The sequence below is a fragment of the Jaculus jaculus genome, chromosome 7 (genome assembly GCF_020740685.1).
Source record: "Jaculus jaculus isolate mJacJac1 chromosome 7, mJacJac1.mat.Y.cur, whole genome shotgun sequence".
Lineage (NCBI taxonomy): Eukaryota > Metazoa > Chordata > Mammalia > Rodentia > Dipodidae > Jaculus > Jaculus jaculus.
In genome coordinates, this window is record NC_059108.1 from 133,122,784 (window position 1) to 133,194,872 (window position 72,089).

A 72,089-nucleotide genomic window follows, 5' to 3' on the forward strand; every position below is an offset into this window, starting at 1 on the left:
CACTTGGGAAAAGAGTCAGGACAATCAACATATACTTGAAGATATGGTTTTTCAAACTAGCTTCCTCTCCCTCCAATTCAAGATACTAAAAAGTGAGCTATCAAATGGAAACAAAATTCTATTTTAGGGTTGGAGAGATGCCTTAAGTGGTTAAGGTGCTTGCCAGCAATGCCAAAGGATACAGGTTCAATTCCCCAGTAACCATGTAAAGCTAGATGCACAAGGTGTTTGTTTGCCATGGCTGAAGGCCCTGGCTCACCCATTCTATGTCTCTATCTCTCAAAGAAAGAAAGAAAGAAAGAAAGAGAGAGAGAGAGAGAGAGAGGGAGGGAGGAAGGGAGGGAGGGAGGGAGAGAGAGAGAGAGAGAGAGGAAAAGAAAGAAAGAAAGAAGTACTCATCTGTTCTATAACTCTATCTCTCAAATAAATAAATAATAAATATTATATTGAAAAAAGTATTTAAAATGTTATTGCACCACAAGACCCTGCATTTAAGACCCTACTTAAAGCAAAAATAAACACTTTGGAGTGAAGGCTGCCCACTAAAAATGCAGCAAGTCTGAGGAAAGTTCTTGATACTTTACCACTGTTTTGTATAATGAGATATTTTGGGAGGATGAAAATGGAAAACTGGCTGCCTAACATAGCATTCAATGTCACACATTTTTTACAGACCACAGGAGCATTCCTTTTTATTTTATAACTGGTGAAATAAAGAAAACTGAAGAACGCATGCACACACTAACAACACTAAACAAACATAAGCGTCTTCTGACTGTTTTTTGTGTGGAAGGAAGCCATACAATGGCTAAGGAGCCATTGGGCGAACTCGCAGGGTTTTCTAGCTAGACAAGGCCACAGAGATTCCTTGGAATCCTCTCAAATTGCAGATGAGGAAACAGGCTAAGTGAGTGTGCAACTTTCCCAAGGTCACAGTTAGTTAACTTGTCAGCAGGGACCAGCATTTAAATCTTCTAAATCCCAGCCCAAGTCCCCTAAATCATAAGGAAGGTGGGAAGCAAGGGCTACGTCCCAAGGACTCACTTATCTACCGTGTAAAAGGTTTTGCCTACCTGCGAGGGACATGGTGTGTGTCGCCATATGGTGTAAAATATGGAGCCCTTTCTCTAACACTTCTGGAACTTTCTTTCAGGGAAGTTCAACTTCTTCCTGCTGGGTTTTCTGGCTGCTCTGAGAAACTTATCCCAGTGCCTTTGGTTACTTCTACAGACTTTGCACACCCGGCTGAGCAGTGGCTTCTGAATTATGATCCCCGAGCTATTTGGGGTTTGGCGTGATTTGCAGTTTAGCAAAGAAGTAAATTTCAATTTCCAGTAGAGTGAACTCGGGAAGGGGGAGGAAAAGGACTGGTTTTCACTGAAAGGTGAAACACAAACTGTGGATTTTACCATGAAAGATAGACAGTAATTTCATTGTGTTTGAAATACATAAGGAAGGGAGAGAGTGCAAAAAAGGCCATAATAACAAAAACATAGCTCAGTGCTATGTGTTAGCTAGAAGACTTCCCTGCCCACTTGTTCAAACTTTCTGGACTCTGAAAGCAGGCCACTGGATAAAAGAAAATCCCATCTGTATGCAGCAAATGCAGTTTCATTTCTGATATGAAGAAATAATTACTCTCAAAAACCCTGTGGTCATTGCCTCCTCTCTGTGTAACAGAATGAGGAGTAATATAACAACATTCACTAGGGAAAAATTCTATATGGCCCTGGCAGTGTGTTGGAACATACCAAAGAAAATTAACAGCTTAAAAGCAGATAGGTTTCTGGTCTATAGGAACCTCCTATTGAACATTCATCATTCAGGCTAAGATTTATTGGCTGGCTATAGTTCTAATCGGATGAGCACTAAGGTTACCAACCATCTTGCATGTGTATGCCCATTCCCCGCCCTGCACACACACGATTATAAATTCAACACATGGCTACAATTTTCTTATTGCTCCAAATTGAATTTGAATACATGGTAAGCAGCTGCACCATGATCATTTTACAAGGTCTGGAGGTAATTTTATCAATTAAACTTCAAAGTTCTCTCAGCCTTTTCTGTATTGCTCATTATTCAGTTGGAAAATATGTAATCATTTTACAAGAAAAATATGAGATTTAAACTAAGGTCAACTAATCTTGCATCAGTGAAAGTTTCTAAGATATACTAACTCATGTACTTGTTTCTATCATTCTTCCACACATAGGCATCCCTTCCCTAAGGTCTTTAGATACAGGGAGAAAAGGCTAAGAAGAAAAAATAATAGGTAAGTTATTTTAGATAAAGCAATGCAATTTAATATTACCTTTCTGAGGCTTATGTGGTAGAGATGGGTTGATACTTTAAATGCTATAGCTCCTAAGATCTTTAGGCAAAATAAATAAATAAATAAATAAATAAATAAATAAATAAATAAATAAATCAATCATCTGAAAATTTGAAAGGATCAAAGCTGAAGTATATTGATAAGGCAGAGGAGTACTTGAACACATAGCTTTTTTAGGCTTAAAGGAAACAAACATTAATTCAGTGTGTATGGACAGTGTGCCAAGTTAACACTTCATTTTGAGAACAGCATCAAAAATATTCACTCTTCCAATTCTCCCTTAAGTTGAATTTTGTCATGTATTTTGTCCCAGAAATGGGGCCTTAATGGACACAACCTTGAAATAACAAGTTGTTCTCCATCTTAAAGGCAGCAGATTCTACAGGGAATCATTTTTGGTAACAAGATTGAATAAGAGCTACTCAATCATTCAGTTCTTATGGGCAAATAAAAAGTTCCAAGATAGTGTGGTATTATAGGAAATAAATGAATAAAGTAATTCCACACACAAGTATCTTATACCTGAAAATTAATTTCTGGCTCATGATAAGAACTGAACTATGATGCAAATGCATGATCTAAATCTCAGCCAGAGGCGTGATGTAGTGTATCAGTTACTGTCACGTTGCTTGGTCAAAATACCAGAGCAGAAGGTTAAGGAAGGAAAGACTTATTTTGGCAATCAAGTTTCATCATGGCAGGGAAAACATAGCAGGAGAAGGAAGGCTGTGTTACATTGTAGCACATCTGAATGGAAGGAGAGAGAAAATTCTCAATGTACAACTAGATAATTCTTTTAAATACAGTCCAAAACTCAGACAGCCCTCAGTTAGGTTGGTCTGTCCCAAGTCAACTAATCCACTGAAGAAAACCCCTCATAGATATGACAGGAGTTTTGCTCCCATGGCAGTTCTAAATCTTGTCAAATGGGCAGCCAGAGATTAACCATCACTTGCATCAATGGCTAAATCTTGATCAGTTCAGAGTTTCACACTAATGGGAACTCTTTTCTTTATTTTCTAAGTACAATTTTTCCTCAATTATTGCTAACACATTTATTTATATTAAGATATTTTATCTTTTAAATCATATACTTGAGTTTAGCATTCAACTCAATCAAAAATGGGATCTCTGTAGGAATTCCCATCATAACATTATTTTTTGTAAGGATAGGTATTGGTAAAAGTTAAACTTTTTGCAACTGAGAAGTCCAATTTAATGTTTAATTAGAGCTTGGTGATTGATCTAAATCTACAATAGTTCATACAATCACCACCTTTCTGATCTTTAAAATTATATCTTTATACTCTTTCTTTCTGATACATATTTTATATATTACTATGTTCATGATCTGAATATAGCTTTCATTGTCCAAAACCATTTGATTTTACTTACCATATCCAATATAATATCAAAATAATCTGGGTGACATTGAAGACCATTTTTCATGAACAGGTCAAGCTTTCTTCACTGAAAGGCTACAGTTACATTGTCTTTTCTTCATGTGGTATACATTCTTGACATCTGCATTCTCATGCCCATCACATCTCCAAGGTGAGTCCTATTTACTTTTTCCATGAAATCCCCACGTTGTGCTTCTTACCTTCTAATAATTAATCAGCATATCAAGGCCCACTTAAATTGCTATTCCAGTTTCACATAATGGGAGGAATGTAGTTTTGATGACCTTGTACTAAATTTTATAGACAGTATTATGAGTGTAGTGTAATTGAAGACATCGTGATGTAGGTTTTCCTTGTTTGTGAAAAGTTTTGCCTTAGTACTTTCATCACAGGAAGCCCTTTGTAGATACTAATTAGTTAGATGATTGATTTTTCTGATTAATACCCTTTGATAGCCTCTCTATAAAGAAGGAGTGCATTTTGAGAGCTCCTTATATATTTGACCATGAAATAACTGTAAATGAGTGACCTGACATTTGATTCCAGATGCTTCAAAGCTTTGATATAATAACTATCTTTGTACATCAAACCAGCTGTAGCTTCAGAGGAAAAGCAGCTTGCCACTGCAAAGAACATCATACTGTGGTGTCTTGGAAGCTACTGGGAGTGCAAACTTCATGATGCTCTAGTCCCCTGACACATACACCTCTCTGAAGCATCACTGGGGTGCTCTCATGGTGTTCTATTAGCTAGGAAACAAAAGGCAAGTATCTCACAGTTTACAATGGTGGCATTTTATTGAACCCATGGGCAAAACAATTATCTGTATTTTATTCTGGAACAAATACTTCAGAGACAATTTGTTTTTTTCCGTTTTGGTGATATATTTGGGCTTTGAGTGCATTTTAATGTTGTTTGGGGCCTGGAGATATGACTAAGTGGTTAAGGCACATGACTAAAAGCCTAAAGACCCACGTTTAATTCCCTAATACCATGTAAAGCCCAATATACAAGGTGGCTCATGTTTCTGGAGTTCATTTGCAAGTGGTTAGAGGCCCTGATGTGCCCCATTCTCTCTCTCTCTCTCTCTCTATCTCCCTCTTTCTCAATCATTCTTAAATAAGTAAATAAATACATGAATAAAATATAAGAAATGTTTGCAAAATTTTATATGAGGTAATTTCTACATAGACCCTCTTTTGGCTTGATCAAGGTTTATATTTTCACCTTTATATTACCTTTCCTAAAAAAAAAATTTCCTATAAAATTTTTCCTATAAAAATTCTTCTATTTCCAAGTCTTCATTATCAGCTCTGCTTCCAATCTGAAAGAAAAATTATAGATAGATGTAGATGTGGATGTATGAAGGCAAATAGATGATAGATAGATAAGAAATACATTGATATGATAGATAGGTGATGTGACTGATGATACATAATACATAGATGGATGAATGTATTGCAGTAGTACTGAAGTTAAGGCTTTACAGCAATGCAATTTAACAGTGGGGTATGTCTTCTGTCCTAATATCATCCCTTTAAAACAATCCATTAAATAGTGATAATGTGTTTCTTTATGATACTATATGCATGCACATCGAGGTACTTTGCTCATAACCTCCCCCAACACTTTCCATGTTAAAATTACGTATGCCCATTTTTTTTTCCTATTTGTCTCATGGCGTTTTTACTTGATTCCCTTTTTCTTTCCTGTTTTTTGCTCTCTGGCATACTTGCATGTATCATTTTCTCCTCTTTTCCTTTTTATCTTTCTTTACTTCTCTTTTCCGTTATTAAATTTTTTGAACAAATTCACATATTACAAGGAACAGTAAACTTGTGTAAATTCTACAATTTGTAAAGTGTAGAATCATTTTCTAAATTAGCTAGAAGGAAATACAGCTGTTTTGTCCCGTTCCCATGCTTTCTGTTTCAAAGGCTCATTAATTTTGAATGAATGGTATTATTTTAGTAGTAGGGCCATAGAGATTGTCACAAAAAGGGCATAACACGGCACTACATATGCAGTTCTCCAGAGAATACGTCTATCAGCAGTAACTTGCAAGATCAGGTGAAACTGATAAAATCACAGTTATCAGCATGTAGCTATTTGTATTGCTATGGTCTAAGTAACAACCTAAACACTGGACAAAAACCACTTTAAATAGTGTCATTTCAGCACATTTCTCAGAGCTTCAAATATACTAAGAGCTCTTTTCACCTACCCAGTGGAACCTCATGATCAGAAACAAAGGCGATGAGAACCGCTTTACAAAAGTAACCAGCATCAACAACAACAACAATTTAAAAAAAAAAATGGCATATAAGCTTTGGGTATTCATTTGAAAAAGACTGCTTTACTAATGGTGAAAATTACAATTTAACTTCATTGAATAACCAAAACCACAGTTCCTTCCACATGCTTTGCTGTGATTTTGTTCTAGTGTATTTCTTTACATTTATAAGAGTATTTAAATCCAAGTAGAGAAAAAAAGGCTAAATAATGTTTTATCTAAATAATTTTAAAATCTCCAATGTAACTCATTTATACCCAGCAGTAAATATTGATTTTACTATCAAGCATTAAATATCAAAATTTCATTTACAGACTTGCACACAAACATATACATGCATACACTCTGAAAATATGACAACACAAACCTCTGAATCCCTAAATAAATAACAAGGAATAAAAATTTACCAAGGAAATGGAAAAAGACCTCTAGTGGCTTAACCTGTTTTGAGAATATGCCTGTTAAATAAATTTTACATGTGACCTGAAGTGTGAGCCAAGCAAGTACATATGGTGAAACTTTAGCAAATGTTTAGGAGGGGAGTAACCCACAAAGGAATTAAAGATCCTAGCCACATATTTAATTTTTTTTCACCAAAACTGTTAAATGTTATGTCATTTTTCACTGGAGAGTGTGTGCTAGCTAATGGATTTAACACTACCATTTGGTCTAATTTCCTGATGTCTGCTCCAATCCTACTAGAAGCCACTTTACAGAGGCAGAAAAAAAAAAAAAAAAAAAATCTTAATTCTTCATCTTCTTCTTTGTGAGTTCTCATCAGACACTTTGTTATTTTTATTTTATTTATTTATTTATTTTTACTCATTGAAAGCTGATGTTGGTTGAAAATGAAAAACATTCAGAACAGAGATGAATTTTAAGGTGGCATGTCGAGTCCTGAAACTCAAGTGACTAAGATAAAATCATTTTCCAACACAAACATTTCCAAGTCAGGATAGAAAATCCAGAAGAAAGAAAATGACTTACTCTAGTAATGTGAAATGTAATTTCTATTGTTGATATCTTGTATGCTTTCCTTTCTGAAATGAGCTAACCGTCTTCATTGCTGTTGCTTCTTTCTAATAAAACCTCCATGTCAGCCGTAATTATCTGGTAATAATAATCATCTTATGGATGGTGTGAGTTGACAGTTTTGATCTTATTTTTGTTTTTCCCAAGTAGAAAACTGCAAACTTGAAGTACATGTATTTGTAAGGAAGCTCTTTTGTCGATCTGTGTGCGCCAGATCTGTTGCAGGCTACACCCAAACTGAGGGATTTGATTGATATGTGTCATACAATCCATCGCTAAGTATAATTGCTGGGGATGAGTGAAAGTTTACAATAAAATGTGAGTTCTAGTCACAACTTTATCAAGTATAAGTCCCGTGACCTTCAATTTCTTCCAAATTTGGTCAATTTATTCCATCCTTTAAAATACAGAGGGCTGGAGAGATGGCTTTCAGGTTCAGATGTTTGCCTGCAAAGCCAGAGGATCCTAGTTTGACTCTCCAGGACCCATGTAAGCCAGATGCACAAGGTGGTGCATGCATCTGGAGTTTCTTTGCAGATGATGGAGGCCCTGGCATGCCCATTCTTGTTCTCTCTCTGCTTCTTTCTCCCTCTCTAATAAATAAGTAAATAAATATATATTTAAAGTATAGAAAAAAATTACTCTCATTTTATGAAAAATAAGTAAAATGATACATAGATTCAGCAGAATATCACATAACCAAAGAGTATTAAATGAGCAGGGTGTGGTGGCACAAGCCTTTAATCCCAGCACTCAGGAGGCAGAGGTAGGAGGATTGCCTTGAGTTCAAGGCCACCCTGAGAGTACATAGTGAATTCCAGGTCAGCCTGGGCTAGAGTGAGACCCTACCTCAAAGGAAAAACCAAAACAAAACCTGAATACAAAGAGTCTTAACTGAACAATTTAATTCCTATTGTATTCTTAAAAGTATCCCTCAATGTTATTTCCTTTTATTATAAAGATCCCTGTTCAACATAAAGTTTGGAAACTTCTCCACATCTCATATTCATAAAAAGGAAGTGCATATTTGTTTTAGAATTCTGTTCCCCAATAGCTAACACCCTTGTAAATGCATAACTTCTACCATGACTCACTTTTGATTTGTGGCATACAAATTCTGTAAGAAAAATGCTGGACTTTATTCATCTTGAAAGGGAGTTTCAGCAAAGCCCGAAAAAGTAACTATAAAATAATCATTCTATTTGTTTTACTTTTAAAGTTATGACTTACTTGAATACTTTCAAAATAATTTATGACACATATAGAAACACTTGAAGTAAGCAGATAGTGGTATACATTAAGAGATGCAGGAAAAAAAATCACACATAAAATGAGATTATCATATAGCAGTGTTAGGATAGTGAGTACTGAAAAAGTACTATTTATTGTTTTATTTCACTCAGCTTCCTGGAAATTTAGGGAAAACGGGCCTAGAGGAACCAGGGAGCTACAAAACGGATGGGATTGACACTGGGCTTTCTTCTGTGCCTGGCAATGAAAAAAAAAAAATAGTTAACATACTTTCTAAAGCTTTGGCAAACCAGGAAAACTTACCTTCTTGGGTTGTCAACACAGTCAGTACATGCTAGAAGCATAAGTGATTACTTTTATTCATTGTTTTATAAGGTTCTGTAGTTGGGGACACACACATACACAATGCTTAAGAAGTGCAGCGTTTTCTAAAAATAGAGTGAAGTAACCAGAGAAAGTGAATTACCAAGTGCTTTACTGACTACAAGGAAAACAAATATGAAAGGTATACTTGGATGATCAGAAATTTCTTCAAGGTGAGAATATTCTTGGTTTTTTTTTGTTTTTTGTTTTTTTTTTGTTTTTTGTTTTGTTTTTTTTCAGAGTGGTAGGTCTGGAGAAGTTAGAAAAGAAATGTAAGGAGTTGCTATAAAGTGACTACAAAAAAATGAACAGAATGTGAGCCAACATCAACCTCCCTAATCAACTTGAATCTACCTTGGTAAGGTGAATAAACCAGCAAGAACTTTCAGTAGAATCTAGTCAACACCAATTCCTTTTGTCATAAAAACAATCACAACATTCATCTACATAATAATTAGAAGTAAAACCCCAGCATGCTTACCTATTCATAACTCTTTCTGAAGATTTTTTATAGCTTATTTCACTGTTAATTTGGAGCTCAGTTAGTGCACTAATCCAAACGGCAGGTGAGTGTGGTAGCCTGTCTGTAATCCATGCCCATGGAGGGTGGAGACAGGACCTCCAGGGTAAACCAACTAGACTTGCCCCCATTCAGCAAACCCTGAGTTCAAGTAAGAGACCATGCTTTATAAAGAAAATAAGGTGGAGAATAATCCAGCAATCACAAAGATAGCCAACATCAACCTCTGATCTTCAAAACCATGCACACACATGTACACACAACCCCAGACACAGACATATACCCACACCAATGAAAACACACACACACACACACACACACACACACACACACACACTTCTACACACACACTTACATACACCCACACATACTACTTAAAATATCAATGTAAATGCTTCAGACTGGGCTGGAGGGGATGGCTTAGCAGTTAAGGTGTTTCCCTGCAAAACCAAAGGACCCGCATTTGATTCCCCAGGACCCACATTCACCAGATGCACAAGGTAGCGCATGCTTCTGGAGTTTGTTTTTAGTGGCTGGAGGCCTTGGCATAACCATTTTTTTTCTTTTCTTGCTCTCTCTATCTCCCGTTCTCTCCCTCTTTCTCTCTGCCAAATAAATAAATAAATAAATTATATTTAAAAGTTTCAAACTGAGCCTGGTGTGGTGGGGCATGCCTTTATTCCCAGTACTCGGGAGGCAGAGGAGATCACCGTGAGTTCGAGGCCACCCTAAGACTTCATAGTTAATTCCAGGTCAACCTGGGCTGGACTGAGAACCTATCTTGAAACAAACAAACAAACAAACAAAAAGTTTCAAACTTATATTGGTAACTTGATTTTTACTCTTTCACTTATTGTTTGAACCACAATGAATAAAGAAAAAATCTGCATATCATATCCACTTAGAGAAGAAACCCATTAATACTCTGTGAACTGATCATGGGATTTATTAAAAATCTGAAATTATTTGGCCAAGTGTTGACAGTCTGAAATCTTGGATTTAAAATTACTTTAATAGTATTGCCAAAAGTGTTCTAGTCTTTAATTAATGTGAAATGCTAAAAAAAAAATGTTTTAAGGCAAAATATGTCTTAATTTCTCAGCCTTCATTAGTGTTTACAAAATCTAGAAATAGCACAGTTTTCTTGCTGTTATTTATTCCTAAGTAAATAATATGACAGATAAAATATTCCTAGAGGAGCAAGATTTAAAACCAGTTCCATATAAAAACTATGTGGGATGGGCAGCAGGTGTCAAATGAAAATTTCATCAGACAGTAGCATGACCTACACACTTTCCCTGATCGTCTCTACATCCACAAAATATATTGGAGAAATTAATCTTGTACAAGATTGCAGGACCCAGCAACGACCTTAGCTGAGTTTCATAACTTCTCGAAATACAATCTGTACTATCACCATGTAGAGAATGTGGTGGGTCAAAGTGACATTTCACATTTTAAATGACAGGAGAATTGCTGTTTTAATGTATTCCCTATATAAACACATCTTATGCTCAAGTATGCTTTATTTGATTATTTCCCTAAACAGTTGGATATTTCATTGTATTTAATCAGAATGATAATAGTCACCCTGGGACTTAGCTTGATAAAGTAATACAGGAATCTCTCCAATTAGCTCTTCTGAGGTTGAAAACAATTTTAATAGTGTTATCAAAATGAATCTGACATTAATTACTACTTTGCCAAGATGAGGTCAAAAGGTTCAGATTCTGTTACAAATTTATAAGGTAGTAGATAATAAAGCTGATCAAAAGGTTGCGTTATCAAAGTATAATCTTGGTAAGTGGAGTTTAGTGAAAACATGTGCAAACACCATTACACAATGTTGTGGATATTTTTAATCCAGGGTGAAGAGATACTGAAAAAGATTTGAATTAATTTGATTGCTAAAGCACTTCAGCATTGATATAAAGCTGACAATAATAGGTTATGGAAAATGAGTTTGAAGCCATTTATGATGCAAGGAATTACTGTCTGTTTTTTTTTTCCAATGTCGAATGTATCCAAATATACCAAATACCTTTATGTATAGTCCTCAGAAATTCATGTTAGTATTCAGTGTGAAGAATTCTTACAAAGGAGCCCCAGAAGCTCAGCAGCTGTGAAGGCCTTGACTTGACTGTATGGACATAAGACATGTGTTGATATTTCAGACCGTGTCACACTACAGACCTGATGTAGTTTCATAATAGAGGAATAACGTTCCCATTTCCCAGTTAGGCTTTAACAATTATGTCATAATGTCATAGTTCAACACACTATTTGTGTATTCATGGTGGTGCTGGTGTAAATATACCTACTGCCTACCAGTTATACAAAAGCATGGAACATACACTGTGACAAAGCAAATAGCACTTGAATTGACAACTGTTACTGGTTTATGAACTGATTAGGCTCCATTTGGTGTGTGTGTGTGTGTGTGTGCTGTGTGTGTGAGAGATGGGGGTGTGTGTGTAATGTGTGTGTGTAGTGTGTGTGCATGTGTACATGTGTATGTGTGTGTTTGTGGTGTGTGTGTGTGGTATGTGTATGTGTGTGTGCATGGTGTGTGTTGTGTGCGTTTGTGTGTGTGTGTTTGTGGTATGTGTTTGTGTGGTGTGTGTGTAGTGTATGTGTATGTGTGGTGTGTATATGTGTTGTGTGGTGTGTGTGTGTGTGTGTGTGTGTGTGTGTGTGTGTGTATCTGTGTGTGGCATTCATGTAAGCAGTTGAAGGCATGCATGCAACAGCACATATGTGGAAGACAATTGCAGTTATTCATCCTTCACCTTGTTTAAGGCAGGGTCTCTCACTGTTCACTGCTGTGTGGATAAACTAGCAAACTCATAAGCTTTTTGTAAAATCTCCTGTCTCTACATGCCTTTTTTACTATAGGTGCACTGAGATGACATGGACTCACACTTGAGCATCTGGTTTTATATGAGTTCCAGGGATCTGAACTCAGGTACCCATACCTATATTGCAAAAACTATCCATCAATCCATTTCCCTAGCCCATATTATATGTATTAATCAATATTTTGTAATGTATTTCTACACTATAAAGCAGTTAACTTTAAAATATCATGACACATTAAACCAACAGCAACCTCATTATCTCCCATATTTTATTAATTATTTGATTGTGTTAAAGCCATGCCAAGTGACCTCTTGGCTCATGCAACTCTACTAAGCAATGCCTACACAATGATATTGGCTAAAGACACATTTCTCAAGAAATGTCCTCTGTTTAATTGATACATAAATACAATTAGATTGGGCATAATGATATTTTTATATTGGATCAAATCTGATCTTGCCCTCCTACTCTTCCAATATATACAGCAGTGAGGAATTTAAAACTTTAATCTACCACTGATTTTATTGATGCCATGTGATCACATTAGATAGGAGAGGAAACTGGAGTGTTCAAGGGCAGGTTATTTTTCACTCCCTCAGATGTCTGGAAAGGAGAAAGAACACTGACTCAAGGAAGCATTCTTCATGGATCTGAAGTGAAACTTCTTATTAACCCCTACATTTCTGACTTGAAAGAAAAAAAAATAGGGTGATCTTACATTTAACCACCAATGCTGGAACCATGGAAAGTTCCATAGTGAAGGAAAACTGCCCTTCTTAAAAAGTAATTATTTTATTTTATTTTGTTAGGGCAAAATTTAGATTCGTCAGACTATATTTGGTGACAATTTGGTTCTTTTGTGTTATTCAAAATAGTTTTCTTCAACGATTAAGCATACTAGGGAAGATGTTCAATTACAGTTAAGGTTGGCAGAAAACATGAGATGCCGAGATAAAGATGAGTTTTAGATGCACAGCAAATAATGACCATGTATGCATTAGTACTTATAGTTACTAAACCTGCCTGCCTTAATTGTAATGATCTAAACTGTGGACAAAACATATAAGAACAATATTTTCGTGAGAATTCCTGCTATTCTCTGTAACTTGTTATTATCTAAACTGAGAATTGGGCCTATAATTGGGAGTGACAAGTGATTAGCTATGTAGTTCTTCTTTTGCTCAGTTTCCTTGAAGACTAAGATAAGGACACCAAGATGAGGTCACTCCCCTTTGTACAATGTCAAGAGTGACACAGGAGTGGGGACAAGTGACAAGAGATGGGCTTGTTAAACACCTGAAGGTCATTTAACGTGTCCTGAACATTCTTGAAGAGGAGAATCTGAGAAGATACTGAAAACCTTTGCTCAAGAAAAATGGAGTATAATCTATTATCTAAATGTTAATTTTAAATAGAATTTATGTACAGATTAATACCAGCATCTCAGAATTAGTACCACTGTAACAATAAATGATAAAAAAAAACACTGACTTCACCCGAGATGGAAACTTTTCAAGCTAAAATGATGCATATTAGTACTACTATCTGATCAGTGTTCTGATCTTGAACACTAAGTCTAATATAGTGACTGTTGAATGTGTCAACATAAACGGGGAGCTTTTTTCTAGAAATCCTCCATTTCATAGGCTCCAGAATTTAACCAACTTTTAGGAATACCAGTGGATGCTGTATTTGTAACACAGTGAAGGAAATGAAAATAAAGATGGATTATCTGACTCCATAAAAATTGTAATCTAGATAAAATAAGTGAATTATCAGCCCTTTTGAGAGTGTATGAAAATACTAATGCATAATATAAAAACGTGACACTATAAGCAACCTTTTAAAAGTCTTCAACTTCTTTTCGATAATTTACACTTGAAACATTTGTGTAGATCTGTTATGTCAATTTAAAAGTATAGGATAACTGCTTATATGATACACTGTTTCAAAAACATACAGGAGTCTCATCACTATTTCTTAATGTCTTTCAAGTTTTATTTCTTCTTTAGCTGTGTTCCAAATGAAAGATGTAAAATTGTAGATTATAAATAGAGGTTAATTAACTTTTAAAATGTAGCAAAAAAGTTATAGAGTATTCTGAGTAAGGAATAACTTCTCCAAAGAATTATTTTTTCAGATGGCAATAAATTTAGGAGAGAAATAAATTGGATTAGGATTGAATGTGTTACCATCACCCACTTGGTTAGTCTTTGTGAAAAAGACCTGAACTGCACATAAAAGCTGTTCTGTTCCCTTTACGTAAGCCCATGAGGAGTGACCTGTTTACTTTGATTAATTATTCCCATGTTTTCTATCGGGATGAGATGCCAGAGGTTGTGCTAAGTTCAGAGGACATGGTAGAAACTGATTCCTCCTTGTACCTGCTTGCAGAAGTTTGTGGAGTAAATCAAGAGTTGGAAAGAAGCATGAGACATTAATGAAAATGTTCCCAATACATGAAATTTCCATTCCAGATCAGATTACCTAATGTTGGGTTATCTTCATGCCTAAATTCTTGTGGTCCTCAGTTAATACAGCATTTTCCAGCTGGTATTTTTTAATTGGCAGCAAGAAACATAAATGCATATATGCTGCAACCACAGAGCATAAGGTGCTGTTGGTAAATCTGTTCCTGAGCACAGCGTTTCATAGTTCTATATGAGACCATTTGACCTCAACGTTGGCAAAATAATTCTACTGTGATAAACGTGTGAAAAGTGTTACTGCCGCGTTGTAGTTGCTCCTATCTGGGGCTACACCTTTGTCTTTTATTTTTTCTCAATTTTTATTAACATTTTCCATGATTATAAGGCCATAGATTGTACAGAGATGTTCCCACTAGTCTCTGGTTGAGAAGAATGGCTATTCCCATCAAAATATCTCTTAAATAACTGCTTGTCCCCTTTAATCAGGGTGGCTCTTACTCTTGGTTGTCTATTAATCAATGAAAAGCCAGCTGACTGCCTAGCACTGGACAAACCATCTCTATAGCATCTTCAAGATCTCAGGATACATTACAGAGGAAGTAGTGATTTAAATATGAATGCTGAGGGCTGAAGGGAGATGGGTTAGCTTAAAGTGCTTGCCTACAAAGCCAAAGGAACCAGGTTCGATTCCCCAGGAACCATATAAGCCAGATGCAAAATGCATATGTGTCTGTTTTGCAATGGCTAGAGGCTCGCGTGCTCTCTCTCTCCTTCTCTCCCTCTCTCTCTCTCTCTCTCTCTCTCTCTCTCTCTTGTGGATTGATTCAGGTATACCTCATAAACTTAGGTGTTCTGAATGCTAGGTACCCAGCTGATGGAGATTTGGGAATTAACACCTCCTGGAGGCAGTGTTACTGTTGGGGGCGGGCTTATGGGTATTATAGCCAGTTTTTCCTTACCACTTTTTGGCATACTCCCCTGCTGCTATTGTCCACCTTATATTGGCCAGGGGTTGATATCCACCCTCTGCTCATGCCATTGTTTTCCCATGCCATCATGGACCTTCCTCCTCGAGCCTGTAAGCCAAAATAAACCTCTATTTTTTTTTTTTTTTTCCCAGAAGCTGCTCTGAGATGGGTGATTTATACCAGCAATGCGAACCTGATTCTCCCTCTTTCTTCCTCTATAAAATAAAATAAAAAATAAGAAAACAATCAAACACAAATGCTGCTTTTTTACTGCTAGCCTGAAATCCGCTCTAAGGAGATAGCAATAAGCAATGAAAACTCTCCAAACACATCAAAGCAGAAATTCAAGGCTTGAAGAGAGCTTAACACTAAAGGAGACTTGTAACATGCCCACAAAGGTTCAAAGAACACTGAAGAACAGGGGTGGAAATAATGTAAGTCACAGAATGGGAGGAGTCCATGAAGGCATTGTCCTCACTCACCCATAAAAACTGACTGATGCATTCATAATCCCATGGGGAATACCAGTAACCACCTTGAGGAGGGCCCTGAGTGGAATAAGGGTTGGGGAGAGGGGATGTAAAAATATAAGTGAATAGGAATATGAACAGCATATTATTTGCTCATATAGTCAAGTTCATAATTAATAAAAAATAGTAAGTAAACAAATGAATGGTTATATGCACTATATTAAGAAGGAAATGTTAGGCCAGGCATGGGGGTACATGCCTGTAGTCCCAGCATTCAGGAGGCGGAGGTAGGAGGATTACCATGAATTCATAACCACCCTATGACTATATAGTGAATTCCAGGTCAGCCTGGGCTAGAGTGAGACCCTAGCTTGAAAAATCAATAATAATAATGATGATAATAATAATAAATTAAAACTAAAAGAAGAAAATGTTATAACTTTCAGAAATCATCTTTCTGTTCTCTTCTGTGTTGTATCCCTACCATTGTTGGAAAGATAATTAGGGTGAATAGAGGGATCAGTAGATTGGTGATAAACAGAACATATAAATTTCTCAATTAAATAGCTATTATAACATTTCTTTATTTTAAAGAACAAAAGTCCTCAGTAAGTTAATAACAAAGTAATATTGGATTCTGGATAGAATATGATTTGGGGCACCATACTAAGTTGGACCCAACTCTATTTTCTACCCATGTCTTTATGACCTGTTGAAAGGGATTTAACCTTTAAATGCATTAGTTAACCCATCTGTAAAAGGATAATAGTAGATTCAGCTTGCTAAGGTAATAAATAACACAATATTAAGTAAATGATTACTCTAACTCTTATATGTGAAGAGCAAAATTTTCTTTTTGTCTGGCATGATCAATTCAGAGTAGGAGATATTATTTATGTTTTCCAGTTTATCCTCAAATACAAAACCTTAAGTCCCAAGATCAAAATTTATGAATGATAAAAATGCATAACCAGAGTGGAGTGTGATATGATTTCTAGGATAAAGAATATTAAAGGAGGCTGGAGACATGGTTTTGTATTTTAGGCCCTTTCCTGTGAAGCCTAAGGACCCGTGTTCAACTGTCCAGATCCCACATAAGTCAGAAGCACACAAGGCTGAACATGAGCACAGTGTGGTGCATGCATCTGGAGTTCAATTACATTTCTGAAGGCCCTGGAATACCAATTATCCCTTCTCCCACCGTCTCTCTCTCTCTCTCTCTCTCTCTCTCTCACACACACATACACACACACACACACACACACACACACACACACACATAAACATGCACACATAAAAGGCCAGTCAGTTGTGCTTACCATGAAAAAGAAAAAAAAAAAAAGAGTTAAAATGACTGGAGAAATGCCCCAGACATTAAATCGTGCTTGTCTGCAAAGCCTGCTGGCCTGAGTTCAATTTCCCAGCCATCCATCCAAAGCCAGGCAGGTATTCATTTACAATGGCAAAAAAACCCTGCCATACCCAAATACAAGTACACACATACACACACACACACACACACACACACACACACACACAGACACACACGAATAAATAAGAATTTAAGCAAAAAGAATATTCACACATACTGAGATGTGATGTGATATGACATGTGATGTCACGTAATCTTTACCTTCATTGAATGTCCACAGGGCTGATTAAGGGGAATTCATTTCAGCCTCAAGGAAATGGTAGGACCTGAGGAATATCAATAAATAAGATCACAATTACCTTTAGGTGCCACACGCTCTAGACATTTAAGCCAGGCATAAGTAATTTAGAATCAGTCACTACTTGGACTGTAGGTGACAGACATGTGATTTCAAGTAGTTATCAAGGGCCCTTGTTCTTGGTTTGGTAGGACAAGATCCTTATGTGATAACCGAGAAAGTTAGGACCCTAGAAATGATTATTGCCACAATGCTACTTTCAATAAATAACTTGAGGATGAATTTGACAGGAAGAACAGAAACAAATTATAGAAATTCCATGAGAAATGGTGCTAATAATCATCTGCCTTCTCTCTAGATACCTACCCTCAAGTATGTGAATCCATCAATTATTTTTATCTTATTTTAAATGCTAAATATATCAGGGATATAAAAATTTAAATCTTGCAATTTGTGAGCAACATTGCTAAGAACTTCATTAAGTTTAGTTTAATTTAGTAGCAGTTCAGTGAGGTGAAAGCTGGAACTATTCTTAATTTCAAGGAAAGGTTTTCAGAGATCAATAAATTTGTATTTGTATCATGTAATTAGTAAATAATAAATGAAATTCAAATAAGACTTTACCTTTAAAAAGAAATCTCAACATTCCATTGTCTGTTTTTATGTATCAGGCACTTTTCTAGATGTACAAATACAGTCCAATTTTGAAAGTATATTCTGTGTTAGGTGAGATCAACAATTGGATAATTGATTTGGAAGAACACAAGGAAATGACTGAAAATGTGTTTTCCTCACTAGGGCCTTCAAGTACATTCAGAATTATTTCCTCTTCCCATAACTGGGTCAAAATGTGGGAAATTTCATCTCGCAGGACAGGCCAATTTTGAGTTATTAAATAGTGTAGAGCAGCCAGTTGTACTTGTGCATGCTGGTACAGCAAATTGCTAATGAGGGTGAGGCAGGATGGTCAGGAGTTTGAGGACAGCCTGGGCCAATAACTGAAAAAATAAAAGTGTTGTGCAAAGAGTTTTATTTTTTTATTTTTCAGACACATTAGAGCTATTATCCAGATAACAGAGAAAAGAAACAATTGTAACTGTGATTGTTTATATTGATTGTCCACTTACCAGACCTACAATCCCCTTTGAGAATTATGTACATTAGGTTACCTTCTGTCCATGTCTGTGAGGGATTATCTTGATTAGGTTAATTAAGGTAGGAAAGACCCACCTTTACTGGACAGCACCATTCCATGACCTGTGACCCTGGGAAATTTAAAAAGGAGCGAGCTGGCTGAGCATCAGCAGTCCTTGTTTTCTGCTTCCTCACTGTGGACTGAATGTAACCAGCTCCTCCAAGATTTTGCCACCATGCCTTCCTTACCAAGACAAACTATAATCTAGAGCTGTAATTTGAAATAAGCCCTTAATCCTTTTATTTTATTTATTTATTTATTTATTTATTTATTTATTTATTTATTTATTTATTTATTTTTATTTGAGTGTGACAGAGAAAGAGAGAAAGAGAATGGGCACACCAGGGCCTCCAGCCCCTGAAAACAAACTCCAGACGCATACACCCCCTTGTGTATCTGGCTAACATGGGTCCTGGGCAACTGAGCCTTGAACCAGGGTCCTTAGGCTTCACAGGCAAGCAAGCCATCTCTCCAGCCCCAGCCCAGACTATTTCTTTTTTTTTTTTCCATTTTTTTTTAATTAGTTTTCTATTCAGCAAATACAGGCAGTTTGGTACCATTATTAGGCTCATCTGTGACCTACCCCCTTTCCAATGGCCCCTCCTTGTTGATGTATATGATATGCAGAGACATTTATTGTACCAATAACTGTGGGCTAAACCCTTAATTCTTTTAAACTGATTCTTGTTAAATACTTTGTGCCAGCAAGAGAAAGTAGCTGATAAGTTTATTTTTTTAACTTTTCAGATATGTTGGAGCAATTATTCATACACTTCATAGAAGAGAAGCCAGGGGTAAATATTTCAATAATGCTGGCATTCATATTAACAGGAAGACAGGATCGAGGCAGAATTCTGCAGTCCTACCAAGTTTTGGAGACCAGTGTTAGGTATGGAGAAGGCTTATCTAGGTAGTTTGCTGTTGTGGATTATTTTTTTGTGGGGGGGGGGGTGTTGCAGTCCGGTTCACATTGCTGGTAGAAATCACCCAACCAAGAGCAGCTTCTGGGAAAAAGAGTTTTATTTTGGCTTACAGGCTTGAGGGGAAGCTCCACGATGGCAGGGGAAAACGATGGCATGAGCAGAGGGTGGACATCACCCCCTGGCCAACATAAGATGGACCACAGCAACAGGAGGGTGTGCCAAACACTGGCATGGGGAAACTGGCTATAAAGCCCATAAGCCCACCCCCAACAATACACTCCCTCCAGGAGGCATTAATTCCCAAATATCCATCAGCTGGGGAGCTAGCATTCAGAACACCTAAGTTTATGGGGGACACCTGAATCAAACCACCACAGGGGGCTAGCAGAGTTCCAAGATAAGACTGGAATGCAGTTTTAGTCATATATTTCAAATCACTGGACCAAGAGCAGGGTTTTTTTTTGGAGGGGGAAAAGTTTATTTTGGTTTGCAGACTTGAAGAGATGCTCCCCAATGGCAGGGAAAATGATGGCATGAGCAGAGGGTGGACATCACCCCCTGTCCGACATAAGGTGGACAATAGCAACAGAAGAATGTGCCAAACACTAGCAAGGTGGAGCTGGCTATAACACCCATAAGTTCGCCCCCAACAATACATTTCCTTGAGGAGGCATTAATTTCCAATGTCCATCAGCTATGAACCTAGCACTCAGAACACCTCAGTTTATGGGGGACACCTGAATCAAACCACAACAGATGTTATCACAGTGCTATAACTATTATATATTAAAGGAAATACATGAACACCATAAAGGTGTAAGTTAAAGGTATAAAATGAAGCATATAGAGTTTCCTAGATATGAAAAACAGAATACTGGAGTAACCATATGTTGCAGTCCGGTTCGCATTGCTGGTAGAAATCACCCAACCAAGAGTAGCTTCTGGGAAAAAGAGGTTTATTTTGGCTTGCAGGCTTGAGGGGAAGCTTCACGATGGCAGGGGAAAACGATGGCATGAGCAGAGGGTGGACATCACCCTCTGGCCAACATAAGATGGACCACAGCAATAGGAGGGTGTGCCAAACACTGGCAAGGGGAAACTGGCTATAAAGCCCATAAGCCCACCCCCAATGATACACTCCCTCCAGGAGGCATTAATTCCCAAATATCCATCAGCTGAGAACCTAGCATTCACAACACCTAAGTTTATGGGGGACACCTGAATCAAACCACCACACCATATCAACAAATGAGTTGCATGGTCAGCAATGGACAAATTCCATAGTATTAAGCATAAGGATATCTATATTTAATCCTTTGGGACCTCTCTATTTAGTTCCATAGCCCATTTTTTTGATTGGGTTGTCTGATTTCTTATCATTTAGTATGCCTCTTTGCTCTAGTCACAGTGTCCTTTGCTGTACAAAAGCTTTGTAATTTCATGAGGCTTCAGTGGTTAGTTAGTGGTTTTACTTCCTGAGGTACTGGAGTTATATTCCGAAAGTTGTTGCTTAGGCCAGTACGTTGAAATATTCCTCCTACTTTTTCCTCCAAAAATATAGATGGCCTATAAACATTAAAAAAAAAAAAAAAGTTCTACACCTTTGCCATCAGGGAAATGCAAATTAAAACTATTCTGAGATTCCATCGCATGTCTGTCAGAATGGCTATCATCAAGAAAACAAAGGATGGCAAGGATGTAGAAAAAGAACCATTTTATACTATTGGTTGGAATATAAGCTGGTACAACTATTTTGGTAATTGGTGGGGAGGTTCTTGAAATGGCTCAAAGTAGATTTAACACATGACCTGCTATACTCCTTCTGTCATATACACTAAGGATACTACTCACTTTCTTAAAGATATTGCTCAACCAACAATAGTTAGGAAATTGAACCGATCTACACGTCCCTTGACTGATGAATGGATAATGAAGATGTAGTGCATTTATACATTGGAGTTCTATTCACTAGTAAAGAAAAATGAAATTATGAAACTTGCAGGGAAATGGGTGGATCTGGAAAGGATTATATTAAATTGAGGTAACCCAGGCTCAGAAAGCCAAATGCTACATGTATTCTCTCATATGTGGATTCTAGCTACAAAGGTTTAGGTTTGTATTTGAGTTGAAGTAAAACGTGGTAGCAGAGGCCAGTAAGCTGTAAACAGGCTGTAATGGAGAGAAGAGAGGGGAGGAGTTAAGGGGAGGGTGTTGTGTATGTGTAAGTAGATTAACAGATTAATGCGGCTACAATGGCTGACTGAGGTCAGGGGAACTCATTGAATAAAGTGTGGGAGGAGGGCTCATCAAAATTTATTGTGACATGAATAAGCCATATCAAAACCTATTTCTTTGAATAATTGCACACCAATAAGCCACAGATTTCCATTAGAAATGTTTCCTTGGGAGAAATGAGATACCTTCCAAAGAGATGTTGGCCAGTGAGTTCCCTGATATCCCCAAAACATTACTGCATTGTAAACAGTCCTACCCTTTCGTTAGCTCTTAAATTCTTTCCACCACCTCTTCTTCAATGGACAATGAGCCTTTAAAGATGTGGTAGAGCCGGGCATGGTGGTGCACGCCTTTAATCCCAGCACTCAGGAGGCAGAGGTAGGAGGATCGCCATGAGTTCAAGGCCACCCTGAGACTGCAGAGTTAATTCCAGGTCAGCCTGGACCAGAGTGAGACCCTACATCAAAAAAACATAACAACAACAACAACAACAAAAAAGATGTAGTAGAGATGTCAGACCATTGCCAAGCCTCTTGGTTTCTCACCAGGACTAGATGATTGTGGAAGACTTCATATCTTGGGCTGCAAATCACTGAGAATTCAAACAGGAGCTGAGCTGAAAACATCTTCCTTTAGACCAGCTGACAGAAATCTGGATAAGGGCTGTAGGGATGGCTTAGCAGTTAAGGTGTTTGCCTGCAAAGCCAAAGGACCCAGGTTTGATACTCCAGGAACCATGTTAGCTAGATGCACAGGGTGGTGCATGCATTGACATTTCATTTGGAAGCCCTGGCACTCCCATTCCCCATTCTCTCTCTCTTGCTCTCTCTCTATCTCCCTACTTCCCTCCCTCCCATCCTCCCTCTTTCAAATAAATGCATGCTTCATACAGTCCTATGGAAGAGAGAAGCCCTCAATGGTGATAAAAAAGAGTGGTCGTTGTGAGCATTAAGATCAGACAGCCAGGCCAAATATGCCAACTGGCACAATAGCGGCGTATCTCTTATGGGGGAAACTAATGGCTCTCTAATTGGACTGGAGGCCTGCTCCATGGGAGGGAATACATGTCTGGTGCTGAAAGTTTAGTTAAAAGCCTATGGTGGGGGAGGTCATAAGCTCTAGGGAGTAATAACTGTTGTTGTCTGGCTAAATGTAAATACTATGCCCACCAAAATACTCTGTAAGAAATTTCTTAATGTTTATACCCATATATTAATGTAACTCTCACCTTTGGTTTCAGAATTTTCTCTTTTCAGATGGTGTTGACCATGGGGATGTATCAAATTCACCATAGTGCTGAGAAATAAGTGACAGAGTAGTATTCAGCCCTGAAATATCCCTATCATACCCTCCAAGGCTTAGGGTCCATTGGGGAAGAGGTTGTAGAAAGAATGTAAAAGTCAAAGGAAGATAGTACTGCTTACAATGCAATCTTCCAGACACAAAATGGTCACAGTATCCATGACCCAACAGTACCTGACACTTCATTCCCAATATCATTATAATAGAAGAAAAAGAGGATGACATAAAAATAAATAAACTAATTGGGAGGGGGTAGAGATATGATAGAGGGTGTATTTGTGAGGGGTACACTGGGGGTAGGGAAGATATTATTATTGTTTATTGTCTATAATTATATAAACTGTCAAAGAAACAAATAAAAAGGAATAATAGTAAAAAGTATTAATGATGAAATAAAATAAGACAAGAGCACTGAAATAAAAATAAAAATATTGCTTTAGTCCAGTAGAGCAAACTTCAAATATCCTAATATGCATGAATATGGAATTTGAAAAAAAAAGAGAGAGAGATGGGGAAAAACAATCACAAGTGCACTGATAAAATATGACAAAAACTTTTGGAGAAATAATTAACAAGTTCTAAATTTGACTTCAAAACTGCACATATAACAAACATAACAACCTAAAGCTGGTTAATTTTTGAGTCAAATAATTGCAATCTAAATCATACCAAAATAGAAATTTTGCAGATAGTTGAAGATACAATAATGTAGAGGATGATCTGATGGTATAGCTCAGTGTTAGTGCCTTTGCCTAGTAAGCTCCAGGCACTGGAATTAATTCTCATAAACACACACACACACACACACACACACACACACACACACCACATCCAATAAGGGAAATTAATAATAATAATAACCTAAAAGAGTTTAAAAATATAAGCTTCTTCATTTTTTTTTTTTTTTTTTTTTTACAAATAAAGCAACTTTCTTAATACACTGCAATGAGAGCAATGAGCTTGATGGCCCCAGAACACTCACCTGCCCCCTTATTCTTGAAGAATGAGAGTTCTGATATTAACATCTGACTAACGTTGACAAAAAGGTATATCATCAAAGATAAAGACATTTTATAACAATAGAAATTCCTAAAGGAAACATGGCAATGCTGGGTCCACTACTTCAAGATGGAATTTACAATTCATAAATTAGTGATTGAGGGACTAGAGAGATAGCTGGGTGGTTATGGCACTTGTCTGCAAAGACAAAGGACCTCAGTTAGGTTCCCCAGGACTCATATAAGCCAGATGCACAAGGTGTCACATGTGTCTGGAGTATGCAATGGCTGGAGGCTCTGGCATGCTGCACCATTCTCTTAAAAAAAAAAAAAAAAAAGATTGATTTCATTAAAAAGCCATAGAATCATTAAGAGTTAATGTTTTATAATTTAACACTTCTTTTTCAAACATAATTAAGTGAATAGAGATGTGAGGCCATGTGATTTAAAGTTATCAACCTGCATGTTCTAATAGTTACAGAATGCACTGCTTAGAGGTAAATATGAAACTAACAAGAGAAAATATACTTTGACCTATGAAACAAGCCTTAGTAAGTATGAAATCATTGGGATCTTTATGAATAGTTCAACACTATTTAAACCAGGAATCAGTCACAGAAAAGTACGTGAAAATATCGTCCAATATTTTAATCACTCATGCATACATTAAAAAACAACAAGCAGTATTATAAAACACTAAATAAATTAAAGTTTACCATCAATCACTAGTGGGAGATACAACTGAGGCAGAAAAGATGCTTAAAGATGATAGGAAATGAAAGCCAAAGTTACAGTGAAAATAGAATTGGGAAAAATATGTCAATGAAATAGAAAATCTAAAAATACAGAAAAGTAATGAAATAAAAATAAAGATAAAGATAAGGGCTGGAGAGATGGCTTAGCAGTTAAGCGCTTGCCTGTGAAGCCTAAGGACCCCGGTTCGAGGCTCAATTCCCCAGGACCCACATTAGCCAGATGCACAAGGGGGCGCAGGCGTCTGGAGTTCGTTTTCAGTGGCTGGAAGCCCTGGCACATCACCCCCCCCCTCCTCTCTCTCTCTCTCTTTCCCTCTCTGTCGCTCTCAAATAAATAAATTAAAAACCAAAATAAATTTAAAAAAATAAAGATAAAATGACTTTTCAGCCAGATAAATAACTTTCCAATATCCATAATGAAAGATAAAAGGATATGAAAATAAGTAATGTTGCTAGATGTGGTGAAGCCCAGCACTTGGGAGACAGAGGTAGGAGGATCAGCCAGAGTTCTAGGCCAACCTGTGACTACATAGTGAATTCCAGGTCAGCCTGGGCTACAGTGAGACCCTAACTTGAAAAGCCAAAGATACAAAGAAGCAAAAAGAAAAAAAGAAAAAAAAAAGATGAAGACATAAAGAAAATATAATTTTACAAGTAATGTTAATTTAACAAATTTAAAAAATTACAGTTTACATAGGCAATCCCTTGAAAGATAAAGTGGATTAAAATAGGTTAAAAAAATAAAATTAAATTAAAAAAAAAAACAAAAAAACTTTTCAGCTCTCAAGGAAATGGAGCTCATAGCCCAAACGAGTATATAGGTCTATAATCCTAACTACTTGGGAAGGTGAGATAAGAAAATGATAAATTGAAAGTTTGCCTAGAAAACTTAATGAGATCTTGACTCAACTTTATAAGTAAAAATAGCGTTGAACATATAGCTCAGTGGTGGACAGATTGGCCCTGGTTTCAATACCTAGCACCATCTAAAACAGAAAAGTAAATAAAATGCAAACCTTCTTACAGAGAAACTATGGACCTGAATACCCTACTTTATTTTTGGATATGTGGGTGTTTGTGTTTGTGTGTAGATGCGTGCATGCTCCGAGATGTAAATGCATAGGTGTGCAAGTGAATGCAGGTCCACAGGTGCCAAGATGCACATGGAGGCTAGAGAACAGCTCCAGGTATCTTTCTTCCTCTTCCACCTTGTTAGTGGCAGTGTCGCTTACTGCTGTGCTTGCCCAATTAGCTGGTCCACAAAACTCAGATGACTTTCCTATCTGCCTCCCCTTTTGCCCTAGGAATTACAGATTCTGGAATTACAGCAACTGTCTTTTATCTGGGACCTACAGATTATAATTCAAGTTCAAGTGTGTGTGATGAGCACTTTATTCACTGAACCACATCCCAGGCCCTTGAATAACTTTTATTGATTATCTCACATTCAAGGAAGCTAAAACTTATTCCGAAATTTTTCCTTGCATACAATAAAGACATGTTCCCTTCCCATCTCATTTTGTAGAACCACACTCATCCTACCATTGAGGTGAGAGGGAGTCAAGTAGCTTTGTTAGGCAGTTAAGGTAACTGGGCCCTTGAAAGTAAAATGCAAGAATGTCCTTGGGCCTTACCAGAACTCAGAGAGGAGGCTGGCTTCTCCTTATCTCTTGCCTGAAGAAGTTCCCTAGATCTAGCCAGGCGTGGTGGCGCATGTCTTTAATCCCAGCACTAGGGGAGGCAGAGACTACATAGTGAAATAGTGAATTCCAGGTTAGCCTGTACCAGAGACTTGTTGACTTTCTGGAAACGCCCCCACCCCACCCCCCCACACACACATAAAGGAAGGAATGTCTTGCTTTCTAATTAAAATAGCCTTGAAGAGTGGTTGTGTGACCCTTAAGTTTGTCTCCCAGACTTAACTTCCTGAGTTAGAGCCTCCTTCCTTTCTTTAGGAGAGAATGCTTCAATTTGGAGGAAACTTCTGAAGAATAACACATGTAGGAGAAGGTTGAATTGGAGAGCTAAGTGTAACATCTAAACTTACAGAACATTTGGAAAATTCCTAAGAGTGTGCTTTTACAATGCCATAGTTTGTTTTTTTTTTTTTTTTTTAAATGCAACTGCAACAATTTTGAAACATGAAATTAAAAGAGACAATTTACACTTAGTAAAAGAGAAATCTGTTTTTATGAGTTTCAGATAAAATGCTCAGAAAAATTGGATAAAAGAAGCCATATATTTAATGAAAATACTTACTTTGAATTGTTTTTCTCTCAAAGGATTTGTGTCCAATTCTGTATGCACAAATGGTATAAGTTAAACAATCATTGAAAAAGCTTGAATCACTTCTCAAAACAAAATGCTGACATCAATAAATGTTTAAAAATACTAAAAACCTGTAGTAAGTAGGGAAACACAGTTTCTACCAACAACGAGTTACCAGTACAGGACTCACACAGAGGACTATGTCACGCTTAATACATATATGATACCAAGCTGAGGGAATAGTAAGCCACGGACTCTTGTATATTTGTTGGTGGCATTGTGAAATAGTATGACTTGAAATATGTTTTGCTATCTCATAAAAGTAAACATGTGTATTCTGTATAAAATAAAAATTCCAGTTCTTGATATTTCAACTTCAATTGTAAATTGAACTGAAGTTTCAGGGGAGCTCTGCATGTGTCTCCAATAAGGGTTTGTGGACGGATAGATACCCTAGACAGCTGGAGTACAGCAGAATCAGAGCCAAATTACCATGAACCACTAAACCCCTTAGTAAACATTTATTGCCCACCTCTGTGTCTGACCTAACATTCTGATGACTATAGGTTGATTAGGTGTGATCTTTTTGGAATGTAAGAACTGAACCCCAGCATCCACCAACCCAAGGGCTAAGAACGTCAATAGGTAGCATTTGAAGCCTATGAAGATTTCTACAATGGGCTGAAACCCTTCTACCCATGCTTCAGTCAGTGTACTCGGAAAGCGTCTTAGTTTAGTCTATGACGCTCTTTTGTTTGTAACTATAAAAACTTAATGAAACTGTTAAAACAATAGAATGCAGAGTGTGGGGTTATGTAAATCTGTATTACCAGGCCATAGGCATTCTTATTTGGCTCCGTGAAGTGAGAGATATGTCTTTTGTACCAACAAAGGAAAAGGAAAAATTGTGTCTATGTAAAGATGTTGCTGTTTCCAAACAACCTAAACTAGAAACAGAAAATCAAGTTTACATCAATGATTTGGGTTTTATTCATCAAATAGAACACCATTCAGAATTTAGAAGGCATGAACTAGTTGTGTATGCAATAGCATGTATAAATCGAAACCACAGAAATTAAATACAAAGCACACAGTCACAATTCTTGAAATTCGTACTAAGGTGAATATATAATGACAAAAAAATTATTTATCTGCCCAATGCCAGAAGGAGAGAACAAAGTCCTGTAAAGCAGTATATGATAACTTCTTCCCAAGGTGCATATAATCTATATTTTATTTGGGTGGCAATTTTCATGGGTGTATATATACACTTGTCGAAGCTAGATACATTTTTTTAACATAATACTTAGCCTTTCTCTTTCTTATATTGGTCTTCACTACCGTTCTGCGACTGCATCTTCTACTTCCTGGGTCCTCTGGTGGTGCACACCTTTAATCCCGGCATTTAGGAAGATCATGGTGAGGTCGAGGCCACCCTGAGACTACACAGTGAATTCCAGGTCAGACTGAGTTGCAGTAAAACCCTACCTCAAAGAAACCCATAAATAAATATATAAATAAAATAACCAAATAAAAAAATGGGATTATAAGCAATTTAATACTGTCTTGAAGCCTCATGAAGTCTGTACCTTGTGTTGTGGCATCTAGGAAAATACTGACATTTGGTCACAAAGTTCTTATGGGAGGGTTTTTCCAGTGTACTTACTACTCCAGTCCTCTTCCAAATCCCAAGATGTACTATTCCCAAAAATAATGGCCCCTGATAGATAACATGGTAACATTCAGTTTCTTCTCCACACTGTTCACACACACCACCAAGACAGAAATGCTTCCTAGTCACTACTACTTAAAGCTTCTTCCCCTGACAAGTAAAAATAATCCTTGTCCCATGGCATATTTATCATCTTCTCCATCTGTGCCCAGTTCTATATGACAACCTCCTTTCTTTGATGTCTCCAGTAAAAAAATAAAAGTATGTTTTTTGTGGTTGCTTGAGTCACATGTCTCCCATGTGCTCATGTGTTTTCAATGTTTGGTCCCCATAGAGGCAGGCAATTTAGGAGGTGGAGCCTTGCTGGAGGATGTGGTTGCTGGTTGGCAGGTTTTGAGGTGTTATATCCCAGCTTCCTTCTTCACGGAACTCAACTCATTGTCTTTCTACTTTCTGAGGAGATTGAATAAAGGAAAGGTGGAGGGAGGGCTAATCAAAATCTAAAAGGATATAAGTAAGCCATATGGAAACCTACTGTTTTGGACAATGGAACACACAGGAGCCATATATTGTTATTAGAAAATTTTCAGTGCAATGACCATTACAGGTCATTGTCAAGGCCCTTGGTTTCCCACCCAGGAATAGATGGTAAGACCCTGTTGCTGAACAGTCCACATACTTGGGCTTCAAGGTCACTGAGAAATCCTGCTGATGCTGAGCTGGAAACCTCCTCCATGTAGACCAGCTGACAGAAAGCTGGAAAATGCCACACTGCATGCAGTTCAGTGGGAAGAGAGAAATCACCAGTGAAGATACCCAAAAGTGTACACTACAAGCCTTATATTTGGCCAGCCAGGCCAAATGACCCAACAGGTGCAATAATGGCACATCTGTTATGGGGGAAACCAATTACTCTCTAATTTGACTGGAGGCCCACTCTATGGGAGGGAACACATCCCTGATACTGAAAACCTACAACAGGAATAGTCATGAGCCCTAGGGATATAACATCTACTGCTGTCTGGAGAAATGTTTAGACTATGATCACCAAGCTACCCAGTAATCACTTCTCTTAATGTTCATACACATATATTAATGCTACTCTCACTTTTGGCTAGAGGACCTTCTCTTTTCAGATGGCAGTGACGTTGGGATGACTCAGAAGGAACCATGGTGCTGAGAAGTGACAGAAGAGTGCTCAGCACTAAAATATCTCAATCACACCTTCCATGGCTCAGGGTCTATAGTGGAAGAGGTGGCAGAAAGAATGTAAGAGCCAAAGGAAGGGAAGGACTCCTTACAATGTGTTACTCTAGACATAAAATGGCCTGGATATCCATGACCTCACCAGGCCTGACACTACCTACACAAGACCATCATAATAGGAAGAAAAGATCATGACATCAAAACAAAAGAGAGACTGATTGAGAGGTGGAGGGGATATGATGGAGAGTGGAGTTTCAAAGGGGAAAGTGGGGCAGGGGAGGGAAATACCATGGGCTATTGTGTATAATTATGGAAGTTGTCAATATAAAATAAATTAAATTAAAAAAAAAACACATAAAATTTTAAGTGTAATGAATGTATCTTCTACCAGTGCCTTTAATAGCAGAGGACCAGCCACAGCACAGCAAGAAACTGTATAGGAAGAAAGATGCCAAGTACAATTTTGAAAATGTTTTGTGTTTCTGGTAGTTTCTTCTCTCCAGTTCCATTTGGGAAGTGGAATGAACGGAAACAAGAGATCCATTTGTTTACCTTTGGGTGAGAAAAATAGGCAAGCATTTCGTTTGGGTAATGTTATTAAAGAACAACTTTCTAAGTGGCTAGCTTTCTCTCACACATAGATAAAAACATAGATATAGATTGAAGGAGGAGAAGCTTGCAATCTCTTATACATTATTGAGGGTTGGTAGCAGCCTTTACTATAGGATTTTGTCACCTAATCTGCTCATCATTGAGTTTTAGATAAATTGAGGTGTGAAGAAAATTTAATATGTGCTTCTTTGACATATGCCCAGTTACTGGAATAGCATGGCTAAATATGTATCCTCACTGCTCCCTTCTTCAGAAGACCATAAGCAAGTGGAAAATACAGAGCCATTAACCATATTTTCAGTATAATGCAGGCAAGGGCAGTGTGAGTTATATAGCAAGATTCATTTCAAACAAAATGGCCTGATCAGACAGTAAGCCAAGAGGATGAACATTTATAGTAGAGGGTGAGAGGAGTTCTAACAGAGAAAATGACAACATAGGATGAAAATGAAACATACAGCCATAGTGGGTCTATCTCTTACTTTTACATCATCAACCATGCGTATGGTTTTATATTTGTTTCATGTATCATTGACAAATATCTTCACTACAGACCATACCTTTGCAATATTTCAGACTGATGTCTATTATATTTAAGTTAATAACCATTATCTCACCAAAATTAAATATTCACATCATTTTATAGAAGAACTTTATTTTTCTATGCAACTTTGCAATTTATATGGGGAAAAGTTGGCTTAAATAAAACATTTAGTATCTTTGTTATATATGTTCTCATATACATATATATTTATATTTATATATCAATGTACAATGACTACATTTTTGCCGATGTAATTAACAGTTCTAATGACATCCAACTATCTTCAAGCAAATATAAACATTAGAAGACCCCACTTCTGTGTTTACCCAAGAAAAAGAATGTAAACAGGAAGTTGATTGTAATTAAAGGCCTGTGAATTCATTACTGAGATCTTTATAAAGCAGAAATGAGAAGAATACAGCATACTGAATTGCCAAGAAACAGTACATGTCTCTATGCTATGTTTCCATATCTTCCCCTTTCTTCCTTTTTTCCAGTGGTAATTAAAATATTAGTAATTAAAATTATTCCCAGGAAAAGCCTGGTGTTGTAGCACACACCTTTAATCCCAGCACTCGGGAGGTAGAGGTAGGAGGGGTGCCGTGAGTTCAAGGCCACCCTGAGACTCTGTAGTGAATTCCAGGCCAGCCTGGGCTAGAGTAAAACCCTACCTTGAAAAAAAAAAAAAATTACTCCCAGGAAAAAAGAGTATTCCTGGCTTATTAGATCATTTATAACTTCAGTGCCATTTAAAAGTATTAGCATTGTAAATCAATAATAGATGAAGCAATGTCCAAGAAGAAACAGTCAGAGAGTTAAAAAACATACAATCATCTGAGCTAATGTCCAGCTAAAATTCTGCTGTGATACAATTATTAGCAGGTGGGAGCTTCAACCCACAAAGTGTTTTTAAGACTCAAAAAGCCAAAATATGGCATGCATATATAAAATAGAAATATTTGTTACAATTCTCCTTGAAAACATATCTTTTCTGAACACTTCAATTTCAAAGAATGTTATAGAACAAATACTTCCATGGCACTTATATGCAAGGCTCCATTCTGAGCTACTTGGTACATATTAATCCATTTAGTTTTCATAACCATTCTTTTTGGTGTATATTACTAATTTTATTTATCCATGGGAAAACTGAGAAACTGGTAAGATGTGCTGCAGTTGGATTGGCTTCTAGGGAATTCCAGCTTTGGCCTCTTTCCTCCTTTCCTTTCCTTTCCTTTCCTTTCCTTTCCTTTCCTTTCCTTTCCTTTCCTTTCCTTTCCTTTCCTTTCCTTTCCTTTCCTTTCCTTTCCTTTCCTTTCCTTTCCTTTCCTTTCCTTTCCTTTCCTTTCCTTCTCCTTCCCCTCCCCCTTCCCCTTTCCTTCTCTCCCCCTTTCTTTCTTTCTTTCTTTCTTTCTTTCTTTCTTTCTTTCTTTCTTTCTTTCTTTCTTCCTTCTCTTTTTTTTTGTGGCAAGCCCAACAGACTGCTTTTGTTTCATGTGAGAGAGAGGAAGGAGAAAGAATTGTCATGCTGGAGCCTCCAGCTACTGCAATTGATATCCAGACATGTGTGCCCCTTGTGCACATGTGTGATCTTGTGTGCTCCTGTCACTGTGCATCTGGATTATGTGGGACCTGGAGAGTCAAATATGAATCATCAGGCTTTGCAGGCAAGCGCCTTAACCTCTAAATGACCTCTCCAGCCCTAGCCTGTGACTTTTATCTGGAAAAAAAATGCAACAGCAGCCACATGCTGATACTTAGCCTTCCTAGTATGGGATCCTTCTATTGACTGTTAATGTTCATTTCATCTCTACAGCATCAATGGAGATAACTCTCGCTAGGGGCAAACCAAGTGTCTCAAGAGAGTATCTACAATCTTGCCTATACCATGAATGAATCTCAGCTATATTTAAGATCCTGAGCGAGGAGAGAGAGAGATAGATAGATCGTGATTTTTACAGCAGCAAAATATATTTCGTACATTAATAAATAATTAAGTTGAAAAAGTACCTGAAAGACCTACTATAGGACAACTGAATTTGAGAGAGGAAGACTTAATAAAGGGATTAAGAATATAATTTGTCTTGGGCTAAGGAAAAGGATTTTCAGAGTTGCAATGTGCCTGAGATTTAAACTATGAAATAAAGAAAACCAAGAGACAAGAAACAGATGAGCATATGATATTCCTCCATATGAAGTGGTGTGTTTCATTATATCATACTTTCTTTGGTTATGTACCTCTGATTAACAAACACATGAAATAGCTATTACTTTCATTGTTTCTAGGGTTGGTAGATAAGCTTTTTTTTTTTTTTTTTTTTTTTCTCTCTCCAAATGTTGTCACCTTAATGGTATTCAACAGGTAATCACTCCAATGGTTGGACATAAATCATGTTGGACACCTTGGCTGTGATGACCTTCATATTGAAATTGGCTCAGCATACTTAATGTCCTTAGTTCAACTTTATGTGCTTTCAAACTTGCAACTCAGGCTTCCCACACCAAGCATTCCAAGAAGCCAGAGAGGAAACTCAGATTTCTTAGGACCCAAGTTTCGAAAATACAACCATCACATGCTGTATTATCCTGCAACAAGGCTCATGTGACAGTCCAAAGTGATTAGAATTAGAACTTAAAACTCTCTACAATAGACTTTATACTGTGATACTGACCAACAAGTTATAATAGGGGTGTACCCCATTGTGTGTTAATACAGTGATTCATCCTTACCAAGGCCCATTCAAACTATAGTCTAGTCTAAAACACAGACGAATCAGATCTTTTCATTCCCTTTTCATGGATCATGCATTTGTTACATATAATAATTGATACAACAGTGCAACAGTCAAAGTAGGTTTGAGGATATATCACAGAATTTGATTAGCATGTAAAAGTCCTTAGTTCAATCCAAAGCACATGCCCACCCCAGTAGTCAAAATGAAAAAGACAGATGATAGATGTTATTTCCAAGCCAACATAAGTATCCCTCTGCCACACCAACTCCAGTGGAGTCTGCCTGACTTGTTTGCCAGGCTGAGGTGAAAGCTTCAAGGAAGGAACCTGCTGGAAGGACGTGCGTTCTCCAGGCTTGTAGTGCCTTTTGCTCCTCTCTAATAGCTGTTTTCTTCTTTACTACTCTTCTGTTCCTGACACATGGCAGCAACATTATATTCTTTGACAATTGAGTAGAAATGAGATATGGAACAAGTTTCCATAAAATTGAGTCACCTGATGGTGTGATGCTTCCTCCAAGACCCCGCTGTTGTTTCAAGCCACAGTCAGAATTCTGAGGACCAGAACCAATCGATGAACCATTACCTTATACAGGAGTGTATAGGAATGGGGATATGCTAGCAAACAATGGTAGGAAGCATGTTTCTTGGTATTCTTTAACTTTTGTGGACAGACTTACTAGGTCAAAGCCACCTTGGTGCTTGCTTATGAAAGCACAGAGAGAAAACATTAGGAAACAACTGGGATCCAATTATGAGAAGGCAGGCTTTGATACACCTACATTTTTATGGCATGGTTCAAGGAAAAAAAATATACTAGAGTTATGAAGTCACCCTGTTAGAACTTTTGTTAAAAATACTTGATGCTTGAAGCAGGCTAAAAACCAAACATCATTTGTAACCACTGACTGTCTAACACTGATTTTGGTGAGACATTAACTATTAAATTTGTGATTGTAATCTTTACTCAATGTATTTGTGCCTCTCCTGGAACAGGCTATTCATAAAAATTGTACCACTTAAATAAAGGCTAAGCATATGCAGCCAGAATTGTATACAACCTGATGCTCTACTTTAGTAAAATACACTCAGATACATTCACCTTGTGTGTGCGTCTGTTTGTCTCTTCACCTACTCCTTGCTCAGCCGCTAAGGCCCTGTTCTCCCTAGGACTGGTGGTCCCGGCTTTGCCAGTCCATGGCATTCCTCCTTCACTACAAAGTCCAGATGAAAAACCTGAACTTGATACATGATAAGCTGTTGCTGGATTCTTGCTTGTGTCCCTTTGCTACAAGCAGATGAATGCTCATTGGTATAGACATGTTGTTTCCTAACTTGAGAGAGCATTCTAAAACTTCTCTTGTTTCATCTTCTCATCCCTTCCCACTACCTCTAAATAAACCCGACTAAATTAAAACCACATTTGTGGATCATGAAAGGAAATTTCTCTGAGTGGCCAATAAATAGTAGTAGGTTTTGATTCCTGTGCTTGTGCAATGTGCTTTCCTAAGAGTTCAGTTCATTTGGCATGGTTGAGAGACTGGTCATGAATTTCCCTGACAGAATACATGGCTGGCAAATCAGACCAGGGAAATGAATTCTTTGGGGGGTAAGACTTGTATGGAATTGTAACAGTATGTGTACGATGACCCTACAATGAGGGAATGTTTCTTTCCAATACTCTGAAAGGGAAAATGATAGTTTGGGTTGCTCTCAATGTCTAAATGACGCTGTGATGGTCTTTATTTTAAATTTATTGCTAGTATAGCACTTTATGAAAATAAAAATTAAATCAAATGTTCCATATTTTGTTAGCAGCATATTGGTTAAGTGAAAACAATTTCTTTATAGCAGAATAAAAAGCAAACCCTTAAATTTAAGATGATGTAATAGTGATCTCTCTCTCTGTCTTTCTCTCTCTGTCTCTCTCTCTCTTCATTCTCTCTTTCTCTCCTATGTAGATGGATACAAGTCAGAATTTCTATTCCTTGTTTAAAACTTTTCTAGCTTAACACCTTTGGAAAAAATACAGGGAAATCATAACTTGGACGAATGTGCTATAATTTCTAGAGATTTTGCCCTGCAATTTAATTTGTTTCTGATTTTAATTTTCCTTGGACTCAGTACATGCAACTTAAGTTGTCTCCAGAACCGGAAGTCTGGGACTGGACAGCCTGCACACGACCTTTCCAGCAGATGCTTGTAGCTGGGTAGAAGAGTTCTGCCTGCCCAAACTGCGTCATCTTTGGTCAGAGTTGTTTTCCAGGCAAATACTTAGACAGACTGTGGTCTGTGGTGCTGGACGTTGGTAACAGGATATACACAGGGTCCAGGTCACTGATTCAACCCTGCTGGACCAGGAGCCACCCTTTTAAACCTTGGATAAAAGCATGATACATGAGGAAATTAGCTGATCTGCTCAGCAAAAATTTTTGCTAAAGCCCAAATTATGATGGGAACAACCACTTGGCAGAGTGAGCAGAAAACAGAGAGAAACAGCTCCGTTCTGATTTGGCAAAAATGTTTACTGGCTGATGCAGTACAAATCTGTTTCATTAAGTTATCAAACAATTCAGGCACACATATGGTTCTTTAATGGGGATGGCTGAAGGAGGGCATGGAAATGATCTGCCTGAATGCCTCTGCTTGCACCATTCACTTCATAAAGTGTGAAACACAGGGCAACAAGTCCTCCTCGTAGGAACTGGGAGGGAAGCACAGTTGGTCAAATCTTGGCCTTCAAAATATGAGAGCCTGAGTTCAGTACTCACATGGGCATGGTGGTTTGTATCTTTAATCCTGGCACTGAAGAAATGGACAAGCAGATTTTTGGATCTTCCTGGCCAGCTAGTCTAGCCTCATTGGTGAACTCCAGGTTAACAAGAAACCTGAGTCAAAGGAAGTGGACAGTGGGTGGATGTGCAGGAAGAATAATCCCCAAAACTGCCTTTTAGCCTCCACATGCACCTGCATACACCGCCCCACATGCATGTACACTTGCACGTATACCACATGCAAACATGCACACACAAGTCTCTCAACAATGCAAGCTCCAGTGTTTAGGGATGGGACATTTTCTGCATACCTTGCAAAACATGATAGTAAGGTTTCTGAAGGGTAAATTGATTATTATCCTCCAAGAAAAACATGAAAACTAAGTTTGTGAGACAGTATATGGAACAGCTGAATGGCACAAAGCTTCTTGGGGGAATGTCATAGATAGTCTCCCCAGACAATGGAAAGGAAAAAAACACACTGTCTAGATTCTCCGGGTCTTGCCTCCATTGCCATAGGCACATTGAGGTTGCAGACTGGAGCACCATCTGTGTCTAGATTTGTATGGGTGCTACAGAACTGAACTTGGTTTGCAAGCAAGCACTCTTAACCATAGAATGTTGCAGAAGCAAGACCGTGAGCTCCTACTGATCAGTAGACTTGAGAACCCTGCATAGACTCAAAACTCCAGTTATTGATCTGTTCTTTTCATGTTTCTCAACTAAGTTTTAAGTGATTTATTCTTCTAATTTTAATGTTCTATTTTCTTTTCCTTGTTTGTTTTTACATTTTCTTTTCTTTCTTTCTTTTTTAGTATTCTAGGTACTTTTACACATTTCACTCTAAAGGCATACAGAGTGCCGTGACTTTCAGGGACTACATTGACACCTATGGTCTATATCCGGCCACATTTAAACATATTTTTCCCTGCACTCACAGGCACCAACTTTTCTGTAGGCTAATTTGCATTTTGGCCATATTTGAAGGACTTGGCTGCCACTGGCACTCTGCAAAGTACACCACATGTGGTACTAATTGGCTCTGTTGGAAGTCTAAGAGGAGAGACTGGAGACTGAATCGGCAAAGAAGCTTGACAAAGTCTTCACACTGTGGTTCTCAACAGGAGTTATAAATTACAACCTTGGAAGAGGATGGTCCTGAAAGACAAGGAAATGAGACCAAAGACTAAAAACTTTTCAAAACCAACAAGAAAATAAAAAAAGAGAGAGAAAAATAAAAATGTTTGGGAGAGATAATATATCCTGTACCAAATTTCTAAAATAGACCAAGAACTTACTCACTTAACATATAAAATCAAGGCTCATATGTGTGTATTGGAAGAGTGATCTAAGGTCAAACAGATGCATTGTACTGTGTGAAGATTCAAACATGATTCAGGACAGCAAATGGCCCTAGGTCAGTTTCTCCATCTGCAAAGCAGCTTTGGGCTATTCATATCATTATCTCCTGCCAGGTAAAATGAAAAAGCACAGATTTTTACTGTGTTGGAGTATTTTGATTTTGGTGCCACAGATCCAAACATGAGGCTCTCTTCTAACATCTTACCTGTTTGTCTCTATAGGTACCAGGAAAGCCGCTGCTGCATTAGAATTAATTATTCCCCTAGATGGCTGTGTTAGTCCAGCTCCTTCACATTTGCAGGAAACAGAATTTGCAAGAAATAGAATGGGTCCTCAGGGAATTGGGGTTAATTGGAATAATACACTGGGGTGTCAGAATAAGAGGAGCCGACTATCATCAACTGTCTCTTAGAACATGGCAGTGTGTGTGTGTGTGTGTGTGCTTGTGTGTATGTGTGTGTGAGTGAGTGTGTATGTGCTTAATTTAAAGAAATAAGAACTGCTTAGGTATTCCCATAGCAATTGAAATTATCAGCACTTAGCATCACTTTCTTGTTTTTCGTTAAGCCTATGCATGTTCACTTTCTATGAGAAGTCAATAAAACTGAATAAGCCTCCTGATATTACCCTATCCCTTCTTTAAAAACACTTCTATTTTCTTTTCCCTAAGACACAGATTGCAATTTTAATGGCCTCAAGATGCCAATTACATTTTCACAGTTCTCTTTCTCTCCTCCTACTTCCATAGGGCCAGCCCTGAAATTTTCAGGATCCGGGGCAAGGAAATGATTGCAGCTTCTTCGATTTCATAATGTCTTTTCATAAGCCTAGCTCTGTTCCTAAACATGAAGGGACTCGTGTACAAGTGTGAACATGTATGAACACACAGGCCATTAGTTTAGGCTTTACCAAATCCAAGGTGTCTATTCCCCTGCATTCTCTGCCAATGCCATTCCTGAGGCTGTGAAGAGACCAACATGGAAATAGACCAGAAATGGATGCAAGAGAATTGAGTCAAAGAATTCCAAAGCTTCAAGCAACCTAATGTAGCATGGAAAAGTTCCTTTATACACTCAGCTATTACTTGTCCCATAGGATATGTATAAATAGAATCAGGGTCTGGAGCCATCTAAAGTATAAAAGTCAGGAAAGGACCCTATAGTACCATGTCTATGGCAACTTATTTATATGTCTTCCTCCTTTTAAAACAATAACTTTACTCTTTACCATTTACAAGTTCTCTGTACATAAATCATCTACTACTGCTTGCTAAGAAAATAATGAGAAATGGCATTTCATATAGGAAACATCTTGTTTTTAAATTTTACTTATTTGTGTTTTGAGACGGTGGCACATGTCAGGGCCTCTATACACTGCAAATGAACTCAGACACATGGGTTACCTTGGGTGTCTGGCTTTATGCGGAAACTGAGGAACTGAACCTGGATCCTTTGGCATTGAGTGCAAGTGCCTTAACTGCTAAGCCATCTCTCCAACCCAGGCTACAACCGTGGCTATAAGCTGTTTAGATCTTAGATCAGTCATCCCCATGGCAGGCTGATCTTCTTATGATGTTTACTAGCATGTTATAGGAAAATTTACCTTTATTATTCAGAATTGAATATTAATTTGAGAATATTTCATGGAGATGCTTGCGTTTTAAATCTGAATGAGAAAATTGATGATCTGAATGAATCTGTTTCTAAATTTTAAACCCACAAGATAAGAGTTTCTGACAGATATACTCAGAGAACACACTTCCCCATCTCATAACTTTCCTGGGCATGCTCTTTTTGTTTGTCTGTTTGTAAGTTTGTTGTTTAAAGGCTTTCTCACTCCAACGTAGGCAAAACTGGAAACCATTCTGTGGTCTGGCCTGGCCTTGAGCCCCTGGTGATTCGTCTACCACAGCTCTCCTAGTGGTTGATTAAAAAGTTGAGACAACACACTTGTCTCCTGCCCTGGATGTGTTCTTAAACAACTCACAAATAAGTAAGCGTGTTAACATATAAATAAATAAAGAGCAGCGAACAGTAAGAGTCGGCACAGGAAACCTATCTTGAGTATCTTCTCACAGGACACTGGGACTAAGGTATATAGAGCCCTAGATCACCACTGCCAGCCCAGATTTCACTCCATATTCTTTATGTCACTTCCAGAGAAAATTAAAGAAAATAAAAGAACCTTGAAGAGAACATTTTAAGTTTTTAACTTTTAGCCATCTTTTTTTGGTAATCTTCTATACAGAATTGAAATTACTACAAACTTATCAATACAAAACTGTAGAGAAAACACTTTGTTATAGACAAACGCAACATTGAATCTCTTTTGCCAGCAGAGAAAAGGAAGTCAAACACAAAACTTTTCACTAGAAATTCAATGGATTTTTATGACGCTTTCCCCAGATTGATATGGTGTAAACAAGTCACTTTTACATTATTTCTTTGACATATACATTTTTAGAAAATGTTTCCTAACATTTCAAAAATGTTTGCACTCTACTGCTTTGTGATATTTTTTTGGAACTGAACATTATTCTTCCTTGAGAGAGGTGTGGCCATGTATCCTTTTGACAAAGGAACTATGAATGGAAGTTATGAATATCTAAAGCAAAGAGGCATTGCCTGCACGGCTCTGCCCATGCACACTACTGTGTTAACCTTGGGGTCAAGTGACAGTTGGAATCATCTCTAAGCTTGCCATAAGCAGAACTCTACTCTAAGCCAAGATGCACCAGGGAAATGACAGACAAATAAGTGAAAGTAGAATTAAATGACTGTGATATGACTTATCAGGCAGCAAAACTTAGAATATTTTAATACCAAAGAGAATCTCTGTGTGAAGGTAATGCAGTGCGTTAGGAATTAAAACAACTCACAGAAGAGGGTAAAATACCTTCATTGATATCCTGCCTGGGACATGCTCTAAATGTATGTTCTTCCCTTTGTCTTGTGAACTCTAATGCATATGTATCATATAGGGTAATACAGTTGAATTTATAGCATGCTCCCATCTTGTAAATAATGAGATTTAAGAATTCATTTATCTTGGCAACATTTTATCAGGATTCATTTGGATTATTTAGCCAAAAAAAAAAAAAAAAGATGCAAGTTACAAAGGCACATAATACAGTGGTTTAACTATGCTCTTGGGATTTTGATAGATTGGAGTTTATTCTTATTTTCATGAGGTACATGTAATATCTGTCTTCCTGTTATCCATACTTCTTGATATCCATTAGGAACATTATGCATATGTGTTAAATATAGAAATCTAGTTACAAGTGTGTTAGTTACTGATGTATTTAATTCTTATTATATTTTTTCTTATTATATTGCTTTAGCAGTTATTATAGAAGTTAAATATTTTTTAGGAAACTTTCAGGCAAATAGTGTGTTCTAAACATGTGCTTATATTTATTTGTTATTGTATGAAACCACAAAGCTTACTGTAAAGGGGAGTAATAGAAATTTCTGTAAGAGGAGAATTAGCAAATACAGGGAATTAAAAATGGAATAAATTAGTATATGTAAAAGTCAAAGAGGGAATGAATATTGAGATCTCAGTAAGCCAGGTATATGTAAAGAGATTATATATGTGCAGGGATGCTGTATGTGGAGAAATTCCATGAGCACTGGAGTATGTGGTTAAACAATAGCAGATATTGAACACATACCTTAGAAAGAAAGTCACTTGGAGTCTTGTGACTGATATTTCCATCCCGTTTAGAGATGATAAAAGTCACATCTTATACAAGTCAAGAACAGAATTAAAAATACAGAATCAATTGCTGACAGGGTAAAAATCTTAGCTCTGGATTATTGATATTAGATTCTATATTCTTTCTTTTATAGTATCCTGCTTTGAAAGGTATCATTGAACAATTATATTTACATACATCTTAAAATAGCCCTGGACTTACTTGTTACTCCAGGTAATACTGAAGCATATTTTAAAATCACACTTTATGTGTTATATACAAAAAGACATTTTATGAACCTACATGCCAGGAAAGTAATTGGCTTTCTTCTCCAATACAATACATGGATGATTATTTCCATATATGCTTTAAATCAGAATAATAATTGTTTAAGTGATGTTAGATGTTTCTCACCTATAAGAAGGGCCTGACCATTTCAAAAACTCTACAGGAAACATAGGTGCCAAACAGCAACCATAGAACATGTTACAGAATAAAGTTATTTTACTTCTATTCAAAACTTATGTAGAAAATATTTTTTTCTTTTGTAGATCTACATCCACTCATGCATCCATACAACTTTCCAAACCCTGTAAATTTATGAAAGTACTGGTTGAAATCTTTGCTATTTCAATATACAGTATTGCTATAGTGATATAGGAAACAGTGGTATTGATCATCTTGTCCCCTATCAAATGGCTTAGTCAGGAGGAGATGAAAAATCGATACTGATGAGTATTAAGGGTGGGAAGTTGAGCATTGAAGGAAAGCTGTAAGGACAACATGCTGTGAAAAGTAAGAGTACAAACCTAGAAAAGGAAATATAACACTCCCAATCCCAAACTCCTCAGAGCTCAGGCATGCTCTTTCTTGTTTTTGAAGCTCCCAAGATTTGGGGATGAATTGTTGGTTATTGCAACATCATTAAGCAGCAAAGTTTATGCTGACAGCTACCCACTTTACACATTGAGGTGACTATGTCAGGTCAGTGAAAAACCAAGCAAGAATCTTCTTGGAATTAAAGATGGGCTATTAAATGCAAATACAAGGGCAAAACAGGGGCAAGGGACTTAGCTCAGTGGTAGAGAGCTTGGCTTGCCATTTGTGAAATTAAAGTTTAAGGACCCCATTTGGAAGATTGGACGATGCTGGTTAAATTATTTCTGTGTGTAAAGATTATTTGCTTCACAACTTTGTAGACCTGGGGTTCAGTCCTCAGCAAAAAAAAAAAAAAAAAAGGACAAAATTCAACCAATCACAAATGAAGGAACAGAGCAATCAAAAACAACATGTAACAGTCTGACAGCATCATATATCTCTTCTTTGAATTATCCAACTCTGAAGGAATTGACAAATATAAAGAATAATTTACTGAATCATTTTAACCAGGATATATTACTAGATGATTTTGCATGCATTGTCAACTATGCTAATTCCATGCTCAACCTCTAAGCCTCTGCAGCTCCAGCTCTCCTTCTCTGCCTCCCAACCACATCTTGCCCATCCATAAGCCTTGTTTTGTCCATTTCCCTCATGAGAGACAGCTGCTCGATTTTACTTCTGAAATTTGCATTGTATAAATATGGCACATGCTTACCCTTCCCGTGAAAAACAAGAAATGGTTCATCACCCAAGTTTCAGAGGCAAGGTCTAAATCTTGACTCTTTATTTGGTTAAATATATAACTATGAGCGATTCATTTAAACCATATGGACCTTAGTATACTGATCATAAACAGGTATAAGCAGCTGTATCTCAAAGGACTCCCATGCACATTCAATTAGATTCCTTAAAAGTACTTATTGTGGATCCATGTTTGCAAATGTATATACTGCCAGGCTCAGAAAAGCATGCTCAGAAAAGTCTCAGCTCTAGGAAGAATATGAAGATGGATCAGGGTTTGGAGACCAGCCTGGGATACCTAGTGAGTTCCAGATCAGTTTGAACCACATAGTAAGATGTCTAAGATCAATAATAATAATAATAAATAAAAAGAACAATGTATAAAATTAAATCCATCAATTTTTCATGTCCCCGAAATCATACCAAATTTGAGTGCCCGATTCTTTAACAATTTTGTGTTTAAGAATGTATTACTTGGTCTTTGTAAAGAGTCTAATTTCCTTATCAGATAGGCATCTTTTGCTCCTAATGTTTACAGAGAATCAGCAGTTCTAAACCCATTGTTCATTTATAACATTTCCATGTTCTGTGCTTCATATATTCATCACCTCTTTCTTCCTCACCATGAAATGAAATAGTGTAGCTACTATCCTAATGTTGCCATGAAGTCCCACTGTACTGTGATGCTCATTATTAGTTGAGGTCACACAGTGAGGAAATAGAAACTGATTTGGGATTCATAGTCAGATAGACTATGGTGTTCCTGCCCCAACATCATACCTTGCTTTCTATCTATAATAAAAAATCAGGAATAGATAGCTACACACCAAGGGAAACCAACCATTATAAGTGGACTGAGTATGATTAACTGCCTGTAAGTCAACCATCCTTCCTTCTCGTTTCCACATCTGCACAAAAAGTAGATTAAAACAATGTGTCTTATCAGGCCATTGTACTTCCTTCACTTAGTTCCTATCAGTGTGCATGGTCTTCATTAGACTATAGCAGGCACTTCATCTTTATCTCTGTGTGCCCAGAGCTGAGGACTGGACCATTCCTGGAACACAAAGTACATCATACAATTGTTAAATGAAATAAAATAGAGGGGGAAATGCCATTTAAAAACTAGTGCAGAGTAGTATCAATCAATTCATTCAGAGTTAGTAATTCCAATAATGCATGCTAGATAGAAAAGTTTAAATTTGTGCTTTTGTAATAACAAGTTAACAAGGATCCAACTTTATATTTCCTAGTCTACATAACTGATATTAAAAAAAATCACCCATTTCTTTACCATGTTAAAATAAGTGTATTCTTATTTATATGTTGAATAAATATTAAGATATCAAATTAATCTAAGAATTGTTCATTGCACTTGGAGTTCAACATTTAAAAGGAAACTAAAATTAATATGTCAATGTAAGTATACAATCAACAAGGGAGAATTAACTTAAGATAGAACCTTAATCACGAACAAATAAAGAGATGCATTTTTAAACTAAATTTACTCCTTGGAATTTGCTCCAATTTGTGAAATTAAAGTTTAGGAATCCCATTTGGAAGATGCTGGTTAAGTTCTTTCTGTGTAAAGAATCTTTGCTTCACAACTGTGTAGACCACCCGCAGGCAGATGGACCTGTGACGAACAGGACACAGTGGGGAATTGGTATTTTTTCTCTGCTACAAAAACCCAAGCCAAAAAATAAATGAGTCTGGATGCATAAAAATGCTTTCCTTTTCAGTTGCCCAAGGTGACCTTCAGCAGAAACAAAAACAAAGATGGTTTTCTCTACCAAAGTGAGATCATTATTCTCTAAAATTTCATATACGGAAGCACGTAATGCTTGAAGTACTCACTGTCATGAGACAGTGGTAATTTTGATGGTGAGACAGTGAAATTTATTTATGAGAAATGCCAAACAATGTAATACACATGGTAATTGAAACACCTAAGCTTGCATGCTTTCACAGCATTTGTCCTATTATACACATCTCAGACACCTCTTTGTCTTCAGCATACCAGATTCTTTTTGTTACTTGAGAATTTTAAAAATGGCCATACTGCAATATGATCATTGTCCCCCTTCCTTAAACTGTTTTTAGTTTTCATCCCCACCCCAATTTCACTGTAAACCCTCCTCTTCACAAATATTCCTTCTTATATTCTGATGTCTCATTCTTTGTGTTTCATTTTGTTGTATCCTGAACCCTCATCTATGTCAAAATGTTTATGAGCTCAGTCTTGTGCAGGTCTTATGAAGGTCATGACCTTCACTGTGAAGTTATTCATGCACCATTCAATTTTTTTCTGGAGGGTACTGTCCCAAAATACTTCTCCCCACCCTCTAGTTCTGACATTCTTTTGGTTCACTCCAACATGATGTTACCTACCTCTTGGAAGGAGCTATAAAGATGTGTCATTTTTTTGAGCTCTTAACAGCCTCCTCATTTTTAGCATGTTGATGAATTTTTAGTCTCTTGAATATCTACACCAATTTTCAAAGAGAAGTTTCTCCAACCAGTCATGAGAGCAACACACACACACACACACACACACACACACACACACACACACACACACACACACACATATATATATATATATATATATATATATATATATATATATACATTTTTTTTTCTTGTCACCAACTCTGCAATATTCCCTGCACCCTGGCAGGTGTGATGGAGATGTCTCAGCTATGGCTGAACTTTCTCTACTTCTCATCACCCCTGAAGAGTAATACAGTGGGTCACCTTAGCCATCACTGCCATCAGAAAACCAGACATCTTTATGCAAAAGTTAGAACATAAAGAATCTATGGACATAAACAGGAACATTTGGAGACCAATTTGGGGTGGAGGAAAATGGCTCACCAAACAAAGCCTGCCATCCTAGGTTCATCCCCCCACCCCCACCATATAGGCGTAAAGCCAGATGCACCGAGCAGCACATACATTTGGAGTTTGTTTGCAGTGGTAAGAGGCTCTGACATTCGCACTCTGTGTGTCTCTCTCTCCCACTTGCAGATAAAGAAAAATATTTCTAAGGACAATTTGACAGAAAGCACGTCCACTTCACCAAAGAGAATTGGTAGCTTCTTTGGGCCCTTTGCTTTCCAAGCTACAGGCTTGGGACTCAGTTGTCAGTGTTATACCGGAGTTCCTTTCCATGGAGCAGGTTTCAAATCCAATCAGAAAGCAGTTGGTGAGCCCTCCTGCGCCCCTGCCCCCATGCCCTCAAAATGACTAAATTGTCACTATTGCACAAGTGTGAATACCATAACTAGCAGGTTAGATGTTTAAGGCTGTCTTCCTCTTCCCCCTCATCATCATACAGAGCACTTTTCAGTACTGACAGCTAGCCAGCAGGGAGGAGGCTCCTGGCACAGCTCCCTCCACCTTGATTTCTCAGTGTCTTACAACCAAAGACCCAGCAGATTCTTGACAATGTCCTACATGGCTGGGAAACAAGCAGGTAATTGAAGTTTATCAGGAACAAACAGGAGGGTCGGGTCACTCAAGGGTTTAGTTATTTTTATTTTTAATTTCCCCTCAATCCTTTTTTTAAATTATTAAAGTCTAGTTCTTTTGTAATGTGGTGTTCAAAACAGGGTTGAATGCTGGCGCTCCACCTCTTTAGAACATACCGTAATTTGAATCCTAGTGTTCAATATTCATCACTGGTTGTTTTCATTGTGCTGATTTTTAGTGATCGGACCTCAGTCCCCTTCATATTGCCATCTCCTTGTTAAAACTTCATCTGTGCTCAGAGGCCACCTTTTCAGGACTGCATTTTCAGGTTTGTGGTGATAAATAAGATCGACCAATCTGAACATTCATAAAGACCTTCCACTTGGCCCTGAAGCTGTTGCATGAAATTGCTTCACTCCTAGACTATGATTTCCAGTGGGAGATGGAAGTCTTTCAAACAACAGAACTGTGGGAAAAGGACTTTTCCTCAACTTGAAGATAGTTTCATAATCTGAGTGTCTTGACCAAAAGAACAGTATCAAGTTTGGAGTCAAGTGACAGATATGGTGAGGTCATGACTAATTCCAAAGATGGCTTCATTGAGAAATAAAGCATTTTAACATGAAAGAGATCCTGTTGGAAGGTCCAGAAAAGTTCTAATTTTCATTCTCAGTTAATAAAGTTATTCATGCAGAAGTGTGCACCAGAACACTGTTCTTTTTTATTTTATTTGTACTTTTTGGCCTGGGACATGGGTTTTCAATGGACACTATCTTACTAGCTTCATGAAAATGAACAATATTTGTAAAAACAAAAGTTTCAATGCTCACATACATAATAAATCTGCACCATTCAATACATTGTTTTTTAATCTTATATACCACAGAGATTTAGATATCAAGTATGTGTAATAGCTTAAATGATAAATTTGATTAGGAACTCTTACCCTTCTTTCTAAACAGATTAATTTTCCCCTTTTGTTTCTCTAAATTGTTGCATATCCTGAATATGTTAGGAGATTTGATCACATTCATCTAACTTATTATTTGTATAATAACATTTGATCATCCATTTCATTATAAAAAAACACAGAGGCCGGGCATGGTGATGCACGCCTTTAATCCCAGCACACGGGAGGCAGAGGTAGGAGGATTGCCGTGAGTTCAAGGCCACCCTGAGACTACAGAGTTAATTCCAGGTTAGCCTGGACCAGAGTGAGACCCTACCTCAAAAAACAAAACAAAACAAAACAAAACAAACAAACAAAAAAAACCACAGGCACAAATTTTGCATGATTATGTGTGTAAATTATAGGTGTCTTGTACATATATTACATGAATGTTATTCTCAATGACAAGTAATGTGGTATTATAAAAGGAACAGACTGCTAATCCCATAATACATAAACCAAAACCCCATGGGAAATACCTGCAACCCCACTGAGGAGTGTCCCCAGTGGAATGGAGGCAGGGACAAGGCAAAAGAGGGTGCTAACATATAAGGCATCTATATAAAATATATGTTGCTAATAATAATAATAAAAATAAAATTATCAAAATTGTTTTAAAATTAACATATATATGTTATAGGTATATATATTATATATATAAATATATATACATATATATATATATATATAGATAGATAGAGAGAGAGAGAGAGAGAGAGAGAGAGATTATATTTCTGAATATTAAATTCTAAATGTTACTGTATATCCTCTCAGACTAGAATTTTCCAAATTATACCACACTAGAGTTTCCCGAGCTCACCAAATACAACCTCTGGTTCATTTTGTTTTAATGTGTAACATTTTTCAATTATCATAAGAAACAATAATGTAATGGGCATGTAAGAATGATACTAGGGTGCAATAATAAAGGAAGAATGAACAGAGTAGGCTTATTTATGGGATACAAAATACAAATGTGCTTGTAATTTCCAGAAAGATTGTAAGTTTTATAACTCTCTTCAGATATGTATTAAACTCTGATATATGGGAATAAACAGAAACATTCTAGCAAATGTTTATAGTCCCAAGACCTCAGAGACCCTAAGTCACATTCTCATATTACACATTATTATCTGTATCTGCAGATGGGTTGTATGCATGTTCCCCAAACATCCGAGTAAAAAATTACTAAACAATCACCATCCAGGATTTTGGTTTATTCAACAATAGACATCTGTTTATTTGAAACTTCCCAAATCACTGATTTAAAGAAAAATCCAGATGGTGGTATATTTTACACTTGAGAAGTAAATTTAATTGCTCTATCTAGTGGGCAAATGAAGGAAAGATCTACAAAGGTTTGAGAAGATGAGACAACCATGTGAATAATTATTTATATTACGTTATGACACAAAGAGGTGGGAAATTTGATGCACAATCTGAATCTCTGAATATCAGCAACATTAAATTAAGAGGGTGATCAGTACACTACCTGGGTGTCCCTTTAGCCCTTACAAATTAGAGTGCACATGAAATGTGAAACCCCATCTTTGCTCAATAGATGGGGCTGAGATAAAGCACCCAACCAGAACCAGCTTATGGGAGGAAAGGATTTATTTTAGGTTTATAGTTTTGAGGGGAGGCTTCATCATGGTGGAAGACACACAGCTTAGCATGTGCTGTGCTCACACATTCACAGGTCAGCATTAGGACAGGAACAGCAAGAGTGAGCTGGCTAGTGAACAGGCAGCAGAGCTGGACTAACCAACCCCAAGGTCCTTTCCCTGTGATACACCTCTTCCACAAATGCTCCTCCTCCACAACGCTCCTCTAGCTGGGGGTAAGTTTAAATACAGCTTTAACACTGATGAATCTATGGACATATTGCACATTCAAACAATCCCAATAGGAATTTCATAACTTCCTGAGCCTATTTAATCAGTTAAAAACAAATGCACCAGCTTATTATGTCCATGCGTATATGCATTCATTTCATGGCGCAGGATTCAGCCCAGTGCCTCCTGCTAGGCAATCACTCTGCCACTGATCTATATTCATAGACCACAGAATGTGGCATTTTAATGTAATGGACTTATTAACCCAAAGTTTATTTATCCAGATAATTCAGATATACCTTCCTGGAGTCCTTAAGGTCTATTTAAGGTCTCTCATTGCTGAAATGAAAGTTAACAAGGGTGTTTTCTTGTCTACGACTGCATAAGGAATAATGTAAGTTGCCTCAATTTGTTAGTCCTAGTCATTGCATGCAGTTTTAGACCTCATGGTACATTGCTACGAAAAACCCAGAAGCAGGGAAAGTCCCTTGTCTCAAGAAAGGGCTCACCTGATGATTCAGGTCCACTTGGAATCATTTGCCTGTAGACAAGCAAAAAGTCAAATGACTTTACTTATATTTAGAAAACAGACCTTCTCAGTCTCCATATTCTGATAGGTAGAAGCACACTAGTTGCAAGTCTTTTTAGCCTCAAGGGAAGGGCTATGTATGACCACATACATAGCAAAGAACACAGAACACAAGGACAATTTAATAGACTGCCACATCTTATTAGGCAATGATTTTTTTTTGTTTGTTTTTGTTTTTTGCAAGCAGAGAGATAGAAAGGAGACACAGTCAGTGAGAATGGGCATACCAGGGCCTCCAGCCACTGTAAACGAACTCCAGATGCATGCAGCCCTTTTGCATCTGGCTTATGTGGGTCCTGGGGAATTGAGCTTGGGTCCTTTGGCTTCACAGGAAAGATCCTTAACATCTAAACTTTCTCTCCAACCCCCTAACAATGAATTGTCAACTCTTATAATCATGTCAACAATATCCTGGTTTTATCAGGCCACAATGGTAATGAGCAAAAATAATTTGTGGGCTGGAGCGATGGCTTAGTGGTTAAGAGCTTGGCTGTGAAGCCTAAAGACCCCTGTTCGAGGCTTGATTCCCCAGGACCCACGTTAGCCAGATGCACAAGGTGGCACATGTGTCTGGAGTTCGTTTGCAGTGGCTGGAGGCCCTGGCGTGCCCATTCTCTCTCTCTCTCTCTCTCTCTCTCTCTGCCTCTTTCTCTGTCTGTCACTTTCAAATAAATAAATAAACATAAAAAATGATTTGTTTGGGGTTTTTTAAGTTTGTGATTATTTTACTGTTCTAAGAACAGTTATGATTATTATATTTACTCTCTGAAATATTTGTGTGATGCCCTCTCATGGACTAGATTTCCAGTGAACCACAGATCATTTTGAGTACATATACTCTTGCATCATAAAACTTAATGACCAATATTTAGTAACTCTATTTTCTTCTCTCAGTAGTCTGTGGACACCAACATTCCATCTTGGGTCTATTAAGTTCATTATTTATATAGCTTATATCAGTGAAATCTTACTATATGTCTGTGACTACTTATTTTGCTTAGCATAATGTCCTCAAGGTTTGTTCACACTGAGACACACAAGCACAGGGGAAATGTGCAACTCACAGCATCACTTGGATTGGACAGTGGGTTGGTTGAATTTGGTATGCATCATGGGAAGAAACCTGCATAGTAGAGAAAAGTTTGTATAATTCAAATTTATCAATGGACATATAGAACCTTGGCTTAGTGGATAATCTACTTGTCAAAAAGGTATGAGTGCCTGAGTTCAGATCCCTACAACCTACAAAATAGCTAGATGCTGCAGCACTCTATCTGTAATCCCAGCATGCCTACGGCAAGAAGAAATGAAGAGTTCAGAGGATCACCCAGAAGCTCATGGGCCAGCTATCCTGGTGAATATACTGGGGAACCACAAATGAACATGCTTCCAACACTGTGGAAGGAGAGGACCAGCACACAAAGTGGCCTTCTGACCACCACAAATGTGCCATTGTACTCTGCATCCACGCTCACACAAATGAACATAACTTCATATAGCCATATATACATACTATACCCACATAATTACACCAAAGACAAGCAAGCAAGCACATAAACAAAGAAAAACTGAGAAACAGTCAACGTATGTCCTTTAGTGACCAGCTCCCTTTTCTGCTAGACCCCATGAGAGTAAACCTCAAATAGTCACCTGCTACTCTTAGGCAATCTAGCTCTTTTGGCAGTACATCGAAGACTTGAATAGAATTCACTGCAGCTTCACTATTTGCTTTCACCTTTCTCAGTCCTTAGAACAAGGTGCCAAGAACCTGGAAACACTCAGACAAAGTTCACTGGTGACTGTATTTTCACATATGGCAGGCTTTCCAAGGTATAGGATTCTACTTCATGCTCAGTATCACTGACCACCAGGGAAATGCTAATCAAAATCACAATGTGGAATCACCTCACACCTGCCAGGCTGATTGTTATCCAAAATAAAAGGAAGAAGTGGAGGGAGAAGATTAAACAACTGTTGGCAAGCATATCAATACCTGGGATCCTTGCAGACTATTAGTTTTGACAGAAAATGGGGCTGGCCCTGTGGGAAGCAATATGGAGGTTTTAATCATTATGTTCAACCTGCTAAAATGGAACAATATGAGCAGAGTATCTTATGAGAATATGAACATGTTACACATGGCTCTGGAGAGAGGGGGTTCATAATCATACACTGGTAGATTTACTATCTGGTCAGGGCTCACTTCCTAGTACAGGATCAATTATCTTGTCATGCTCTTATATAATGGATGTGATGAAGGAGCTCTTAGGGTCTCTTTCACAAGGACACAGTCCTAATCAGGACAGCTCTAATCATTCCCTAAGCCTTACTAACAGACACCATCACACTGTAGAATTTGGAGAGAGATGGACTATATGGCACAGTTGCTCAGAAATATGAAAACATAAAACTCCCCTATGATCCAGTAATCCTGTATCTAGGTTTTTATACCAGCGAATTTTAATCAGGCTCCTGAAATGTTAATTCACTCATGATGATTACAGCACTATACATAATAGCCAAGATGTGGAAAATACAGAATTCAAAAAACACAATTATCTATTGTATGAAATTCTTGCCAGTGATCATTTAGTAAAAGTTACAGCACATGAAAGGCTCTTTGGCAATAATGTTATAATACCAGGTGGAGACTGTCTCATACTCTATATCAAGGAAGGAGCCTCTGACAGGATGAGGGTGGTGACAAGTAAAACGCTGGTCACTTTTACCTCCTTGCTATTAGTTTGATGCAATTGACATTGGTGACCTTATTGTTTCCAGACCAATTATTTTCCACATCCATGTAAAAGTGCATATGAGAAGGACACACATATTATCATGAAGCCTCCATGTCCGACTTTTAACTACAATCAACAAAATCGCAAATCTCCCATGACATTTGAAAGTGTTTAAATCTAAAACTTCATCATTTCTAAATGTTTGTAGGTGTGTGTGTGTGTGTGTAGCAGTGTGACACGACACAATCAGGAATGTACTATGGACTCAGTGGGAAATGTTGACATGCTATAGTTCAGCAAGTGCGATATGGATTACAGAGAAAAATAAAAATGCATCCACTTCCTTGTTTGATTTTTCAGACTTTATCTACTAGGTGATGCTTTGCTATCACTTTATAAAATTCTTGGATTCATTATGATATCATTAGTTACTTCTGAAGCTTAGAAACACAGTGTGGCTGTCTACAGCTGATCAGACATAGCTCAATGACCTATAAACGTGAAGGCACGATAAGGGATATGGCGATTATGTCTAGAAGTTCTTGGAAAAGTGGCCAACTAAATGTGACCTCACTATGACTTTTCTTTCTTCCCCACCCAAATAGAAGTGACAACTCTTGAGGCACACTGAGCCTTTCCTTATAATAAAGAAAAAAATAGTTTATAGTTTTCATCTGTAGCTTTTACACCATAAACCTCTCCCTGGGGAAAAGCAAGGAGTGATCTCATGCTTCTCTATTCTCTTTCCAGTTGCATTGTAAATTGTAATTGCACCAACTTCTCTCAGGATCAGGTGGATGATATATACACTCTTCAACTCTTGTGAGTATTTGGATTACCAACATCAAAGTAGCAAAAATTAAGCCCTTGAAATTACACCAATATGCAAGATATCCAATATCCCCCTTTTATCTTTTATTTCTTGTTTATTCTCTCTCTCCCTCCCCCCCTTTCTCTCTCCCTGTGTGTGTGCATGTGTGTTTGTGTGTGTGTGTGTGTGTGTGTGTGTGTGTGTGTGTGTGTGTACCATGGCCCACATGTGGAAATAAGAGGACAAACTTGAGGTGTCTCTGAATGAGGGCCTCTTGCCTCTGCAAGTGAATACCAATCTAGCAGGCTCCAGGTTTTCCAGCATTTCTTCTCATTGTCTAGACTCACTGGGATCAAAGACACATGTAACACTTTGCATTTTGCTTTATGTAGATGCTGAATAGGACTGAACTCAGGTTGGCAGGCTTTGTGAGGAGGCACCTTTGACTTCTGGGCCATTTCTCCTGCCTGCCAGATACTCTCCTTACAATGGTTCAGAAAATATTCCTTTACCACTAGAACCAATAAGCTAGGGAGTATTTTAAGAATCAGAATCTTATAATCAAACCAGTCCGTAGCCTATCATCATCAGAGAATTATACCTTATTATGTGATATCTACCATCAAGTGGTGATGAGGGCAGCAATGATGGTTATCAAGGAAAGGGGGATTGCTGCTTAGCGGACAGTGAGGAAAGGCCTCTGCTGCTGGAGGTGGCCTTTTGCAAGGCAATCACTTATTCTTCCATTACCCTCTCCCTGGCAGAATGGACACTTTGTGAATGTAAAGACACATTTACATTTTGTTTTAAAAATACTGATATTATTTATCATTTGACCATTTTAATCTGTCCATTTCTGAGGCATAATCATGCAACCACTGCCCTTGTCTACTTCCAGGCATTTTTTTATTCTTTTCCAAACCAAATCTCTCTAGCCACTGAACAGTATCTCCCTATTGTTTGTCCCTATCATCCTTAGAAACTACCATTCTACTTATCTATTAATCTCTCTGTTTCAGGAACCACATATTATTGAGGAAAACCATATCTGTCCTTTCCTGAATGGCTTATTTTTCATAGAATAATGTCTTTTTAAGATGTCTCTGGGGCTGGAGAGATGGCTTAGCAGTTAAGCGCTTGCCTGTGAAGCCGACGGACCTGGTTCAAGGCTCGAGTCTCCAGGATCCACGTTAGCCAGATGCACAAAGGGGGCGCATGCGTCTAGAGTTTGTTTGCAGTGGCTGGAAGCCCTGGCACACCCATTCTCTCTCTCTCTCTCTCTCTCTCTCTCTCTCTCTTTCTCTCTCTCTCTCTATCCACCTGCCTCGTTCTCTCTCTGTCACTCTCAAATAAATAAATAAAAATGAACAAAAAAATTTTTAAAAAGATGCTTCTGTATTTGAGTATTTGACAAAACTTTCTTCTTTGTAAGTTTGAATAATATTCCAGTGTTTATAGCTGCCACATCCATTCACGTACAGTAGGTATTGTTCTGTCTCTTTAGCTAATGTAGAATAACACAGATTTAAACACTCGTTGTTCTTCACACAGTCCATAAAGGAAGGCATCAAGTCATGTACACAGTCGAGGAGAGGTAACTAAAGGGCAAGAAAAGAGCAGATGCCAGGATACAAAGCAGAGGTATGGTCCTTTATGGAGAGCAAAATCATGAACAAGTTCAAGGATGAAACAGGGGCTGGTGTTTTTTTTGCATCATGCATGGCCTCCCAGCCCAGCAAGTACATTGGGTTTCAGTTGTGTGTACTTTTGAGCGGAGTTTTGAGTTAAAAGCCCATATTTACCAATATATAATAATTCATTATTGAATAGGCATATGATTAAAATCAGATGGATCATGGGAAAGCTAAGAGTTGAAGATAACCCAAAGCAATTAATCTAAAATAAACCTACTCACTGACACTTACAACAAACTTCTCCCCAGCACCCCACAAAAGGGATCCCCCAAGTAGTAACTGATGCTTTGAAATACCCTCACTCACGGAGCTAGCTGTTTCCTTGCAGCATATACAAATTATACTTTTGCTTTATTCTCTAACAAAAAGTCTTGTGCCCATATTATTGATGCATGCTTTTCCCAAGGCATGAAATGCATTGCCAAGAATCTGGAAACACGCAGACTAGACAAGACCCAGGCAACCAGTAACAACAGAAGGAAATCTAGCCTAGAGCTCTTAGGGAAGTCTAGTATTTGGGAATTAGAACCTCGAGGGAAAAATTCTGAGAAGAGGCAGATGAGAGAGAAGGAAAAGCAAAATGAATTATGTGTTGTAGTAGGGAGAGGGTGGTGGTTTGAGTGTGCAGTGTCCCCCACGAACTCATGTGTTTGTGACTAATCCCCACACTAACTCACCAGAGGGTGAAGCCTATGGTAATTGGAGGTTTTGTAGAGAAGGCGTGTCATTGCGGGGAGGGTTTGAGATTTTATAGCACAGCTCAGCTTGCCGCATTGAGCTCATTCTCTACTTTGTCCCCACTGCTGTCAAGATTCAATACCCAGTTGCCTGCCCCTGCCATACTTTCTCCATCATGTTGAGACTTTACATCAAAATGGCAAGCCAGAAATAAATACTATTCTTCCATAAGCGTTTTCTATCTAGGTGTTTTGTTCAAGCAATGATGAGGTCACAGCTACAGAAAATTCGTCCCAAGTGAGGCCATCATTGTGAAAAGCATGAGGTTTTTAGTTATTTTGAACTTGTTTATGAGAAGAATATGGAAGGGCTTTGAACTTTGGACTAGAAAATCTTTTTTTTAATTTTTTTTTTGTATATATTTATTTATTTGAGAGCAACAGAGAGAGAAAGAGGCAGAGAGAGGGGGAGAATGGGTGCGCCAGGGCCTCCAGCCACTGCAAACAAACTCCAGATGCATGTGCCTCCTTCTACTTCTGGCTAAATGTGGGTCCTGGGGAATCCAGCCTCGAACTGGGGTCCTTAGGCTTCATAGGCAAGCACTTAACCATTAAGCCATCTCTCTAGCCCTGGACTAGAAAATCTTTACGAGGTGTGAAGCAGAACTTAGGGAGAGAAGTTGGAAACACATAGAAAGAATTTTGGAGTTTTGAGGCTCAGCCTATGAGGTTTCCAAGGGGGAAGAGGACTTTGTTAGGAACTGAGATAAAGGTTGTTTGTTTGATGTTTGTGTGGAGAGGCTGGCTGCATTCTACTCATGGCATGAGAACTTGAAAACATCTGCATTAAAAGTAATAGATATCTGTGTTTGGCAGAGGGAACTGCAGAGCAGAACAATATGAAAAATGTGAAGTTTTAACACAGGAAGAAATGGAAACAGGTTTCAGGTCTCGGGCTCAGAGACTTTGCTGTGTCTTTGAGAGTTATTTAAGAAATTACCGCCATTGAGAATGAACAAGCTGTGCTGCACTGGGACAAGAAAATAAATGCTGATTCTTTTGAAAGAATGTAGCCTGAAAGAATACCAAAGGAGTTTCCTGATACTCAAGGTTGAGTTCCATTTTGCATGAAATTGAAAAACTAAAAGTACCAGGGTCACCCACCTCCTACTGGTTTTGGAAGATACTAAAGTCAGTCAATAGCTACCAAACCAGAGATCCAGAGGCTCCTAAGAGCCCATCACTCACTAAAGTAGACTCAAATATAAACCCAACATAGCTCAGGGAATTTTGCAGAAAACGGGGTGGAAAGGTTGTTAGAGATTCATGTTGGGACACTATGCACAAAGACATTGATTTCTCCCTAGCATGCCATCCTACTGATGTCAGACTCTATTCACCTGCACCTTGCTATTCCTTGGTATTCATACATACTGACAAGTATTCCAGTAACTTTATAAACTAGTGTTTTGATGGGTAATATACCTATACAACACAGTTTATTATTAAAACAGTCTGTATTAAAACAAATTTAGATATAAAAAGAAGATTCAGGAAATATGGGGTAATGTAGTACAGGACAGCTATTCTGAGGTGGTGAGGTTGGGCAGTGTGAGGCCTGGTTGATGGCCCTTTGAGGAGACCTGGTGAGGCCATTCTGTGAGGCTTTCAGGATGAACCATAGATTGTCATGGAGACACCATGATTCTGGAGATGCCAGGACTATGGGAAGTCTACCAAGGAAAGCAGCTGTCTCAGATGGATTTGCCAGGGCTGAAAGTAGCACAGCCAAAGAAGTAGTGCTGCACAAGCTTTCTAGAACCCAGAGAATTCTATCATGAGTCCTGGGTGCTGAATACGGAGCTGCAGAATTTGATGCTTGCTTTGGTGACTTCTTATCTTGTGTTGGTCCAATATGTTTGGTTGTTATCCCGTGCAGAGAGTAAAGTTTGCTCTTTGCCATTTCTTTTTTTAAAATATATATATTTTTAAATTTTTATTTATTTGAGAGTGACTGACAGAGAAAGAGGGAGAGAGAGAGAGAGAGAGAGAGAGAATGGGTGCACCAGGGCCTCCAGCCACTGCAAAAAAACTCCAGATGTGTGTGCCCCTTTGTACATCTGGATAACGTGGGTCCTGGGGAATTGAGCCTCGAACCAGGGTCCTTAGGCTTCGTAGGCAAGTGCTTAACTACTGAGCCATCTCTCCAGCCCACTATTTCTGTTGGATATTTGTAACTTGGGTTTTGATTTTACAAAACTCACAGTTAAGGGACAGTTTTGAGTCTCATATGAGACCTTAGATTTTGAACTTTTGAACAATTATATACTGATAAAGAGTACTAGGAGTTTTTAAGTTTAACAAAATGCATTTTGCATCCTGAGATGTACATATGTCTAGGGGTCCAGGTGCAGAAGGTGGTGGGTTTAATGTAAATGTCCCCCATAGTTCAAGTTTCATGTGTTTGTGATTAAGCCTTCTACTCAATTTATGTTATGGGTTTCATTGAGACATTTTCATACAAGTATAACATTTACCACATTCACTTCCCATTATCCTTTCCTGTACTCCTCTCCTTTCCCACTGATCCAGCTTGATTATTTCACATTTCCAAAATAGTTTATAGTTTTTCTTCTATTGTCATGTATGTTTGTGAATATATATATTCACACACACACACACACACACACACACACACATAAATTCAATTCTTCATATGACAGTCTTACTTCTGTTAACATGGCGACCTCTAATTACAACCTTCCAATGTTTTATTCTCTTTTTATGTCTGAGTAAAACTCTATTATGAATATGCATATATTTACCAGATTTTCCTTATCCACTTTTCTATTCATGGGCAGATCAGCTAGCTTCATATCTTGGCTATTATGAACAGTGTCACAATGATGACACAATGGATGTGCAGGTGTGATCACATTCAATTAACTGCATCTGCCTGATTGTTGACAAAGATACCCAAAATATATATTGTCTAGAAGAGATTATTTTCAAAAGTTGGTAAGTTAGATAACTACATATGAAATATCTTTTTTTGACATGACTTTTTTGTTTCCTCTGTAGGCAATCTGAATGTAGCATTACTGAATAACTTGAGCCCAACTTACAGGCTAAACCTGTTCAAATAGCTATTGACCTGCTAGATATCTTTCCTTAATTTTTGCCTGACCCAAGTCTTAGTTATATTAACTTGTTAATAATGAAATGTTCCCTCACTCTCACAGTAAGACTTATGTACTTTCTATTTTCCTTCTATACATATAATACATTCTTTTATATTCACTTATGTTAAATTTTAGCTATTGGCCAACTAAATTCAACATAATGACTATTAATACAAAGACCTACTGATATCTTCTTTCTAAAATTCAGTGCAAAATAGTATGCCCTATATGATTAAAGGCATATTAAATGGTCTTAAGTAAAATGCTAATAGTGAATGAGAGATGCACACACATCAGTATTACCCAGGACAACAAATGACACCTTTCCTTAGATTCTAATGGACCTTGAATATATGGAAGGGAAAACAACTAATAGCTAACATAGGCTGATTTTGTCCTGAAAGGACAGACATTGCTAAAAGAGAAAGAGAAAAGTGCTGTCTAAGGGAGTAGATACAATATAACTAAATATAGGGAGTTAAAAATCACAGGACATAGTCAGTTTCAGCTCCACAGTCTGATGAAAAAATTAGTGTACCGGGAAATAAGAACATAAAAGGGATGTTAGATCTTATTGCAAGAAGTTTCCAACACCCTCTTAAGGAATTCAAACTGTAGATTTTTCCAGAACTATTAAGTATTCTGACCAAGGTGGATTTTAATAAATTTTCTTCACTATAATATAAAACAATGTGTCATAGGAGTGTGATTTTCGATATGGGGAGAATTAGAAGTATCTTCCATGACTGGCAATCGGAAACAAGGACTCCTTGAATCAGATATGCACTTTCACAGGTTCCAAATTTCCACAGAGTCCCCCACATAATATGATAGAAGCAACTTTATTTTTGTGTACTTTAATAAGCATGACTATATTTTACAACGTGTTAGAGAAGGGATGACATATAAAACCTAAGATCTGCTCTCATAGTTAAGGAGAATTGCATTCTCTATGTATAATTTTAACTGTCTGAATGCTAAAACATCTTGCCAAACAAGGCAATTTTGTTATTCCATCAAATAATCAAGCATGGTTACATAAAATATGATAAATACAAGTAGCAAATACTACTATTTTATAACAACTGAAATGGAATAAAGAGTTAATAAAGCAAAAGAAAACTAAAAGTAATTACTGAAATATTTTACAATGATTATTATGTAAGATTCACTCCTTTAATGTCTGGATGGTATTCATGTACCTAACAATACATTTTTCACAATAGCTCACATTCAGGCAACCATTACCACAGATGGATTAGTGTTTGGAAATTGCTACATAGAATAGATACTCACAAACATGCAAACAGATTTATTGCAAACAAGTCTAGATTTACTTTAAATCCTAAATGGTCACTTCAGACTTCTTTAGTACTATGAACAATGACACATATCAGATAAAACAAGACCACAGTGCAGAGAGCCCATAGTCTTATCTTTGCAAACACAGCTGGAAACCCATGAGAATTATAGTTAGGGAAGATTTTTGAGGTCATGAATCCTTCTGCTAATTCTGTTGCTGCTCTGTTCCCCTTCTCTCCTTTTCTCTCTCTCTCTCTTTCTTGTTTTTTTTTAATAAATTTTTATTTTCATTTATTTGAGAGTGACAGAGAGAGAAAGAGTGAGAGAGAGAGAGAGAGAGAGAGAGAGAGAGAGAGAGGGAGAGAATGGATGCGCCAGAGCTTCTAGCCACTGCAAACGAACTCCAGACGCGTGCGCCCCCTTGTGCATCTGGCTAACGTGGGTCCTGGGGAATGGAGCCTCAAACCATGGTCCTTAGGCTCCACAGTCAAGCGCTTAACTGCTAAGCAATCTCTCCATCCTCTTTCTTTCTTTTCTTTCTTCCTTTTTTTCTTTCTTTCTTTTTCTTTCTTTCTTTCTTTCTTGCTTGCTTGCTTGCTTGCTTGCTTGCTTGCTTGCTTGCTTGCTTTCTTTCTTGCTTTCTTTCTTGCTTTCTTTCTTGCTTTCTTTCTTGCTTTCTTGCTTTCTTGCTTGCTTTCTTGCTTGCTTTCTTGCTTTCTCTCTCTCTCTCTCTCTCTCTCTTTCTTTCTTTCTTTCTTCTCCTTCCTCTTTTTCTTCTTCTTCTTATTATTATTGAATTTTTGGTTTTGTGCACCACCACACCTGACTCCATCTTTCTCTTTTCTGTGTAGTAAAGTAATATACTTACATTGTTCCTCAGGAAAATCATGTTCTCTAATATTCTTTATGGTGCCAGTTTCTCACATAAGGCTTGACATTAATCTTACTGAGGCTTTCACATGTGTGGCTTTCTTTATCTCTTCTGATAGCTGATGCTAGTACCATTCTCTAGACATTTATGCACCAGGCGGTGAAGCATGTGATCCATCACTTAATGGATTTTCTCATCTTTGTTACTTGAAAAGATACTTGATGCATGGAATACGTATTATAGTGATATTTCCAGTATAATGCCTAACAATTTACTGAGTATGCATTCATATTGCCTTATCTAAACATATCATTGAGCTTATTTTAAAGACTGTCAATATTCATTGAACAGGCAAAGGCTCTTTAACTTTTGTACAGAATTCTGACTATTGCTTATTTACAAGTTGCCCTCCTTCTGTATTCTGAAAACTGACAATATACATTTCCTTTACGCCCTATACTAAGTGTCTGCACAATTGTTTTCTCATGTGCACCTCCCACTTGACTCTCTACGCCATCCTATAACTATCAGAACACATATAGGATATGGTTTTATTTAGAAATATCTCTGAAAACAGTATAAAAGCAACTAACTCAAGATTCATTCTTCTCTAATAAAGTCACTCATGCTAAATAACTCCAGTATAAAAATCCTCAATGATTATAATAATTAAAGATATAACCATATTTTACACAAACATAATGAACAGACAAAATAAAAATAAACTAGCCATATGCTGTGGTTTCTGAAAGGAGTCAATAAATTCTTAATACAGTTATAAGAAGGGAGAAGGCGTGCAGGATGGGGCAATCATCTAGAGAATTCTGCTTTCACGGTAGTCCTTCATCAGTCCACATTCTGTTTCTAAATCTGCAGCTTTCCCTTTATTTTACCTTTTCTGAAGTTTTCTCCAATGCAAGTTTCTCTATTTTTGACCTCCTTAACTTTTCCTTATTTTGACTCTATCATATGTTCTAAAATAATAGAGAATTTTTAAAAAACCCTAAATTGAACTATTAATTGTATTCTTAGTGTTAGAAAATTTTGTCTGAAGACAACTATGAAGCGTGTTTAAAAATTCTTTATTATGCTTTTATATGTTAAAGATTATATTTTCCTTATAGCACATGCATATCCCATATTTTCTCCACTCTGGACTCTGGGTGGCTGAGAGTCTTACATCAAAGACTTCATAACTATATTTTTATAAGTTGACTCTGTCCAACAGAAGGTACAGATAGGAGGTGCAAGGATGAGAAGAAAGAGAAGCCCCCTATTCTGCTGACATATTACTCTAAGAGCAGATTCCCCACTGGAAACTATCATAATTACTTGTTGCAGTCAGCTTGTCATTGCTGGGAGAAACACTGGACCAGAAGCAGCTTATTGGAGGAAAGGTTTATTTAAGGCTTACAGATTCAGGAGAACTTTCATCACAGCTGAGGGAGAAAAGTGCAGACAGGCAAGCATGATGTGAAAGACTACACGCTGTCTCTCTGCACACCTTGTAGGTCTGGACTCAAGGTCTGCCCCTAGTGACATACCATCTCCAGTAGGGCTCCACTTACTGAAAATTAAAAAAAAAACTAAATAGGAAGCTTAAAAGAAAATCTGAGGAAAGACCAAGCATTGTGGCACATGCCTTTAATGCCAGCACATGGGAGGATGAGGTAGGAAGATCACTATGAGTTTGAGGCCACCCTGAGACTACATAGTGAATTCTAGGTCATCCTTGGATAGAGCAAGACCCTACCTGGAAAAAACATACGAAAGGTTATGGGGGATATATATATATATATATATATATATATATATATATATATATATGCGTGTGTGTGTGTGTGTGTGTGTGTGTATGAGTATAGATATATATGTGTGTGTGTATGTATATATATATATATGTTTTATATATATATATATATATATATATATATATATATATATATATAACGTGTGTATATAATATACTTAATGCAAACTACAGCACTATCTCATTTCAGGCTTGAGTATCAGATATTTATCTTCACATATCATTGTCTCTAGTCCACTCCACTTTATTATCTATCCATATTATATTATAATATATAATATTATATATATAATGTAATATATATTATATTAATTGCATTATTTTATATCCTATATATATATTCAATGCTAGTGCCCCCTTCAACTTATTTGCTGTGCTGTTCCATCTATTTATTCTTCTCTACTCTATCCCCTCTGTAATGGAAGCTCATCTTATAATATAATGTTTGTCTTTTTGGATAACATCTGAACTTCAATGTATTTTTAACATTTTAAGCAGTTCTCAATTTGTCATCACATAATCTAATGTATTAAAATGAGCATATGCTACACATAACCATTTTGACTAATATACATAGCTCTGCCTTTTCATGGTTATATGTGTATCTGTCGTGAACGCTCACTTTTTTCAAATTATCTTGAGCTTCATTTAGTTCATTGCAAAGAACAATAGATAAGAGAACAGTAAAATGTGCCATCCTTTAGTCCTCAAATTGCCATATAATTCTGGAATACTCACATGCAGAGCTATTTAAAGGAAAGAACAAGTATTTCCTCCTAATTTTCTAAAGAATCTATTTTGTCTAAATAATGACCAAAGATGTGACATCCCTTACGGTTTCATATTTGAAAATAATTTATTCATAGTCTTAAAGTTCCATCATATATCATCATGCTAGGATTATGTTTGTATTTTTCCCCAAGAATTGGCTTAGCAACAGTCCTAGCCATGATCATACATCATAGAGAGGACATAAAGCTTGTATAGTTGTCAGGAAAGTAGATGAGATACAGAAATATTTTCACCATCTGAAATAATGTGGTCATCATATCAACATACACGAAATATAAACATTTTGGGAAAATTTCTCCCAAAATCTTAGCTTTTATCCCTTAAAACAGAAACAGGAATTTCAGATTCTGTTTATAGAAGTATTAGTACCTCCTCATGATCTCTAGGAAGCCAAATTTTACTATTCTGTGTTTTCACAATTAAATGCAGTGGTTTACATATTCTTAGAATTGAATCAAAAACTGCCAACAAAGGATAATTATGAATCAAAATGAAGATATAATACTAAGAGAAATATATTTTGAAATCTTCAGACTTTTTTTTGGAAAACACAACTATTACATTCATTTAAAAAAGTTTTCATACTTCTAAGAAAAAAAAAATCCCCAGGACTTTGATTCTATGTCAACTTAATTTTACTTATTGCACAATGTAAATCTCTATTAAACAGTTCAAGGGGAAACTTTCTATTAATTCAGCAAGTGTTTAAAGGATAATTATTTGTCAACCATTATTAGGAAGAAACTAATTTCTAATGGAATAAATAGTTGGATCATTATGTCCGGTGTGAAAAATCTGCACAAAAAGAGAAAAGTTAGTTCCATTTGTACAGTGAAAACATCTGTAACACACTGTCAAACACTAACAGAGAGAGTATGGTATTGTTTGAATTCAAATCCAAATGGTAATGACTAAGTACATGGCCTTTAAGGACAGCAATATTTTCTTTCTGCAAAGGGAACCTGGTATTTGAGCAGGAAACAAGCAATGAAAGTTTGACTGTATGAAATGCAAAGAGGGCTGTTTCTTTAACAAGGATTTGTAGTACTGTGAAATCTTGTCTTTTCCTAAAGAACAATTATGTCACTAGTAATATTTTAAAGGATGAATAGATAGAAAAAAATACCATGATATTTATTTGGGAGGTAGAAAAAAATTATTGACAAAATGTTAATAGATTAAGAATGTTGTCTCAAATTCATGGACTTTGGCAGTGGTGATTCAGAAGCAATAGATATGCTGGAAGAGCATTCTGAGCGTGTATGAAGCTTATAAGGCTGTGCACATCAAGAAGGAATGTGCATTTCTATTTTGTATCATTATATTCACTTGACTAAACCTAGAATTTTATTTGAAGGTATCTTTCTTAAGATCTGCATATTCCCATTCTTTATTAGTCATGAATCACTCTGGGAAGTACTCTTTCAGTTTTTACAACCTTACAGAGTTTAAACTGTTTTCTCTAGGAGCCTTTTAAATATATCTGTAATAAACAAACATACTTGGTACAGCTTCCAAAACTAAGTTCTACAACATCCATTAGGTAAAAGCAGATGCTTCCTCCTACTTTGTGTATGATGTCTGCCTTAGATCCAACAACTCTAGGGGGGAGCTGTCCTTAGAATTACCCTCAGGTGAGATGCAAACTGACATCTCACATGCTGGACTTGAGCAGTTTATTAATGGTTCTTTTGATGATATATCAATAACTTGTAGGTTTATAATGAGTTAATGTTATAATTTACATAAAATACGTAGAACACACAATGACATAAAGGAAATGCCCAGATAATTACATTTTACTCTTGCCAGAATGATATTAACACTTGTCAAAGAACTGGTGTGAGGAAGAATATATTTAATTAATAAAGCACTTAGAATGATCTCTAGTGCATGTGGTAGCTCTTCTTAAATTAAGGAAGTCAAATCTACTTAACTATTTTATCATTAGAATTAATTTTCTACAGCCTCAATAATACCAATTCAGAAAAGGGATGTTAAAATTTTCTGTTTGGAACAATGTCAGATTAATGAATCCCTCATTGTAAGCATCTGTAGCTATATAGATATGAATAACTTGAATTGGTGATTCCTTTTAAAAAAACTAATTCATTCATTCAATGAGGAAGTGTTAGCTAAATATTTAATCATTACTTCATGCATTAGGTTCACCAGAAAATCTTAACTAATAGTGTGTGTGTGTTTTAACAATATTGTGTGCAGGTATGTGTGTGTGTGTGTGTGTGTGTGTGTGTGTGTGTGTGTGTGTGTAGACACTTATTATGAGATATTGGCCCATGACTATAAATTAGAGCAATACTGATATCTGTGAGGTGATTCATCAAGCTAGAAAGCCAGTCCTTGTCTGAATTCATGCAAATCAGATGAGCCAATGGGGTAGTGGCTATAGCGAGGGCAGTAGGTTTGTTATCCAGAAAGATCTGATGGTTCAGGTTAAATTTTGTGGCAGGAAGAAGCCAATGTCCTGGCCTACAGACAGTGTGATGGGTGTAATTCTCATAATCTGGAAGGGTCAGCCATTGTGTTCTATCCAGGTCTTCACTGGGTTTGACAAAGAACAACCATAGTTCAGAGGCTGTCTGTTTTATTCAATCTACACTCTCAAAGTCTACTCTTGTCTAAAGTGAATCATCACATTCTGAGATTTCCTGTCTAGTTGTAGAAACAAGAATTGTTTCTTCAAAAGTTTAAAAAGCCTTCCTAGTATTAATTCATGTGAGTCCTATAGCTATCTCTGCTCAGGAGTTTCCTGACCACCCACCGTACTTCATACCCAGCACATGAATTTCACAGACACAGGCATGAAACAGGTATGGCATGAACCATGCTTGATATGATAGGAATCTTTGGTTATATAAAAATCGAAGATATGAGGACAAATTTTAAAGGAGAAATTGTTTGATCAGATCTATTTTAAGTGGCCATTTTAAAATTACTTTTTAGCATAAACAGGGTGATATTCTATCTGTCTTTATATATTGGAGTCATAAATCTGGAAATACTACTCATTTCAATTATCATATTTCATATCATCTCTATTTATTCTCAATCCTAAAATGATAGCTTGGTATTATTTTGGATATATTGCTATTATGCAATCAGGAGCCATAGTAAAAATATAATAGTTGCAATGGCTAAGAAATAAGCAATTAGAATAGAACTGTAGAACTCTACATTGGGTCACAGAAGCCTCACTAAGTTTGCTAAACCTCAGCACTATAGTAGTATGGTCCAAAGAAAATGGAGGCAAATTTACAAGAAAATAAAGAATTCCTGCTAAAAGAAGAGGAGTAACACTTATGTAATGACTTACTTGACATCAATTATAAAACATAGAAAACAGACATTAAACCAGCAGTAGAGAACAGAATATAGGTGCCCCAGGAGTCTGAGGGGTTCTGAGTGGATACTTTCAGATATTAAAATTGAGTCTGTCCTTGAGACCTTAAAAATATATTTGAGGACTTTTTCATTTTATGTAGTCTTTTTTAATGCCTCATGAGAGGATATTCTACCGTCATAGGCAGTTTGATTAGTGTAAATCTAGAACTTAGGAACTGAGGTGCTGAGAATAAAGCCAAAGGCAGGAGGAATGGCTAGAGAGGAAGAACCCTTAATGGAGAGTGTAACAGTTACTTTCTCCCTGCTGAGACATAGCACCTAACTGAGAGCTGCTTTGGGGAAGAAATTGTTTCAGTTTACAGCCTCTAGAGAAACTTTCTTCATGGGAAAAAAAATCTGTGTCACATTTCTATATCAAGGGGAAGGAAATATATTCTATGCACTAGGCTTGGAGCTAGGCTATATTCCCTACACCCTATCTCAGAAACAGAGCCCTTCCAGTGGGTCCCCGCCTCCTACAAGCCTTAAAACTTTCCCATCTTTCCAAGAGATAAGGACCAAGTATTCAAAACGTAGAATATTATGGAAACACTTCATTCAAACTACCACATCTTCCCTTACTCCCGCAGACTCGTTTCTATCTCATGATGCAAAGTGTATGTGGTATATTGTTAAAAGTCCCATAGTCTTTAACAATCCCAACACTGGCCAAAAGTGCACATTTTCTTAGCTATGAACCCTATAGAATCAAAACACAAACTAATGCCTCCAATGCATAATGGCCCAGACTAAATATTATACTGTAAAAGGAAGGCATATCAAGGAGAGATTGAAGCAATACAAGACAGAAAACCAAGAAAGGCAAACATAAAATTCTGTAGCTCTGTGTCTGTCTTCCGTGGCTGGAAATGAAATTCAGTGTATGCAAAGCCTTGGGTAACTTGTAGCCTCTCCATGTTTCCTGCTAACTTTCCAGGCAAAACCTACCCAAGCCAGAGTGAGCAGTGTTCCTTGATGATCATCCCATAGTCTTTATCTCGCCCAAATCCTGGGGTCTCCACTGCAACTCACAATTTGTCTTCAATGCTTGAAGCACAGCCTCATAGGACCCCCATGCAGAGACTTCAGCCCTGACACACATTATGCCAATGGTCATCTCCCAATTCATGAGCAGTTCCTGAATCCTCTATCCCACATTTATCATACTTCCAAAACCAGTACCAGATGGGTTACCAAGTTTCCTTTTTAAATATATTTTATTTTATTTATTTGAGAGGGATAAATACAGAGAGGATTGTTCCACCAGGGCCCCTAGCCTGTGCAAACAAACTCCAGATGCATGTGCCCCCAGGTATGAATATTGCTTCATCTGTATAGAAATAATAGTCATATTAAATGGCTTTTTATCACCATAAATATGGGAAGCCAGATGAAAATGGTACAATATACTCAACTCAAGGTACTGAAAGAAAGAAAACAATAAAACTTTTTACAGAAAAAAAAATCACATTTTCAGCAGAAGTATCCATTGCAGTGAACTGGGAAGATGGTACAGTGGGGTTGAAATTAGTTTCCCATTTCTGGCAGAAAGTACCTGACCAAAAGCAGCTTACTGGGGGACAAGGTTTATTTTGGCTTACAGATTCAAGGGGAAATTCCATAATGGCAGGGAAAATGGATGGCATGAGCAGAAGCTGGGTACCACTTCTGCCACAACAGATGGCAAACAGTGACAGGATGGTGTGCCTAACTCTGGCAAGGGCAAACTGGATATTATAGCCATAAACCTGTCCCCAAAACTCTATCACTTCCAGGTGGTTCCAATTCCCAAATTGCCACCAGCGGAGGACCTAGCATTCAGAACTCATAAGTTCATGGGGACACCTGAATAAAGCCACCTCAAGGATGAGGTCCTGAGGGGGTCTGAACCCAGTCATGTTTAATTTCCCAGCATACATGCAAATAGCTGGCATGACTATGCACTCTTGTAACTATAGTATTGTTTTGGGTTGGTAAAGAGCTGAGAAAAACTGTGACTCACTGATCAATAAAACTGTTGAACATGGGCTTGAGAGATGGTTTAGTGGTTAAGTACTTGCCTGTGAAACCTAAAGACCCCAGTTCGAGGATCAATTCCCCGGGACTCACGTTAGCCAGGTGCACAAAGGGGCACACGCATCTGGAGTTCGTTTGCAGTAGCTGGAAGCCCTGGTGCACCCATTCACCCTCTCTCTTTCTCTCACTTCCTCTCTCTCTCTCTCTCTCTCTCTTTCTTTCCCTCTCTGTCTGTCACTCTCAAATAAATAAAAATAAACAAAAAAATAAAAAAAAAATTCTGTTGAACATGGCAGCTTTGAGTTAAATGATGGATTTCATCTCAAGAATACAGAAAAATGAATGAAAAAAGAAGACACCTGGCATTCTCCTCTTCCCTCCATCTGCATTTAAACACATGCATCTGCATAAATGTATGTGTTTAAATTTCACATTACAAATATTACAACTACACATGCCAAAACAATTCCATTGAAAATGAAGACAAGACAATGGGAAAACTCAGAATGATTTCAAGCGTTCATGCAGAAAAAAGCCACTGATGGTAACTAAGAGCTAAGAAAGGAAGAAATAACATCAAATTGATGTGCTATGCTAATACCTGTGAGTGCATGCACATATGTGTGCATATGAGTGTGCACGAATATATTTTACCTTAAGCTATTTAAAAATACATATAATTCTAATGCAAAAATCATAACCCACAGGTGTTTGTATTGTTGTCTGTCTTTCTGTTGGTGTGTGTTCTTTTCAAGCAATTTAAAAATACGTATGACATGAAAGCAGAAGACACTCTGTCTAGGGGAATACAGGAGAAGAGGAGGAGGAAGAAGAGAGGAAAATAAGACATGAATTGTTGGGTGATGGGTGAATATGGTCAAAGTAAATGTGTATGAAAATAGCTTTATGGAAGCCATCATTATATACAATGATTATGAACTGAACATATAATTATTTAAAGCAAAAATCAAAAGCTCTGAATTATTTATTATATAATCTGATATGTGCATTATTATATGTTACATGTTAAATAGATGATAGATACATAGATATATGATAACTAGATGATATAATATACATTCCAATATAGTTACAAAGGGTAGCAGAGGACTAAAAGAAGACACTTTGTCTTACCCTCATCGCATCACAGGGCATCAGATGTACAGGCAAGGTAGAAATGAAAGCAGAGACAATGAGACTGTAAGCTTTCTGTTCAAGCTGTGTGTCTACCTTTAATATGTTCCTAGGCTGGGTCTTCTGTGTCATTTATTCTTCTTGCCTTTTGTTATATGTTTTAGAGGCTGATAACACTACTAATTAAAGCTATTTACTCTCTAGTAATTCCCTGGTGAGATACTGAACTTTACCAACTCCCAATGCAGGTCAAATATTGCTTTCAAAATGAGCACTATTTGTTATATATTAATATTATTGCATTTTCCTCAAACTATAAAAAAAATTAATTCTGATTTTCCCATGAACATGCATTCTCTATTCACACCCTGTCTTAGTGTGACATAGACACTTCCTTAGCCATAAATTCTATTCTATTACAAGTCATTGCATAGTGAGGAGATGGTACCTATGACTATTAGATCCATCTTGCTTTTGCTCTTCCTAAGTCTGCTTAGAACTCATGACCATGAAAGTTAAATGGAATATGGATCAAACTGACACAAATTGTGGTGGGTAGTACACATAGAATTATTTATAAGGGTGACTAGAATGTATGGGGGAAGAGATTTTCTTGAGATAACACCCATCTGACTATTTCCTTGTAAAATTTTTATTTATTTATTTATTTTTGCTTTGATTTTCCTCATCCTCACCACTGCCATTCACTCTGTAAGGTTCCAGATTGGAATTGGATATGCTGTTGGCAGAAGGAGCCACACTTATTATGAAAGGATACACCTCCTTGACAATAAGATATAGTAGAAAATGCTAATTTCTACCAAAGAAAAATTAGCTTTATTTATATTTTAGATTTCCTAGGCTGAAGTTAAATTTTAAACTGTTTTTGGTAACTTTTCCTTTCTGTAGGAAGGAATTCCAGCATGAGTTTTAGAAGAGATTTTGATTGAGATTCAGCATGAAATAAATAAATACTCAAGGCTGGAGAGAACCAGGGGTAAGATGTGAACAGGAAGTGGTGCTGGGGAAAGCAGAGGTCTCTGGAATAAAATCCAGTCTTCTACATTTTACCAACAACAGACTGTGCTCAAACATGTATATCCCACCAATAGTGTGAGTATTTTACATAATTGAGTCATTTATAAGATGTCTGTCATATGCTATATATTTTTGCATCTGCTTACAGATAAAATAATGCAAAAATATCTTTTTGAGGAATTGAGTAATTGTTTACTATAAATATCATGTGCTAGATTAAATGTAAACAAGCACCTTTATTGCTGTCTATGTGCATATGCATATGTAACATACTTGATATG